The following is a 59,084-nucleotide window of genomic DNA, read 5'->3' as shown; positions in this document are numbered from 1 at the left end:
AAATAAAAAGATCAAAATCTCTTAAAACCAAAATAATGCTTTATAAGAACATTATTGAACACAGATGTTACAAATATATTTTTTTATTTTGCTTTCAACGCCAGCGCATAGATCATGTATCCAACCTCTACATTTTGTACACTGCATCATGTTTTCTTCACGATCTTCCTTACATAGTTTACGACGATTGTTTAATTCTTTTGTTTTTCTTACATATTTCTCCTGTATTCTTTTTTTCTCTTGTTTTATTTTTTTTTTCTGATTTGGCTTTTTTTAAATCTAGTTTAGCATTTTTCTTTTTATTTATGTTTTCTTTGGTTTCTATTTCATATTTGTAGGGACTGGAGGTTAATACTTTTGTTGGCTTAGTACCTTCATTCATTTTTCTAATTACTGTTTTTATGCAAGGCACAGAAGATAAAATATTCAATTGAGACTTGATAAGTTGATGGTTAATGTGTGAAGAGACTTGTGATATTGTGGTAGGTATAGGTTGAATAATGGGTGGTGTTGAAACTCTAGGTAATAGAGGTGGCGTTGTAATTTTTGGTAGTACTGCGATGAATCTTTTGGTGGAGATACAACCGGTATTGGTGACCTTAATATCGATGGTGTCATAGTTGAGTCAGTTTGATCACCGACTTCTTGATTCGATGGATAAGAGATGTTTAAAAACGCTACAAAATCCCCTTCTTTAATAACATTCCTATCTTATTATTCCTAATAAGAACGTAAATTGTACAAAAAAATCTCTTAATACCTAAGTCGTACCGGTACGACTAAGGACTTGTGTACAGGTACGACTTAAGCAGTGAGGACTTGTTAGTTTAAAACTAAAACACTGACATAACCTCAAAAAGTTCGACAAATAACAGTGCTCTGTATTGTTGTGTTCCGGTAAGAAGGGTGAGTGAGCCAGTGTAATCACAGGCACAAGGGACATCAACATCTTAGTTCCCAAGGTTAGTGGCGCATGGGTGGTGTAAAGAACGGTTAATATTTCTTACAGCGCCTTTGTCTGTGGGCGGTGGTGACCACTTACCATCAGGTGGCTCATATTCTCGTCCGCCAACCAATGCCATAAAAAAAACCCATTCATAACATATTATCCAAGCATACACTCACTCAACATCAACTCCAAACAGCAATGTGTACTGTTGTTTCGTTTTGATGGAAGTAAATAGCCAGTGATAAGTCTTTTCAATAAATAATTTAAAAAATGACACTGTAACGTAAACAATTTAATTCAATGAAACGAATGAGTCGTTTCATTTAACGAACAAACATGTTTAATTATGCGAAACGAACGCAAGCGTGAAAAAGAATCAAATCATTTATAATTATATGAAGTAAATAATAATGATGAATTAGCTTTTCCGTATGTTTATATATTAAATATTTTATGGAAATCGAAAAGAATTCAAAGAAAAAATGGCGCCCGAGATTATTTTATAACGAACACTGGCATATGGAGAAAATTAAGAGTAGGTATCTTAAGATTACTAATTCGTAAAATATTTAAAAAACGTGACTTTAATTTTCAACGTTTACTTAAAGAGAGGATCGTTTCGAATCTTAGCGTAAAGACACACGTGTATATCTTCCGTCCATTAAATAGCTATGACGGCTGTAGTTAAATGGAAGATACGTGCTATGTTGTCGGCTTAACATAAATCCAAATAGTAATAATTTCCAATTGTTCAATTTAGACTGTGTATATATTTGCTCAGTTGTACACACAATGGCTTACCGTATAAAGTAGCATCTAATTTGGGCGGGTTATTAGTGTAACAGCAATTACCTGTAAAAACGGTAAAGTTTAAACGTAAAATATGAAAATATTTGTGTTATTAGTTTTCATTGCAGTTTTAAGTGACCAAATAGTAAGGATTTTTACAGTATTCTATAATTGTATTGATAAACCAATATTACAATAAATATTAATTTATTTTTACAGTGTGCATATCCAGCCGCTGATGATGGTAAGCGAATTAAAATACTAAATAAGATTTTATTATAACAACTGATAAACGGATTTTTAGATATAAATTTTAAATTATAAAACAAAGTAATGAAATAGACACAACATTTACAATATCCCATGTTACATCCCATACCGAAACATTATAAGTTCTTTTATATTTTATATATGTTATATATACTTGTACCGCTACTTAAGTAAAGAATATTTAATTTTTTTAAACCGTGGGTTGAAGAATATCGTGTTAAAATTCTTTGGTACTATCGTTGTTATTGTGTTATTTACATATAATACGAACAAAAGAGGTTTATAAAAAAAATGTATATTTTTTTTTCATCTCATTTTAAACGAATTATGGTTTTTGTCAACATCACCAACACTATGAGTAAAATTTCAAATTGGTTTAAATTTCAGTTATAAGGTTTGACCCTTGTTAAGAGGTCTTAGCCTTAGCCTAGCAGTGGGGCATTTACATTTACTTAATTAAGCCTAAGACGATATCAATTTACGGCTATAATATTATGCATACAAATGTTCGTACTTATACGATATGTATTTTTAAACTTCTTGTTCAATGTTAAGTTCTATATTTTAGGATTAATACATTTTTTTCAATTAACCAGCAGCCGCTAAAGATGCCGTAAAAGATGCAAGTACACCTGCCGTTGATGCTGTAAAGGATAAGAATCCTCTAAAAGGTGAGCGAAGAAAAATATGACTCATTTTCCCATAGATAAATAAATTCGTCGCCTGATATTTTTTCTGACGATTTGTCGTCCACGTACTATATACTACTTCAAACACACAAACACGCGGCGAATAAAATTCCTACTGTTATAAACGCCCGCCATACACCATTTGATTCTTTTTCAGCTGTGCGGTCAGTGGTATATACCTCTCCATGGTGCATAAAACATTCGTGAAAATTCAAGGCGCGGTGTATTCTGGGCCAAACTCTAACATAGTTGCGAAATAATTATCGCGCGGTTTTTTTTTCGCAAGTGCTTGCATTTATCAAGCTTCATACAATATCCATGTGTCGCAGAATGCTACGGGATTTATTACGTAAGACACAGTTCGGGCTAAGACCTTAAGAAAATTTACTAATAATTTGACTAGACTAATTAAATACACGATAATATTTCTGAAAATATTGAAGTTGTGTGGTTAAGATTGATATATCAATTATATCACTAGTGATTATTTAATAGTGATATGTTAATAAAAATAGAAAATTTTAGGTGCTAACACGATGAGGGATTACATTGGTATTCAAATATTTTTTCCCTAACGCAATATTTGTCAAAATATTTATTTTAAAAATATTATTTATAAAACTTCAAGTATAATGTTGTTTTAAACTATGTAGGGTTGGACATTATAACCTCTTAACACTGACAATCTTTCATAATTATTAAACCTATCCAATTCCTCCGTGTCTTATCCACCATACGCGACCTTCTCGGCTCATTCAGTATACAAAAGCGGCAACCAAAGGTCAATAATTTTTTTTTATAATTTACAACCTAATTCAGATTGCTCGAATACTAATTGTAGTCACCAACCCTTTAATACAAATAACAATATAATTTTATCAAATCGAAATTTATTTAACGTTAAATGAAATAAAAGTAATAAAAATAACCCTTAAATTCTAGGTATTTCTAATTATACTAATATAATTAAAGAAGGACCAATATTTATGGTAACCGTAATTGTTGCTGGTCAAAAATTTATGAAAAATTTTATAAAAGAATTTAGTGAGTATTGTTACTAAATATTGATTAACATACATGAAACAATCGATCGACGTTGGATTAAATTATTCAAAATATATTTATTTTTACTTCACGTTAAAACAAATATATAATATAATAAATATAAAGGAAATCCTTCCTAATATCCCTTTAAGAAGAAAACATCCAATTAAAAAAAACCCAAGATCCAAACATCCAAAGACTAAATACAATGTAATACCAAAAACGTTTTGATGAGTACAGTCGTTCAGTATTTTTAAATAAGTATTATACACCAATATAAACTGTAAAGACTTTTCCCTCTGCGTGTATAGTCTTTACGTTCCTCATTCAAAATATAAAAAAGAAAACTTTTTTAAATGTAATATCTAGTACGTTTTTGTTTCCTGCGAGTATTATATTTATATACAATATTTATGCAATAATATTGAAAGATTTATACTTAAATTATTTTTTAAAAATAGGTCATGGCCCATCCGTTCCTGGCTTGGATAATTTATCAAAAATGACTAGTGAGTACATTTGCTTTTTATTTGACGTAACATTTAATGCTAAATCCGTCACTGTGGACTAGCCTTTATCTTTATGATGTCCAAAAATATTTCAATAAAGATTGTTTAACCATCAGCAAATTTTATTTATTTATTGTTTTTACTTCAAATTTTGATAATAAAAGTATTATTTATGTAACCTGTAATTTTCACTAATTAAATTATTCTAATTTCTTAGGTATTTTAAATCCCGCTGATATGATAAGCAAAGGCAAAGGTGTAATGGATACATTAATGAAACCGCTAAGTAAGTAATCTTTGATTGAAATTATAATTTTGCATTTTTTCTATGCTAAATTTAATTATATATCAAAATCAAAATATACTTATTTCCAGTATTCTTTTGAACGACAAAGTTATGGTCAAGTTAAAGTTAAATACAATTATATAGAAACTATTCTGCCTAAAAGTCAACAAATATAAATATATATTTGTATCATTTAATATAAAAACAAAATTATCACTGGCAAGCCAAGATGAATGTTAGAAATTAGAAAAGAACCGATCGGTTTTGATAAATGTGCTTGACCAGTAAGTGCTAAGTCCTACTACGTGGCTGCAACAACTTAGGACGAAAATATCACTGTATTTATAAAAATAAATTTATATTTATAATAATAAATAATAATATATAATTTCAGTGTCACCTCTTTCCGGCGTAGAGTCAATGTTAAAACCACATGACAAAGATGTACATCCACGTAAGTAATAAAGTGAATTAACTTATAATACGATAACTGAACAAATAAAATGGTATATTTTGTATATGTAAAATTTTGCAAAAAAATGATATTGCAATTATTAAATGAGTAATAAATTATTAAGTTGCCTTTCCAGCTAGCAGCGATGCAGCTTCAAAGTCAGCAAGTAAGTATTCACTGTACATTATAATTCAGATTTAAATTACACGTCTACAGTGATTATGTCTGCCTAAATATTTTTTCCTTCTTAAATGCAGGAAGAAAAGTTAAGAAAATAATGACTTTTATAGTGTTACATTATCACTTGAGTTGTCTTATTAATTACAGTACATACCGATAATTACTACTCAGTCATTTGGCATAGAGTCTAGTCATACAGCCTTCTGGCATACTGTCAATTATAAAACTAATTAGTCAATGGGATTTAGACGTAGACAAATTTACATGTGATTTGTCAAATTAGTTTAGTTTGTAAATAACATATTTTTTTAGATAAGGCTGAGAATAAAAATCCGTTACAAACTGCAGAGGCCTTTGGTACATCTTTGTTTGGAAGTTTCTTCGGTATGTTTTACGTTTGAGATAAGTTAATATTATAGTTATGCTAACTAATCTAAACTAACTTTATTTATAAATTGAAGTTTTCTCAAACAGAACACTAAATTCATATGATTAATTTGTGTTTATAATTTATCTCATACTCAGCGATGAAGGAAAACATCGTGAGGAAACCTCGCATATTATGTCAAATGAAAATCTGCGACATGAGTATAACCTAAACAATCTGGATTAAGGTAGCGTGGTAGAATAAGCCCTCGGTTGATAATTCCTTTTTTATATAAACTGATAATTTTTGATATACTTATTGTATTTATAAAGGCAAAAATATGTTAGTAAGTCGTAAAAATCCAATGCGTACTCTTTATACGGCTTTACGTGATTTCCGAAAATTTCTCGACAATAACCCAAATATCTTTAATAGCCGGCTAGCTTAAAAACAGCGTTCTCTGGCCGTGCTAGTTAGTAGACCAAGGAGCATTAAGTCTCTTATTAATTAAGTAACAAGCTAACCCACTCGCTTCAATGGACGAAATATATTAATCAATAATTATCGAGTAACTTCCGTTTTACGCGAATGAACTCCACAATCTCAAACGCCAACATTCATCCTTTAAGCATATTTTTTCGGCCTAAAGTATACATGTACGATATTGAGGCGTTTGTACTATCGTGATTTATATTTTCAAACAGCGGATATCCACCATGTAAGGACTAACCAAAAATGTTATCTTAGTAATATTTTTTGTAACTTTAACATTCATAGCTCTCGAATAAATTAAGTATAAGTAACATCTATCATAAATGAATTACTACTGGGCGTAAGTCGTACTTAAGAGGAAACTCTCGAGTTTATAGACTTTTATCCGGCTTCAGATTCCCTCACGATATTTCCAATCTAAGGACATGAAAACTAAGCGGTGCCTTCCCGCATTTTCATTTGGAATCTTAAGTTACTAGTGTTCTAGCCATTGGGCCACCTTGATTAATTAATTAGTTTTCTTTTTTTTTAATACTGATTATGTGCCTTTTTTTATTTATGTGAACAAACATTATTTTTTTCAGGTTAATAACATGACGACCTTTTGCACCAACAATTCTATTGACACTTTAAATAATCATGTATAATAATTAATATGTTATATGGATATATCCATTCATCCAAATTAGTTTCTTATTAATGATACTCAACACATAAACTCACACAGGCATCTTGGAGAGGATCATTACAATCAACGTTTATGTAAATCTTTTTTTTATTTTAATCTATTTTGTTTTAAATACTACTTTTGTTTGTCAAACAATATTTTTCACAGGATTTGGCGCTGTTAATTAAAATACAGATTTCCTAGTTCGGCTCCAGATGCTTCATTCGTTCACGATATTGTTTTATGGTTAATATTATTGTGGCAAATAGTTAACATGTTTTGGAAAATCGACTATAATTATTTATTATTTGGAGCGAATAAAAAATAATGAAAATCAAATTATATTTTATGTTATTTATATAAATAAATTTTATAAATATATAGCATTTTTTAATTTGTGCATAACAATGTTATTTTTTACAACATCACATATCACTTTATATAGGAGTATTTTGCACCGGATTACTTAAATTAGTATAATTTATAATCTGTATATTATAATTAAACAAAATCAATAACAACATACTAGTAAAAATCAAATACAACAATCATTTAATAGTCTTATTAAGTGTTAAGTTTACCGAAAATACATACTAGTAATGGCTTGAACTTGAGTAAAAAAATATAATAAATCAGTAAACAAAAATACCCTTATATTCAACCAAATTGAAAGCAATATACTAATCACTATATATACTTAATTCCAAACTACTCTTACGTATTGTTACTTATTTTAATCACGGGAGTAAACACAAAAAAAATATTCAGACATTAAATTGACGCGATATCATTGTTCGAAATTTAAATTCGTGAAAAAAAAAATTGCTATCGCCAAGTGGATATAAGAGGATTAAACATATATTAACCAAGTACTGTTTGTATTGAATAATATAGCAGAACTTTTAAGCGTAAATGTAAGTTCGTTTGTTTATCTTTACTCCGTCGATTGGAATAGACTATATATTATAACATAACTTTTACATATTGTTATATGACTATAATATATTTAAATAAGTACTCCCTTCCTGTCTCGTCGCATATTAAAGTGTGCCGCGATATTTGTGTTGGAGCCCGAAACCTCTTGTACTGTAGTAGAATCGCTTAGTTTGATACGTTTGTCTTTAGTCATTTGTGCTACCTGGAATCAGAAAGACTCATATTATTTATTGCTCTACAATAATGTATTTAACTTTAACTTCTACCGCCAAGGAGCAATATTTAGTATTGTTGTGTTCCGTTATAATACTCGGTCGCAGGGTTTTGTGCAAGCAAGTACCACCTACTCATCAAATATTCTACCGAAAAATAACAGTACCAAGTATTGTTGTGTTCCGGTTTGAAGGGTGAGTGAGCCAGTGTAACTACAGGCACAATGGACATAACATCTTAGATCCCAAGGTTGGTGATGCATAGGCGATGTAAGGAATGGTTAATTTACTCGTCCGCCTACCTATATCAAAATAAGAAAATATATGGTCAATATTTTCATAGCGCCACGCTTATCATCAGGCGTCTATTAGCTCGTCCGCCTATATATTTTATAAAAAAAAAACGTACAGCGTCGTCGATCGTCTTAAACTGCCAGTTCCAGTGCACGCGGTAGAGGAAGGGCCGATGGTCGAAGCGGTTGTCGTCGGGGCTGTACGTCTCGGCGTGATATGATGGAGTCAGCACCGTCATTTTATGGCGGTTAATGGCGTAGCAGCGGAAGAAATGCTTTACCTTTTCCGCGACCTGAAAAAAAATATATTTATGAACTTATTCATAAGCCTCAAAATATTGTACTAAGTTTTGAAGATTTAATGACTTTAATAATCAATGGCTATCATTACACACGACAAGAAACTTCAATAATATAATTTAATTATTGGCAATCAACGAATACTTTGATTAACCGACTGTTTGATGACAATTCGTATATGATGTCTTATATGGATAGCATATTTAATTTCTTATATTGAACAATCATAAATTGCAGCAATTATATTTGGGAAAGCGTATTTGTACACGCAAATGAACTATTTTGAAACAAGGCAACTCTGCGCCAGCTATAAATAAATAGATTAACTTCGTCGTTCTATCGCTATGCGGGAAGTATAACTTTAACAATAGGCAATAGAATTTTGGTAAGTTTTCTAACCCAGGCTCTCAGGCCCTCTTGTCTCTTCATAATATATGTATCATATTCATACATTTACCCATTTCTCATTACCCTACTATACTTAAATCGTAGCCTTGATGGTAGGGCTTTGTGCAAGCCCGTCTGGGTAGGTACCACCCACTCATCAGATATTCTACCGCCAAATAACATTACACTGTATTGTTGTGTTCCGGTTAGAAGGGTGAGTGAGCCAGTGTAATCACAGGCACAAGGGACATAACATTTTAGTTCCCAAGGTTGGTGGCGCATAGGTGATGTAAGGAATGGTTAATATTTCTTACAGCGCCTTTGTCTATGGGCGGTGGTGACCACTTACCATCAGGTGGCCCATATGCTCATCCGCCAACCAATGCCATAAAAAAAAATCCATTTGGTCAATTAGAAGCAAATCAATGCTGGCTGTCCGCCAACCCGCATTGGAGCAGCGTGGTGAAATATGCTCCAAACCTTCTCCTCAAAGAGAGAGGAGGCCTTTATCCCAGCAGTGGGACATTTACGGGCTGCTAATGCTAATGCAATGCTGGCTTTTGAATTACGCATTAGACAATTCTACTACTCCTAATAACGAATTTCTTTTTAATTTTGGAATCGAACATAAGTGTCGGAATATGGTTTAATTCCAAAATAGAAAGTATATCCAAAAACACTAAGGAGTAAGAGATTTCATATAAATAAACAAGCACCCTTAAACATTTTATACAATTATATTACCTCCTGTGGAGTACATTTGTTACTCCAAACATGTACAAGTTTTTGGAACATACTAAACGGTCCACAGTGGAACGTTTTTCTCAGACGCCCAAACTCTGATAACTCCGCATACGTCATTCCCATGTCCTGTTCGTCGGTCTGAGTGATCTGGCCATCCGATAAGGGTTCCAACTCAGCTGTAGGTGGCGCTTGTAAGATTTCAGACAGTGATGGCAAGAAAAATCTAAAACATTATTAAACCAAGAGATTGTAATTTTCTTACTTTTGCGAACTTGAATACATAAAATCAAATTGATACATTTAAAGAAAATTAAATCATGTAATAAATATGAATAAGTTTTTAAGTAAATAAAAGAATATATACCTACAATATATTTTATTCTGATGGATAAAAATAGCGCGTAATGAAACATCTATAGAATCAATAAATAAAATAAAATAATATCTGATACGTATTTCTTCTGAGCCGAGATGGCCCAGTGGTTAGAACGCTTGCATCTTAACCGATGATTTCGGGTTCAAACCCAGGCAGGCATCACTGAATTTTCATGTGCTTAATTTGTGTTTATAATTCATCTCGTGCTCGGCGGTGAAGAAAAACATCGAACCTGCATGTGTCTAATTTCAACGAAATCCTGCCACATGAGTATTCCACTAACCCGCATTGGAGCAGCGTGGTGGAATATGCTCCAAACCTTCTCCTCAAAGGGAGAGGAGGCCTTTAGCCCAGCAGTGGGAAATTTACAGGCTGCTAATGCTAAAAATGCTAATTTCTTCTTATCATCTTATTATGTGAGAAGTATAAATACATACTAAATTAAAAAAAAAACTCACCGGCTTTTAGCATAATGTAGGAAAGACTTCAAATCGGTTTTAGATATTCCACCGATAGGATTGACGTCAGCACTTGAGCAATCGTACTTGGTCATATATCCTCGTAATGCCTCGTCGACATTCGAAGAACCCAACACAAGTAATCCACCCGGCCTTCCTCGCACCCATAACATCAACTGTGCGAACAGATACGATAAAACCATTCGAAGACGAGCCTGAAAAATATTAAATTATTAACTTTTGTCTGACCGGTTTTGGTCAAAGCGGAAATTCTTAAAAGAGACCAATTAAGTACGTAGCACATATTTTATATACTGCATAAGCCTGGTTGCAAGCACAATTGCACTAACTTTTCCCTCGTCTCATGAAACCCAATGGCACTGGGATTCAAATGAAGAACCAACCGCTTTACATGTTTTCGGTGACATGAATGTTAACATTGCCAAAATTTTAACTTTGAGCTGCTATAGAGAACATTGAATTTCCCCGACCTGTGGGTTAAGCCTGAAATCTCAGGATTTGCAGCCCTAGAAACAGATCACTAGACAAACGTGATAATAGAAAGCAAATTAGATTAATTAGTCCGCGTTTTTTTTTTTTTTTAATTATTCACTGATCATTTGATCCAGGCCCCTACCACCTTTTGTGCAAGAAACAAGGTTGGTGGCTCATCACATTGGAGATATAAGGAATGGTCAATATTTCTTACAGCGGTAATGTCCGTCCGCCTACCTATATCATAAAAAAATAAAAACAAAAAAGGCGCTCTAAAATATTCATGGTCACCTTACCTTACAATATTATCCCCGATCAATTAGACTCGATCGTTTGGTCATGATACTTTTATAATACTCGAGAATAATCATGAAATAAACCCAAATGAAGTCATCATCAATCATTAAATATCCCCAGAAGAAGTGTTTGTTATTACTAATTAGTTAAATACATTTTCACTACATTTTACCTGAATGTTCTGTAGGGCCAGATTTTGCCGAGGGCAACCTCCCTTACTTCTAAATTTAGGTACAAGGCCGGTTGCAGTTGTAAATATACCAATAACGGCACTGACTGCTGAGTCTATCACAATAGGAAAATGATAACTACCTATTTCATTGGCAAGCTGAAAAAAATATACTATTTTTGTTATATTTTCTTTAAAAAAAGGTATAAAATAGTATGTGTCTATAAATAATATTGCATCAATACCTTCATTCAATTTAATATATTTATTAAAATTATTGAAATAATTTATTACCTGTGAGGCTCTTTGCTTAGTCTCTTGACTAGAGTTCTCTGAAGCCATGTAACAGGTGACTAGCAGCCTATTGCATAGCTCCATTGGATCAGATGGCGTGTAGTCAGATTGACAGAGAATCTTTCTTACGTCATACAAAACTTGGCTCTCTGTGAACAAATGCAAATCAGCTCTGACATATATTTATACCAATCAATAACACTAATGTTCAACGAATTATCATACGCAACTATACCTCCTTTCTGAACAGCATCACAAATCTGTGTACACATGGAGAAAACAATACAAGCTGTGCTAGTCGAATCAACCCCTCCACTTAGAGGCAGGAAAAATCCTCCCTGACCTGACCTTCGTAAATAATCCCATAGCCAACAGGCTGGACCTAAAATATAAGATACAACAACATATGAATAACAGATTTAACAATTATATGAATAACCATCAAATACATTATAATGATACCAAATGAATCATTGTACCAACACAATTCTTTATTGACAAAAGGTTTTATTTTAAATCCAAGTTTAACAGCTATGGTTAATGCAAATTTAATCACCTAGTTCGATTTCTTCTTCAGGGGTAAGATATTTGCACTCAACGGGTGGACTGATTGTAAGATATATATCTTCGTCATCGGATAAAGCGAAGTCAACAGATATTCGAGGAAATGGAGCATTTGCGGCAGCTAAATGCGACCGGGAACTAATTTGTGTACGATATGAACGGATATCTTCTAGATCTATCGTGGCAGTTATCACTTCCTGGAATTTAAAATGTCAGATTATTTACGACAAAAATATTATATACAAATAAATCCCAACCAACAATAATCTCAAGAAATACTTACAACATCGTGTAGTGCAAATTGTAGTCCTCGACTAACGATCTCTCCGTTAACAGCCACACATGAACATCCATTGAAATAGATTCGTTGTCCGTCGCATCCTCGCAAATTACTAAACAAATAGGCACCTCCACTTTTAAATGTAGCACTTTTAACTAGATCTACGGTTACGTATGCTTTACGCAATTCCATATAACTGCCGGAACCATTCGATATTATTTCTACACCATCCAAACTTAAAGGAATATGGCGACTGGAAAGAAAGAAAAAAGTTAACATGAAACCTTAGCCTCTTGGCTTCTTCTTCTTAGCTAGTTTAATGAACGTTTTAGATTAAATGAATAATTTAAATGATTCTAGCAACCTTTGAGGATTCCACAACTCTTCGCATATTTCAAAACCAATACACGTGTCTCTAGTAGAAATAACTGCGTCACCAATTGGTACCACAGTCTGATTAGTTATAGATGTGATCATTCGAGGTAAATAATAATCCTCTACTTGTCGTTCCTGTAAAAAAAATATATAATATTTAAATAGACAGATAAGAAATCATAATCTAAATATTAAAGTATGTTTTAAAAAACTCTTTTTAATTATTTCATTTAATTACAAACACTAATGATCAAATAATCAAATAAGATAGATTCAATTGAATCTTTAATGGTTTCAAAGTTAACATGCTCTCTTACTTTAGTCCAACAAGAAAACCATCGAGTCTCTCTATAGTTTCCATCTTCACATAATATCATCTTTGGTCTTATTAGTAAGATTTTTTTATTAAGAAATGCAACTCGGCAATTGTATGATACATTTCGGTGCTGGACTGGCATGCCAACATCTATAAGTATATCCTTACAAGTAGCAGATTTTAGCAATTCTGCTAGCACTTGCCAGCTATGGAGAAAAGTATCTGGCTCATGGAAGTGATCCTCGCAACTATATCCGCTATGAAACAAAAATTACTTTCAAATACAATACATTCTGATAAATTATTATAAGATGATATACGAATTACTTCTGCATTTAACATCAATAATTAATGTGATAGGGCTTTGTGCAAACCCGTTTGGGTAGGTAACACCTACTCATCAGATATTCTGCCGCCAAGCCACATTAGTTGGTATTGTTGTGTACGGGTTTGAAATGTGAGTGAGCCAGCGTAACTACAGGCACAAGGGACATAACATTTTAGTTCCTAAGGTTGGTGGCGCTTTGTCGAAGTAAGGAATGGTTAATATTTCTAACAGTGCCAATGTCTATGAACAGCAGTGACCACTTAAGAGGACTACAAGAGCTAAGTGCCCTTGAGAATCGCACGCACACACTTACAAAATCGACAAAAACGGCAAGCCCGTGTACTAAGGGTTAAGCGAGGTAACGAGATTACGCCTAAATATTCTAATAGATGGCGCCAAACCGAGCGACGTAAGATCAATCATAAATCTCATAAAAAATAGATAGGACAACAGAATTATTTTTATTTCTTTCGATGTTAGTTAACAAATGATTATAAAATAAAACTGATTCAATTAAACTTACAATATTTTTATTTATATTTTGTATACAATAAAATAGAAAGTTAGTTTTAACCTTTTTTTTTCTTTTATTTATATTATTATACCACAATTAGTTCTTATACTAAATATTAAAACATACAAATTTTTAACATTTTATAAAAGTTTAATGATCTATTTATATAATAAAATCGTAAGTGTTCGAAATCTGTAGTGTAATGACCGTGGGATAACATATAGCGTAGTATTTGTTCCTTTTATTAATATTGGTTCATAAAGAAAAAAAAATATATTCAATTTAAAAAAAAAACATCTAAATATTTACTAGTAAAAAATGTTGTCAATTCGATTTGGTTGAATCATTGATGAATCAAAGGTTAATAAAAGGGTAAAAAACATTTAGTGTTAATTTTTTTATTAAAATCTTTTATTTAATTTCACTTGTATGTATGAATGTATGAACATATGTCCTGGAATCTTGCAATCAATATTACACCCACTTCCACTGAAGCTATGGAGCTGAAAGTTGGTACACATATTTAGTCTTAATGAGACAATGCACGATTCATGAATTGCTGCCATATTCAATCCAATATGGCGGACGTTACAAAAAAATTAAAATTTTTGAATTACATACAAATGACACTTCTGAATATTCTAGTTCTCTGGTTCACAACAATTACATTTTTTTTTGTTACGACTTTACTTTTTTATTATTATTAAAATTAGTTCATACATAACTTTAATTCTTATTATAAACAAAATCGATAAAATTAAACTCTTACGCAATATAAATAAGCTTCCGTGTTGTTGTTTTCGACTTTCTTTATTCTGTAAAAAATAAATATATGTTAGTAATTACATTTCTATTAATTATAAAATTATGTATTTAAAAAATATGTATCTAAATATGTCATAGTAGTTATAATGAAAAAAAATGCTTCGAGTTCATGGGGATCGAACGTAGTCAACTCTCAATTGATGTTTTCCTTCCTTTGACCAAATACTCTATCGTAGTTATTAAGAATGGCTCGAAAAATCTGATTATATGCGAACTGATTGCACATTTTTCTAATAGATGTTTTCAATATTCATAATTTATAAAAAAAAAAATATGTTTACTAATTAAATACTCTTACCTTTTAATATCGTTCATATGTATGTTCGGCGCTTGATTTATATAAACGTTTTTTAGTTTTCCTCACGCCTTTCACTTTATTTCCCATATTTACACAATTAAAATTTATAACAAATAATATAATAAAAAAACAAATGCCTAATTACTACTACACTATTTTAACTTAGTATATTTATTTACAAGAAAGAATAAAATTTATTATAAGAAAACATGAAACAATGAATTTACAATTAAAATTACAAAAAAATATCTCGTAACGTAATGAATGATGCGGCGAAAAGATCGACACGTCTGTATAGCATCAGGCCTCAGCCGGCATTGTCTGTACACGGCGTTTACGCACACATGCGTACGCATTTTGTTCGACAATAAGAATATCGGATTTAAAAAAAATCTATTGATTTTACTAAAAAAGTGACACCCAGGTTAAATAGTATATTGCTTGTAGAATAATCTGACAAAAAACCTGAATTATGGAACGTATATAAGTATAGTTATTATTGATTAAAAGATCTTTTTAGAGGTAACTTTGTGATTTTTTTCTATCGTACCAAATTAATTACATCATGTTTTCAAAATAACAAATACTTAGCATGTATCCTGAAGATTATCATATATTTTTTTCATTTGGTTTACTGCATTGGATCATATACTTTTTTGCATTATAAAACTTGCATTTAGCTCATGTAGTCCCCTTAACATCAGGTAGCTCATTTGCCGGTCCGTCTACCTATTATATAAAAAAAGCATTTCAAATACAATACACATACCATACTTCTAATTCAGGTCCTGTTCTATAGAGTGCGCCCATTTCTTTAGCTTCTTGAATAGACTGTAAGATTCTATTTAAGTTCCCTTCAAAATCCAATGCCCATTGATTTAATGTACATACTGCTACCACAACTTTGCGCCCCATTTTTAGGTTTCTAAAACAATACAATATTAGTATTTAGTATTTGTTGTAGATTAAGTACTTAAAAATATCTATAATTTATGAATTACTTATTGTAGGATATAAAAAAAAAAGTTTTACTTGACCGTTGCAAAGTCATTATTGAAATAGTCGTTTTTTGCCAATAGGCAATTTAAGATATTAAATAAAATTTAGAGGATTCTTAAATACTTCATGTAAGATTGAATAAATATAGTATTCATACGGAATAGCCAACCAACAAGATTTTTTTTCTTCCTTGGTATGAAAAAGAAGATATTACATAATCCTAGAAGAAAATCGCATCAGTTATGTAGTGGGCAATAATAACTGTACATTACTGTATAGCATGAACCGCTCAGTTCATTGATGAGTGACACACGACAGGCAGATAGTCTAACGAAATCGATCCGTACCAGTCCGTAACAAGTTCCGGCCAATCACCCCGCCCTATGCCCTACGACCCCGACAAGAGGTCTACGCACCGAAGAAGAGGAATGCGAACGCAACTTCGCACTAGTGAACGATTAAACGTACTTATTATATTTTACACGCACGTATTGGCTGTTATAGAATATAATTTTTCATATTTTCGATTCGAATGACAATTAGCAAAATTATATTTATAGTATGTACTGTTGGGATACGGGTGTATGTATTCATTTGAAAGTAGAAAATTATATTTGAATAGAGATCAATTTCAAAGCACATAAGACTTAGATACCTCTACTAAATCTAGGTTAAGACCTTATAGAAAGTAAAAAGGAAAACATAAAAAACCTTTACTCCAAACTACAGTTGACAGTCAGTATACTTTACACTGCTACAGTAAAAAGCTTTAACTTAATAGTTCAAACTCGTCGCAGCACAACAACAGATATTTTAATCAACGAAATGAACAAAACTTAAATTAAATTGCAGCAAAAATCTTTTACCCGCACCAAAAAGTGGATTTTTCTTTGACGACACGAATATTACGTAGCACCTATCGACTTACTGGTACTGTTTCCTTGGCAACTAATTTATATACGTAGGTACTATGATAAGATTTTAAAAATAGGAGTGAAAATAAGAGTTTGTAGTATGAGGGGTTGTAAAGAATTATTAAATTTGCTGAAAGTGGAGAATTTAATATCTGATATTATTATTAGTTCTTTGACAATAAACTTATTATTGTCAAAGAACTAGTAATAATCATTGATACTTACTAATATTACAAGAAAGTTGAAAAGTATAGTTGAAAATTGTAAAAGAAAGAATAGTTGAAAGTAACTCTGTCTGTCTGTTGCTCTATCACATATCCTATCCATCATATCCATACCACTGAACCGAATTTGATAAAATTTGATATGAAGCAAGCTTCTAGTCTAAGGGAGGACATAAGCTGTTTTTTATGCCTAACATTTGACGGCCAAATGCTAAAATGCGAGCGAAGCCGCGAGCGTGAGCCAGATATTCTATGTAATATACTTCATTTATTTTCTAATTTTTTTAACTATAGAAACTAATATTATTTCCATCCTTGTAATATGTGATAAAAAGTTTCGTTTTATCAATCAATCGTAACGAACGTAAAATCTTATCTAGAATACAATATCTGAATAAGCTATGAATTTGTGTAATATAGGTTTCTATTATCAGATAATTAATAACTTGAGCATTCATTAATTTGTTTCTATCTTAAGTATGAGCTTCATTACATAATGTATATCTTCAAATTAGTAAAGCGTTCGTAATTTTTCTGTTATATAAATTATGTGGTAAAGAATCATTCAAAGTAATTGAATAATTCTTTACCAAAAACCTTTGTTATAGTGTTACGAAACAGTTTAAGAGCTTCACGGGAGCTAGTAGCGAAGTTAGAACGTTTATTCAAAGTTAACACATTACGAGGAAGTGCAGTCACCTTTCAGGCTTTCGTCGAAGCGTAGCAAGTTATAATTTCTCGGAAATATTCATATTGACAGAATGATTACCAGATCCGATTAAAAATCAAATCTAAAAATAAATTAAAATATTAATATTTAATGAGTAGGTATATACATAAAATAAAATTGTTAACGCGTAAGCTACTAAAACAATAAGTAGTAACGTTAATCGAAGTTTGAAGGCATTAATTTAATGTTTAAAAAAACTGTGTACTGTGACAATTTTATTCATCATTTATCTTTTTATACTAAAAGTGCAAATATAAGATAGTTTTAGATAAACAGATAGTGGCAATAATGCTTCTAGACACCGATAAGATAGACAAAGATATTACAAGAAGAACTAGTAAAGGTGAGTTTCATGGAATTCATTATGTACTATTAGTAATAATTCAGTATATAAGTGACTACACTTATAAAAATTTGAAAAGCGGGTAAATATATTTATCTAAAGAAAAAGTTTTGTTCAGTTAAAGATTTAAATATTAAGTTAGTTTCATTTGGGTATTTAATCGTTTTGTCGTTGCGGTTTCCTTATATTTCTAAATAAGTATGTATGTATGTATAAAGGTATCATTTATTAATATAACAATATGGCTATTTGTTATTTTTTTTACATAGCTTATATGATTGCTTTTGCTACATGGTCGTATAGTCAGATACTCGAATACGTTATGACGTCAAGAATCACTTGATAAAACGTTAAACGATCGAAGCATGACATCAGTAAAGCTTTCGTCTCCGAATCACAATAACTTTTGGCCTCAATACGAAAACTTCAGTGTGCTTTCGTGCGCCGATTCATTCGCTAGTTTACACGCAGTTAAAAATCTGTCGAATCTTATCAATCAATCTAAATAGCTTTGCAGCCATGGAGACAGAATATTTAATATAACTTAGATTTTGATAATCAGAATGCTATATGTAGCTTGGCAACCTCGATACAAAATAAAATTAAAAACTTTACTAAAATGTTATGGTGGAAACAACTTGAGTGTGCACAAGAAAACGTTATGATGATAGAACAAGAGGAACAGAGAAGAGAATACGTTGATAACACGACGCTCACTTTAACGTTACCCACTAGGGATCCCGTATTGCAAGATAATTTATTGATAGCAAATATAGATCAAGTGAAAACTTTGCAAGCTACTCTTTTTCCCATTTGTAACAAAGGTAACATAATTCACCAAAACTAATTTGTGAACTTTATAGACACGATTCGTTGATAATTGTTGCATACACGCACAAAGAGCTTATTTTAAAAGGCGACTATCTTATTGCAGGAACATTTATATCTAACTTTCTTCAAAATAACATAAAAACTAATCAATTAGAAATAAACACTGACATCAAGACTTTCAAAACAACAGCCAAATTGAAAGAGCCACGAGATTTATTTGCGCTTCCAAAAGAACTTGATTGCCCACAGCAGGCACCACGTTGGCCATCTGAATGCCAAGTAAGGAACCTTAATTTTTTTCTATATGTCTATAAATTTTAATGTATTCGAAAAATGACTAATGTACAATAAAGGTTGTAGAGGAAAGAATTCAGCATATTATGTGGAGTCCTGCATCACCAGAGCCATATTACGTTTCAACTGGTAAAGAACTTAAGCCTCAACCGGTCGGTGAAGAAGCAGGAACAGTGATTTTTCAATACTATCCTATGAGTGCTGTGAATTATGTAAGTTCGCAAACAAAAATCTAAACCAATCGTACTTTACATCAAGTTAAGCTAAAATTCGTAAACTACAAATCAATCGATAAACTAACAATAAAAAACACTTAATATCATATCAAACTATTACAGTTTAGTCGGTCGTCTGTGGGTGGATCTCGACTATATTTATCGGCATGTACGACTGCTGGGGGTGAAGATGAATTACGTTTTGAATCACGTTTTGAAAGTGGAAATTTAGCCAAAGCAATTAAAATAACGTCTGCTTACTACGAGCTACACCTCCGTACTGATCTCTATACTAATAGACATATGCAATGGTTCTATTTTAGAGTGTCTAACACTAGAAAGCAAATGATGTACAGGTAATAAACTAATACTCATATCAAACTTCACTATTTGTATCTTAGCTATATTTTTGATAATTTGATTTTATATAGGTTTTCAATAGTTAATTTAACTAAGCCTGAAAGTCTGTATAATGAAGGCATGCGACCTTTAATGTATTCTACGAAGGACGCACAATTGCATTCGATCGGTTGGAGACGTTGCGGTGAAAATATCGCCTATTATAAGAACGATTCTACGTAAGTAATTTATTTAGAATAGATAATACTTGAAGTGTATGTTATGTGTAATAGATTTAATATTTATAGGTGCGAAGAAGAAGAACAGAGTCCAAGTTACACGCTGACATTTAATTTAGAATTTCCGCATACAGACGATGCTGTATATATTGCACATTGTTATCCATACACATATTCGGATTTACAGGAATATCTTTCTAGATTACAAGCACATCCAGTCAAATCGACGTATTCAAAACTAAGACTTCTATGTCGAACTCTAGCTGGTAACAATGTATATTATCTGACCATAACTGCACCTAACCTTAACGAAATGGAACCAAAGGTAACTTTTAATTTAATATTATAAATAATAGCTGTTGTAATAATAACATAATTTTATTAATAAGATTATCCACCATTAACACCTTTATCAAATATTTGTTTTTCTTATTAAAGAAGAAAAAAGCTGTAATTATAACGGCTAGAGTTCATCCCGGCGAATCGCCTTCATCCTGGATGATGAAAGGTTTCATGGACTATTTAACCGGAGACTCAAATCAAGCTCGAGAATTAAGGGAAAAATTTATTTTTAAACTAGTGCCAATGCTTAATCCTGACGGTGTAAGTATTTTTTATTAAATATAATGCTGATACTATAAATTAAGTAATGTAAATATAGGTTTTTGTAAAAAAAATAATAAAATACTAGCAAACACGTTTACCGCATCTTGCTATTTCAATAAGATGATTTTTAAGCATTTGGGAAACCGCCCGCTTTGATAGCCAAATTTAGAATAACAACGTATAAGTCTAAGAACTCCTTTGCAAATACGAATACGATAATTGTCATGTTACTAATTACTCGAAGCCCGATTTAAAAATAGGTAATATTTTGTTTTCCTTTTATTATATATCAAATAATATATCGTCGAATATTAACAGGTTAAGTGACTTCTATATTGTAAAAAACCCTGTTAAATAATTGTTTTTGTCTGAAATATTAATAAAATATCATTAAAAATTCAGGTTATTGTTGGTAACAATCGTTGTTCGCTAACTGGAAAAGACTTAAATAGGCAATACAGAACTGTCATAAGAGAAACATATCCTCCCGTGTGGCATACAAAAGTAATGATAAGAAGGTAACAATAATTTTCCATAAAATCTTTGTAGCAGCGTGTATGTTCTAAACTTAATTTAGTATAGGTTACAGGAAGAATGCGGAGTGGCAATGTATGTAGACTTACATGCACATTCAAGAAAACATAATATCTTTATTTATGGATGTGAAAGCCGAAAAAACTCAGATAAACGTTTACAAGAACAAGTATTCCCTTTAATGCTACATAAGAATGCAGCAGACAAGGTAAATATCAAAGTATTTAATGATAGGTAAAGCCAAAATAGATCAGTGCCTTTTTTTGTAATTGACGAGCTTTACCATTACCCAGCTTTTATTTTAGAAATAAGAGTAAAAAACAACTTTTCGATACCAATAATATTTCTCAAATTTTAAATAGATCGTATCCAATAATTGTAAGAACATAATTTATTGAACATAAATCTATATTTTAGTTTTCATTTGAAAATTGCAAATTCAGAATACAACGTAGTAAAGAAGGAACTGCTCGAGTTGTAATATGGATGTTAGGAGTGGCCAATAGTTACACCATGGAAGCTTCATTCGGAGGATCAGAATTGGGTAGTAGAATGTCAACGCATTTCTCCGCTCAAGACTACGAGAGTCTTGGGCGTACATTTTGCGAAACTTTACTGGACTTTTACGATGAGGATCCTAGCAAAGAAAGATTAAGAACAAAAATTGTTACACGCTTGTTAAAAGAAGGCTCTAATGCGGACGAGCCAACAAATATTGATCTTTCTGATTATTCAAGGTATGTAAATGATGTAACCCTAACTAACACGGATAGTGAGTTTGTTGGTCTGTCGATCGCACTTTTAAGTCTTAATTCCTGAGACTAAGGCAGCAACTAGATATGATAATCAACCGAGTACGTATTTGATCTCATCGTAAACACAAGCGACAACTATTACAAAATAATTTTCGTATTCCACAACACAGTGACGAAGGCGATACATCCAGCAGTAGTTCTGAAGCTTGTGTTCCCAGAGAAACTTCAACCATTGCACAACTCGCACCACCACCGTCCCCAATTTTGCCAGATATCAATAGAAATATAATTGACGTAAGTTTTGAATGTCAATTCATTCAATCAAAGCCGTTAAACTTAAAATAAAGAAAAATATGTTTTGCCATAGAAACCCCGGCGACAAAGGCAAATATTGGAGAAAATAAACAAAACTGAGAAGAAAAAAACAAAGAGAGAAACATTACAGGTATGAACCTACAAAATGTTGATAGTAAATAACAGTATTTAGTGACTTTTTGAAAAAAATATTTTACAGGTATCAAGGGCTACGATAGACTTAACATCGGATGCGATGACCGATGCATCATCTGATTGTGATTCATTTGAAGAAAATCTCAGTCCTATAAGAAGAGTTCGTAAACATTTACATTCGTCCTCGAAAATGAAACCGAGAAGAAAGAAAAAAATGCCCCCTGAATTAAAAATATTTCCAGCACCAGTAATCATTTAACTGATATTCACTTCATTTCATTCCATTGAAAAAGAAGTAGTGAAATAATATTTGCTTACTTTACAGACTAGTGATTCAACATTTAATTCTGACCGTGAGAAAAAACCTTCGAAATCTAGAAGACCAAGAAGTGTCTCAATGGTAACTGAACCATTTAACAAGTCACGGTTAAATCCTGCTTCATGGCATCAGTTTCAACGTTTACCACCCCCTAAGTATAAAAACTATTGAGACATATTTATTGTAGAACTCTATTGGTATGAAAATAAGTAAATATATTAAGTAATATATTACAGATATTTATCTGAAATTAAAGGCAGAAATATGAACCCATCAGAACTACAAGTAAAACTAAGTACTTTAAGGAAAAATGTTTGGACTGGGGTTCAAGATGAGGAAAAAGGTCCACTGTCATGGGGAATATCCAGCTTCGCCATGAACTCTTATTTCACAGACAGTGAAGCTTTACTTAGGTATTTACTTATTAGACATTTTTTTTTATTTTTACTTTTTTTTAATAATATAAAAACTAAGTATGTAATTGGAAAAGTTTATTTTTGTTTAATTATCATAATTTGTTTGGAGTCAAAAAATGATAAGCTTACATACATTTCCAATATTTTTATTAATAACTTAATATTATAATAGCAGCATAGTATTAAGAGTGCTTAATACTATGCTGCTAAATCCTATAGTAATATCATTTTGGTAGAATTTTTTAATTGTTATAAGGTTCTATATATATTTTTAACTGAATTTTCACCTAGAATTGATACTAAAAATGATAAAATTTGCCATATAATATTATAACACTTACTATATATATAACTATTATGTCACAGCAGAATACATAAAGGACATAATATAACCACATTTGGTATTTACTTTAATAATCACATTTCAATTATTGTCATCTTTTTTATTTTATGTTTAAATTATAATTTTCTTAATAGATCTTGTTCAAAGAAATTGGAAGAATTAGAGGGTGAAAAAAGAAAACACAAAGACGATAAAAAGAAAAAGAAATTTAAATCAAAGAAAGTTTTAGTTAAAGTGCCAACTTCAGATGAAATAATTGAACCAAATAGTAAAATACCTAAAACAAATAAAAAGAAAGGAAAGTAAGTATTCAATTAGATATTATCAAAAATTACATTATATGTAAAATGTGAATGACCTAACAAATAAAAAAAAATAAAAATTATTTTTCCAGGTTAAAACATACCAAATCAGATATCTCCTCACTTATAAACAATACAAGTTTTACAGATATACCCAGGAATGCACCACCTTTACCACAAAATAAGATTCCTAAGTCAACCTTTAGAAAAAGTGCTTTTGTAGCGACAGCTATTCAAAGTAAAAAGTCTATTCAAAAAACAATTCAAAATGTAGAATCTGACAACTCTGATTCTGATGAATCTATTCGTACAACAAAAAAAGTCAAGAAAAAGTCCAAATTTAATAAAAATAAATTGCAAAAAAATATAACAGAGACTAAAATCAAGAATTAATAATAATTTAAAGACTTTGTTCTTATTGTATACTAGTACATACATTACTAAATTTAATATATTGCATTAGTGAATAAAATAACTTGAAATTATATTTCCTTATACATTTTATTTTACATTCCTACCATTTGAAACATAAAACAAAATTAAGAAGCTTGTTAAAATGTAATTCAAAATATTAAAAAAATAGGTGATAAATATGTGTTATGGTTATTTTTTTAATGCATTTGAAATGTATCCTAAAGGTAACCTCCCTTTGATTGAAATCAAGGATACATTTGCCTGCCATAAAATTCACAAGCAATATTGAGTTGTCTTATGTAAACAAACATGCTAAATGTAAAAAACAAAACTGTGCTTAGCGAGGTTTATTAGTTAAGAAAATATTGTATACAATAACATACAATATTAAAATATTCGTCAATCATTAAATAAATAAAAAACCATTGGGCACTTTACAATTATTTAAAATAAAATATAATGTGGATAATACTATAAATTGAATACTCACTCAGTAAATTGATAATAAGTTTATAAAATAAAAGGTTTGATTAACTTGGTATCTTGATAAAAAAGCAAGATTTGATTAAGAAATTAAAAAAAATAAACTCAAAACTTTTGTACTTTGCGGTTATGTCGTTTGTAATTGAAAACTGACATTGACAAGTGACATATTATTTCAAAAATCTAATTCATGTTTTTTTCAATAATATATCTAAAATATCTGTTGGTATAGATTATAAAATAGAACTTTTGACAACTTTTTCGATCAATCTGGGTAGTGTAATTGAACTGTAAATACGTTAAGCATTCATTTATGACTTATAAAATATCTCATATATTTTGTTTTCAAATCCAACTTAATTCTTTTTGAATTTCATACACTGCTAATATACTGCCAATAAATGATTCCTGTAAACAAAAATAATTCCAGAAAGTGGGACCGTTTTATTTTTCATTTGTAGTTTAATAGATATCTGCTTTCCACACAAAATATTATAGACTCTGCTTAGATCCATTAGCCCAATCTAGTTGATTTATGAATCATTTTCATCAGATTATATATCAACTAGATTGGGCCCGTGGCTTCTCTCGTGTTTAATAAGAGCCCTTCTACTGTGACTATAGTCAGTACCTGAGAGGCACTTCCTCTCCTATATAATCGCATGGGGATAAACCTTTTCATGTAAATTGAGTTCCGATAAGAAAGCATTTTATAATATGATCAAATTCTACGTCCAGGATTTACTCTCAACAAAGAAAATACAAAGTATTTTACGTATGTACGTTCAACAGCTTAGACATTAAATTTTGTTTATAAAAGGTTGTTTTTATTATTTAATTTCAATATCTTTAATATATTTTATATAATAATTATATACAATACAAGTAAAAATAAAGTTTTTAAAATGTAGCCTAACCGATTAAGTGAAATCTTAACATACGAAGAATACTGCTCTTAAACTATAAATACAGCAATATATTAATAGCAAAATAACAAAAAAAGATAATATATTAATTGGTAAAAACTAAAAGTTTATTTGAAAAAAACCTTTTTATTCAGTTTGCATTGACAATATATGTTATATCAATTGGGTGGATATTCGGATATTCGGATTTTAAAAGACCCTAATGAGGATCTTCTTAAATCCACATAAACGCAGAAAAATATTGTAAAGTGGAGAATAAATTAAAAAAAAAAACGTTAGTCATTACAATGTGGATAAAGAATGTATTAACATATATTTGTAAGCCAATTTGTTTGAGTTAAATTAGTTGAAGTTGAGCAAAATGAAGTGGAAACAGGTGTTGCCGTCGAAAATGCTAATATTCTAAGTTCACCAGTTTCGGAAAACTGAAGTGCGTTACTGAGTCTTAATCCTGACGAAGTATATCCTGGTGTTTGTGGATCTCCAGTAATAGGATTAAATGTACCACATCTTGATTTAGCAAGAATGCACGAAGTTACATTTGTGTAAAATCTTACGTTATTGCTATCAATTGTTATATTTACACCAGTTCTACCTTCTCTCGTGCATTGAGTTATCTGAAAATAATCAAAATAAATGCTGAAATTTAAATTAAATTATAAACATTAAATACTTTGTTATGGTACATCCTTACCAAATTTATAGAATTAATTCTTCTTAAGCATCGTGCAAAATCACAATATCCCATATAACAACCTGAAGGCTGAACGTTTAAAGCTGACGTTGACAATGCCTTAAACAATCAAGCTTGCGATTATTCAATTTAGAGAAAAGATGGCTCAGTGGACAAAATACGTAGCTCCTAACCGAAGTTAGTTCAAACCCGGTTAAACACAACTACTTAATTTTGGGCAAGCACTTAGTGCTTAGTAAACGAGTAGCAAACTATAATTAGAGTACATGTTACGGCAGCCACCACATATTATATTCTCTTACATTTTACGGTACGCCTCATTTCTTTTTTAAATGTTTTTTCTAACACCGTACAATACATCCGAGATTACTTGTCCAAGTTAGTAAATGTAAGAGATAATTTTTACCCTCACAGGAGTTTAAAATTAGTTGTATTAATTTGAACTATAGTTATCAGAAAGTGGGTATATGAAAATATGTAAATCATGTAAGCTGCCTATTATATTTACTTATAAATAACGAGGATTTTATCAAAAGTTGTATAAATAAGCGGATATTAAGCAATAAGACAAGATTCGTGAAAGTCAGAAAATATCGTGAGATCTATCTTAAGTCAAAATTCAGTTTAAATCATTCAATTAATTCAAGGGTCTTACAAAAATATATATTATATATACATAATTTCCTTACCATTAAATTTGATGCACAAGTTGAATATGATGTATTCGTAAAATATTGCACAGCACAAACGCTTAAAGCATTTAATTCTTGGGGTCCCTATATAAAAAAGGATATTAACATTAATGATTTTTTTGTTAAAACCTATTTATAAAATTTTTTGGTTCACCTCTGGCATTGAAGTAACTCGGGAAAAGCATGCTATACAAGCATCACGTAGGGTTACATTGGTAGGTTGTGCGGTGCTACAAGCAAGGTTAAGTAAATTTTGCAATCTAACCCTAGAAGGAAAAAAAATATTAACATGATATTTATTTATTATCAATGTTATTACAATTATTTAATATCGTAATATAAAAATACCCATTTGACGGACAAAGAGCGGATATTTTTTGAGTTTTCCATTGTAGAATTTTGTTTTTCACATCACTCAAATCAAAAATTCCGTTTGTAGATACTCCGACCTATAAAGAGATAAAACTGGAAGGTTTTTATGTTATTAATACAATATGCTTCAGTTCTTTGCTCTAAAAAAAGGTTAATTAAAACATCTGACCTCGCTAAAATTTAGCAAGTTATTCTTCCATTGCAAAATATTTTTTTGCACTTCGTTTAGATCTAAAATTGAACCATAAATCCCAATCTGTTGAAAATAATAATAAAAAAAAACGAGAAGAGTATGGCTTTATATCATTTATTTTATAAATAAATATTTCGTCAATGTAAATAAAAAAGAATACTTACAAGTAGTGTTAATATTATACCGTAATTAATTATTTTTATCATTTTATTAAAGATGCTTAGCAAACAAGCAGACTGTTTTATGTAACTTGTATTACATGGAATAAAATTTCGAATAGTTGTTAATAATACATGCAACACGCATGGAAAAAGTAAGTGGAAAAATATAGAACACCATTTTGAAATTTTATCCATGACGAAGTGATTCCGTAGTGATTTCATTTTGTTTATTAATTAAAATAGACTTACATAAATAATAATCATTGTGAGTTTTTATTTATAGCCATATAAATCAAGTTACACTGATTGATTGGAAGAGCGATTCATCTGCCCAAGTCGCCTGTGTGCAGAAAACGACTACCTAAGCAGGACTACGGTACCTCTTTACCTTTACTTATACCAGACCGCGACGATCTCAATTCTCGATCACAGAGAAGCTGTAATCTTTCTCTAGTCGAGAGTAACCTTGATTTGTATCTCGATTTCTTACTAAATTTTCCAATCAGATGTGGTTATCAGGAGTTACCTTTAACCATTGACATATTATATTGTACGAAAAACAAGAACCCTCATGCAAACAAATTGTTCAAATACTCGTAAGAGTTAGAACTAAAGTTCGCTGCAGCGAAATTTTTTTTATTATATCTTTTTATTTGATTTTTTTTTATGGCATAGGTTTGCGGGCGAGCATATGGGCCTCCTGATTGTAAGTGGTCACCACCGCCCACAGACGAAGGCGCTGTAAGAAATATTAACCATTCCTTACATCGCCAATGCGCTACCAACCTTGGGAACTAAGATGTTATTTCCCTTGTGCCTGTAGTTTCACGGCTCACTCACCCTTCAAACCGGAACACAACAATACTGAGTACTGTAGTTTAACGGTAGAATATCTGATGAGTGGGAGGTACCTACCCAGGTGGGCTTGAACAATGCCCTACCACCAAGTAAATCATATCATTTAATCAAGCTGATGTTATAAAAAACACTAGATTTTATAGATTGCATTTTTCTCGACCAAAACGTCGTAATTTCCGGAGTGGCATGGCTTACGCTTTTTGTACAACGTGGTGTAACAGTATGTTATTGGTACAGATTTTACATATTGTGGGATGGTGTGGTGTTTAAATAAATACATGTTTCTTATTGTGTTAATACAATACTATTAGCTACGTTTTTAATCACTTGAATAACAAGTAATTTTACTTACTACTACGTAACTATAAGTACTAACTGTTAAAGTTAAAGTATAACTGTTTTAAAGTGTTGGTTTCTCAGTGATATCGAGGAATTCTAAATTTTACATTTACAAAAATAAAAACGTTTATGCTATTATAACACTATCCCATTCATGTTCAGTATAGCGTAAAGTGAGAGCGGTAGGTAACAAAGCAACAAAGCAATTTATATAAACACATACTAATTTATAGAGCGGATTCTTTTTTGTAAATTTTTGAAGTCCTTTCTAATTATAAATGTTTTAGAACACTCCGGCTGAATAAAACTGACTGCGAATTCCTGATCGGAAGATTTAAGTTCATAAGTCGAAAACGGACATAAAAATACATTTCAATATTAATATGAGCGAGCTACTGATGTTACTTTAACCTTACTGTTTTAATAGTATATTTAGATTGATATCCATGTTTTCTGTTTCATTGCAAAGTTTTACTGCTTTTTAATTACCGCCTCTTTCATACCATGCAAAAAGTATTTGACAAATACATAAAGCTAAAGTTATGAATTATGTAGAACTAGAAGGACAGTTGTACCATCTGGTTGCTATAGTCATTTCAATTTAATAAAAATATGTTATTGAACTTTTTTATAGACGGTAAAACTAATAATGATTGCAAAATGTTTTTAATTAACGGATTTACTGTTTTTATTAATTGGTAATGTGCTGCTTTTTACTTGACGATGGCTTTTAAGGGTTGACAACAGAGGCGAGAATACACACCGATGCTTGAAACGTGATTATGAATGCGGTATATGTACATTTATATTTTATATTTACTACTCAATAAACAATAACGAGTATCATGAAAACCGTCACATCTCTCATCTATCCGTAATCTGTCAGCATACGTATATAAGGTTTATGGTAACAGTAACAGACATAGTCTATAAAATTCATCAATTTTGTTGTACATAAACATTATATCGTTGTGTAAAATAGATCATTAAATAAGCCTTATTATATTCTACAGGAATAGGTATATTTATAAATAGCATAAAACAAAATAGCTTTCTGTTTCTAACTGTATTTCCGCTAACATCTACTTAATGACTCAACGGATTTTAATGAGGTTTTCACTAAAAGAAAAATTTACTAACGAGGAAGGTTTTTATACATCATTTGTTAATATTTTGAATAATAAAACTGATTTCGTACGCTTACATAGTGAACGCTGTAACGCTAAAACTTAGAAGATGAATTAAATTTAAGTACTATAAAATTGGAGGTCTTAAAATTGAGGGCTAAATTTGTTGCTGGCAATAGTCGAAAGTTTTAAATGAAAAAGGAAAATTTAGACTTAAATCTAGTCTATGGCAAAGCAAAGACAATTGCTATAATCATTATCAAAAGTCCAAAAGGAATATCACGCTTAGTCTTTGGATTATTGATGAAAGTGATAGGTCAAATTTCCTCGTTTTAATTTTATTTTTATTTTTGTTTTAACTCTATAATGATTGAAGGAAAAGCGAATGTAAGTATTTAACATTTAGACTCTAGTATGAATTAGAATATAACAATATTTCATACACTTCATTTAAAAAAAAAACATATTAAGTTTAACCTATTTTCGTTTTAGGAACTACCCGACTTTCAAGTGTTCCGGACAGTAATAAAATACTGTTTGTTCATTATTATTGTACCAGTGCTATCATTCTTCATAGTCAAGATTTTGCTTTTTGATAGCCTGTTGCGTTTGGAGACTATAACAAGCAGCGTTTACTCGGCTGTAGTAGCAGTAATCGTTTTACATGTAACTCTGGGTCTCTATATTTATAGGGCATATAGTGAAACTGATAAAGTGCCAGCTAAACCTGTAAAGAAAGATTAAAAGTACTTATTCCCTTCTAATTAGTTTTAAGTCAGACAAAATGGACAATCTTTACATGAAAGGTGAACTTTTGCAAGTGCACACAAAAAACAGCGAAATCATTGAAGGCCGATTTTATAGTATTACTAATGATAAATCGAAAATATCACTTTATGAAGTTAAAGAGGTATCTGAGGGTGAACAGAATGATGGAGTTTGCCATTACTATGATTCGGAAGTACGAAATATTGTAAAGTTGCAAGAAGATAATCAACAAGCTTATTTAAAGATACCACTAAAAGAATGTGAAGAAATTATAAAAACTTCGAAAAAGTATATTTATATAAACCAAGTCGATCATGGTTTTCATGAGGCTATTAATGATTTGAATCAAAACAATTATATTGCTGTGAGTACTGATGGTGCAAATATGGGACGGAAATGTAAGATGCCTTTTTTGGTTATTTCCACACCACAACAAATATATATTTTTGACATTCAAGTTCTGCAATATCATGCATTTGAAGCTGGTTTAAAGAAAATTCTGGAGAGTGAAAATCCTAAGAAGATTGTCCATGATTGTAGAAAACTTTCTGATTGCTTATACCACAAACATAATGTTAAGCTGAACTCTGTGTTTGATACTCAGGTTTGTTATTAAAATAATATGTAGTAATTTATTAACATTACATAAACATAACTAAAATATATATTTTTTTAGGTTGGAGATCTTATCATATCAAAAAATAAAACAGGACGTTTACCTAATAATGTTAAGACTTTTTCTGAATGTCTTAACAGTCATCTTGGTTTGAAACAAAACAATATTCAAGAGAAAGTGAGTATTAAATATTTAAAAAAAAAGAAAATTAAGTATGTTTATGAAGAAATATTTTTAAATTTTATTCTTTCTTTTTTCAGTTGGATATAGTACAATGCACAGAACGCCCTCTGTCAACTGGTATTAAAGAAATTCTTGCAAAGAATATATGTTATTTACATCGTCTTTCTGAAATGATAAATGATCAAATGATGTTACCTTTCTTAAGAGGTGTTGAGTGCTTTGTAGAGAATCTTCGCTCATGTGACGATTTCAAAGCTTGGGAGCTGTGTGGCAAGCAATATCAATTACCAAAGGATTTCAAGAATTCTATAGAGTATTAACATTCCACAAAAATAAAATGTAGTATTAGGCTTTTTTCTTTTTTTTGCCCCTATTTTTAATTTTGACATTAAAAGTAAAATATTTATATCACTAAACATATTCACATGCAATTTATGCTTCTATTATAATAGCCACCACTACTTTCAAAGTAATTTGAATGTCATTAATGCATCAAGACATACTGGTAGTGCTAAGATTTCGTATTTTTGCTAAGAATTGATAATAATAATTTATATGCTATTGTAATATCAGTATTCTATTGTAGGTTAAAATATTTATACTTCTAAAACTATAAGTCTTAAATTATTCAAAATTTATTAAATTAGTCAAGATTATTAATATAATTTGTATGTAATATTTTGAATTGGGATTTATACAGTTAAAAAAAAAATTAATTAAACTATAGTTATTGTTCAACTGTGATTAAAACAAATATGCTTTTTTTTACTAAAAATAGATGTTATTTTTATACAGATTGTAAAATTTCTTACAAATTTATTATTGTATTACTATGTAGCTTAAATGTCTTCAAGCTAAGCTTTTGTAGGGTATAAGATTGTTCATATCGTTCATAGTAAGTGTTACGAATGAAATATTTTGGGAATGGTATACAGCCTTGATTATTATTATTGTGTGAAAAAAGTGTGGCTTTGCATATTGGATAGGCTTCAACAAATATCTTGAAATAGGTTAAGTGTGAACTATGCTTTTGTGGTACAGGTAATTTGCTAATGAAATATATTTGTGCTTGAAAATGAAATGTTTTAATTTATATTATAAAGAAAACAACAACTTTAGATAAAATATATATATTTAATTATGCTTTTGTAAGAAACATGTTAGGGTAAAAAGCTAAACCTTCAATTGATTCATCCCGACATGCCAAGCCTAGACTTTCAGTCGTAAAGAGGCGCTCGCGTGCGAGAAGGACGGAAACATTTGCAATTTGAGACAGCTTCACTGGAGTAAGGAACCCATTCTCTTCAAGCTAAAATTTTTAAATTTTGTAGTTTTTAAAATGCTATAATTCAACATAAATTATAAATATAGTAAAATGTAATAAAACATTAAAGACTAGTTACCAATTGACTAGTAGCTTTTGCTATTTCTTCATCTCTGTTACTATTAAGCTGTAGTACACAAGCACCACTGGGAAATTTACGTAATGACATGGGCGAGTCAACATTTTGTAACAACCTTAAAAATAAACATGTTATATAGTAAATTACAAATAAGTGCTGGAAAACAAATAAGATAACAAGATAATATTTTTAATAACAATAGATCCTAGTTGGTGAATGATTTAAAGCATGCCTTACCTAGACATAGGCTAGGCTAGCCTAGGCTTTATGTATATAAAAATCAGACAATGCAGACAATATGTATATAAAAGTCAAATTATTCTCATTCTCTTGTGCCCTATCCAATTTGAGTTTAGGCCGAAATTAAGAGGACATCATCAACAAGAATACTTTGTTTTGTACATAGATTGCTGCAGGTTAATCATGAAATGCCAGTATTAATTCTTACTTGCAAGCATTCAGTAAATCTTCAGGTGATATAAGTTCCAAGCCTCTTGCTCTATTTACTCTGCACCATACATCTGCTAAAGACATTATACCACCACAGTCCTAAAATAAATTAATTTAAATAATGTAATATTCCAAACCTTAAAGTACTCAATTTAAGTTCTTAAAAACATTATGACAGATGTTAAATAATAAAGGTATTTTATAGAAAATAAATTACTTCATACAAGTAGAGTTACAACTAATTTATGCATATAATGTAACTATTCTTATGGGTGCAGTTACATTATAATTAAAATTTGTTTTTTTATTTTATTGTTTCATGCACTTACGATTAAAACTGCCACCATCATATCAGATATCTGTTGCGCTAGGCCCATATAATATTCTGAATCTGACCTGAATGTATCTCGCGTTACAGGATCATCAATACCCAAGCTCATAAGGTAAGACTTAAACCTAACAGTATCATCTTCCGAGATATCTCCTTGTTTCTCCTGTTAAAATATTATTACATATAAAAATGATTTTTCAATATCTTTAAAATATACATTTTAAACAGTATCATTTAGAAAATTACCCTTATTTTTGATGAAATTGTCTTAGATACAGTAACCATTTCCTTAGCTTTTTCCATTAATTTTTTCAAATCCTGAAATGCCACACTAATACTCTGATCAGTAGCCCTGTGTTGTTCTTCTATACTTCTTTCTATACCAACAATGCCAGAGCGGATTTTAGAATTAATTGGTGTTACAGAAGGCTTTGGGGTTGAATTTGATGCAGGCAAGTTACTCGAAGTAGATACTTGCTGGGTTCTCTCCCAAGCTTTAGCAGCTACTGCTTCACTTAGAGCCTTATAGAAGGCATTATCAATACCATCCTTAAATGAAAATTTTATAAAATGGTATGGGCTCACTACTGCTGGGCCCGGCCTCTTACCTTAAATAAAATTATTTTAGAATTACAAGCAATTTATATTGTTATAGCTATGATATATAGATAGATTCCAAATTTTTCATTACCTGGGATTGTAGGTCCTAGATGTAATATAATTCGTTTTGGACCACCAAGACCAAACATTCCACCACTTTCTTCTTCCATACAAAATATGTAATATAAATGTAAAGACAAACACACTAATCCTTTAGGTATGTCACCTGGCTTGCCCCAAAGAATTCTGTGTGTCGTAAGCACTACTTCACCATCAACGAATTGTGTCTAAAATATGACGGAAGAGTGAGGCATTTGTTATTTAAATAAAATAAAAATAGACTAAACATATTGTTACCTTATCATCTCCATCATAGATTTTAACATTTTTATCACGTTTAAGATAGTTTTCACCTTCAAATAGGCGCGCTTCTATATACTCAAATCTATCCATGGCTTCTAAACAAATATGAATAGTAGAATGATTCAGATAATATTAAATGTTTAAGGTACTACTCAATGATATATACTAAAATGATACATTATAATTTATAAGAAGCGTTGAAATTTTAGATTTTTGTGAATCTTTTATGCCTTTTTAGATTAAGATTAAAGAAGAAAATAACAAATAAGAATTGAATTTTATTAAAATACCAACTTAAGGTCATCACCTACATTCATTTTAACATTGACTTTGACATTTTTGACAGTTTTAGCTATGATTTAAAATTTAATATATATATATATATATAATCCGAATCTAAAGACTAATTAATCTCATTGAACCAAATTGCCTTCGTGTTTTTTATTTATTTTCAAATCTAAATACACTTTTCGTACTTATATTTTTATACGAATATGGAAGTTAAATATGAAAATGGCGCTTTATTCTTTATATGTATCAAAAATAAAAATAGAAAAACTATTAATAAATATTCTTCGGTGAACTACAAAAATCTAGAATTTTGATTTAAAGAATTAATCTTTAGAAAAATCCACTCTTCCTTTAATAGCCTTGACATTTGACACTTGACAGTGACACTTGAGTTCTTGACAATCAAAATTTTGTGTCTCCGTCTGACGTTGGAGCAATTTTTTACCTAAATGAAAGGATAGACTGACTTGAGAGGAAAAGTTAACCTGCAATTATTTCACAGTTAGAACACTCATAGCATTACATTTACTTCAGACATAGCCTTGAGTGTAGAGTGATTGTTACATATTATTTTAACTATTTTGTACTTATAATTATGACTGATTCTCAAGAAACTCTATTGCAAAAAATTCAAGAACAAGGTGATCTTGTAAGAAAATTAAAAGCTGCCAAGGAATCAAGTGAAAAGGTTGGTTACTTAAAGTTTATAGACGACACTTAAATGTTTCTTTATTGTTAGAAACAAATTGCGTCATGTTGAAACTAACGAAGGTAATCATTTTGTAGGTTAAGACGGTTAAAAGTTTTTATGGAAATCTCGAAGAAATAAATAAACACCTCTCTCAATTTAGTTACCTAAGTGGCCACATGCCTAGTAAAGTTGACATTGAAACACACAGTAAATTAGATTGTAATGTACACTTACAAAATTATCCCCATTTAAAGAGATGGTGGTACCATATGCGGAGTTTCAGTGACTCTGAGAGATCTTTATTTCCAGAGAGCTATCACTTAAATTGTATGGTAAAAAACTATAATGCCACTAATAAAAGTATTGATCAGCAGGTTGGTTGTTTATTATAAAAATTAGATGTCAGTATGCACTTATAAATAAAAGCTAGTAGATTAGATTTTGAGATCTATGAACCTCCACATATGGTTGCTTGTTACCACAAAATTTTATGCAAATATAAAATACTAAATTGATCTATACATTTCTTTTTTCGGTCCTAATTTTCAATTAAAACAGTGGTGACGAGGAATCATATAGTGGATTATTTGAAGCTGGGAAAATCTTTCAAAGATGTTGCATAAAGCTTTGAGAGTTTTAGAAAATAGAGCAACCAAGCTATGGTTACACAACTTGATTTATAGAAGCAGTGTCAAAAAAACGATTACAACAACTTCTTATTGCAAGGTATTGATAGTGATGGCTTATAAATGTAAACATTTTTAGTATATGCTTTTAGTAAATCTATCTCTTTTTATAAAATCTTTAATTTTTTTAAATTTTTTTTTTGTTAGTATGCATGTAGTATACTCAAGAAAAATGTTATTTTTTTTTTATCACTATGCAATATTTTTATTTTATTTGCAATATTTTTTTACATGTAATTTGCTATATGCATATTTTGTATGATTTGATAACATAGGCACATGTGTTTTTTCTGTACAGTTAAGTGTAGAGGTTGGTTTTTTTGTATATAAAACTTCACCACAGTTGATTTACTTTCTATCTTATAAGGCCATGATCGTATATGCGTTTATTATTACATCGTATTATTTTTAGATTAAAGAAGAAGTCTCAAAGTTGTTAGCATTAAAAGCTCAGTTAGGTTCTGAAGATGCTGCACCTCAGAAGTTTGTACTCAAGACTGCAAAAGGTACACGGGACTATAATCCTCAGCAGATGACAATTCGGAATAATGTTTTACAAAAAATCATCACAGTGTTTAAGAGACACGGAGCAGAATGTATCGATACACCAGTTTTTGAATTAAAGGTATATTTATCTTTCAAAAAAAAACACTGTTTTTTCCAGTAAACTTATTTGCTTAAAAGAATTGAGATTTTAATTTCATACTATTAAATATAACTGCTTGATTTTACTTTTTCACTCAAGAACTTAATTGTATGAAAAATATTTGCTATATTTAAATATCTATACTTCTTATCCATCTATTATTAGTTATCTTATTGTTATTTATGACTGATTTTATAGGAAGTTTTAACTGGAAAGTATGGTGAAGATTCAAAGCTAATCTATGATTTAAAAGACCAGGGTGGTGAGATACTATCTCTGAGATATGACTTAACAGTACCTTTGGCCAGATACCTGGCAATGAATAAAATAAATACATTGAAAAGGTACCACATTGCTAAAGTGTACAGAAGAGATAACCCAGCCATGACAAGAGGGAGGTACAGGGAATTCTATCAATGTGTAAGTTTATTTGATTTTATTAACTAACAATTAGAATAAATTTATAATATTGGTGCCTGAAGCTCTAATCGGAGTATTAACACATTTTCAGTATGTTTAAGATTTAAGAATTAAAAAAAAAAGCTTATATTTGTAGCTTATTTAATAATTCTATATCCATTACAATACATATATTTTACATTTTGATTAAGTTGTATAAGTGAAGTATTTGTAGGTACATTACTTATAAAACCTGTAAACCATTAATATTTAATTCTTTTTTAATATGAATATGTATTTTTTTTGTTTTTTATTTTCAGGATTTTGATATTGCTGGTCAATATGACTTGATGGTACCGGATGCTGAATGTCTTAAAGTGGTTACAGAAATATTAGATGCCTTAGATATTGGAAAGTATGTCCTTAAAGTTAATCACAGGCGGTTACTTGATGGCATGTTCGAAGCTTGTGGAGTATCGGCAGATAAGTTCCGCTCTACTTGTTCCACTATTGACAAACTCGATAAGGTAAATTGTAACAATTTCATAATGAATCTTGTCATTTGCTGACTTGATTGCATTTATTTTTTGAATGAGAGAATTAGAAATAATTTTGATAGTGCTGATTTACAAGAAATTTTCTTAAGTTGTGTTTATAAATTTTGTTTAAACATGTTATTTATTATTACAATAGTCTACATGGGATGAAGTACGCACAGAAATGATAAATGAAAAAGGTGTAACACCTGATGCAGCTGATCGTATTGGAGAATATGTTAGATTAAATGGAAGCATTGAATTAGCAGACAAACTTCTGCAAGATGAAAAGTTGTCTAAATCTAAAGGAGCAGTCGAAGGTCTTGAAGGAATAAAATTGTTGCTAAATTATTGCGACCTTCTTGGTATCAAGGACAAGATACTGTTTGATTTAAGTCTGGCTAGAGGCTTAGACTATTACACTGGTGTTATTTATGAAGCTGTTTTAACGCGTAAGTATTTTAGACACAAATACTGTAACTTATATAAATTAATATATATATTTTTTTTATACATAAATACTATGAAACTAACTATTGAACAAAAAATTATAAAGAATCTTTTTTCATTCTGCTTTGACAAGATAAAAAGTATTTTTTTTAAATTATGAGTATTGTCTTTTACAGAACCAATCAAAATAGGCAATGAAGACCAAACAGTTGGATCAATAGCCGGTGGGGGACGATACGATAACCTTGTTGGTATGTTCGACTCGAAAAATAAACAGGTAAAAAATTAAATTGGCTAACGTTATCTCTAAAAAAATTAAAATTGTTCCTATCTTTTATAAAAACACGTCACCGTAATGTAAATATATATCTAATAAAAACAAATGTCAAAATATTTGTATCACTAAAACGTCATAGTAATTATATTGTGGCACTCAGCATTTATAACGAAATGAAAGTCGATGACCTAACATCTTACTTTCTAAAATAATTACGCAATCATTCGTCGTCTATAATGTCTGATCGACATTGTTCTCGATAACCGAATGCAATTTAATTCATACTTACTGTTTGTTATGCTTATTATTAGATATCAGATAAAATTGATTTTAATTTAACCATCATTTATATTGTCAAAATATAGGCGATGAAATAACTGCTATGAAAAACATACTCATAAAACACACGATGGTAGGCATAACTCATACACGCACGTTCTGAAAGAAACAATTAATCTCTGAGGAATTTATAGAAGAATCTTAATTTTTTTTTCTTATGTTATTGTTAAGCGAACAGGCAAAAAGGCCATCTGATAGTATGTGGTACACTGATAAGAAATATTATTCATTCTATTTATATATATATATATCCATTCATCACAAAAATGCGCCACAAACCTTTGGAGCTAAGATGTCATGTCTTTTGCGCCCGCTATTACATTGGTTAACTCGCCCTTCAAACCGGAACACAACAATACTAATTATTGCTGTGGCGGTAGAATATCTGATGAGTGGGTGTTATCTACCCAGACGGGCTTCCACAAAGTCCTGGTAGGACTAGGTCCAAGTAAAAACTTTCAAAAAAGGGATTCATGTAACTTCTTCGAAGTACGAAATCGAAGTTAATTCCTCGGTACAGCATTTCAAACCGTCATGTGAAGTCGTAGTGGTGTCCGATGTGCAATGGTAACGGTCGCAGGTCCCGTGCGTGGGCGTGAGTATCGGCGTGGAGCGCGTGTTCTCCGTGCTGGAGGCCAAGCTGGCGGCCGGAGACATCAGCGTGCGCACCAGCGACGTCGACGTGTACGTCGCCTCCGCGCAGAAGAACTTCCTCGACGAGCGGATGAGGATTTGCGCTGAGCTGTGGAATGCCGGCATTAAGGTAACACACGGCCTCTTAAAGTATTGACGTACTCAGTATTAGCACGAAAGTATGTCATGCTTATTAAGTTATTGCTACTCAGTACTTAGTAACATATATGTAGTACTTTAGTAAATTAGTAGTATTGTGGGATCGGTGGTTTTTAAGCTACCAGAGGCGTGGTTATAATAATAATTTTTATAAATAACGCCAATTCAAATTTGTGTTTATAATTCAACTCGTGCTCAGTGGTGAATAAAACATCGTGAGGAAACCGGCATGTGTCTGATTTCAACGAAATTCTGCCACATGTATATTCCACCAACCCGCATTGGAGCAGCGTGGTGGAATATGCTCCAAACCTTCTCCTCAAAGGGAGAGGAGGCCTTAGCTCAGCGGTGGGAAATTTACAGGCTGTTGATATAACGCCAATAAAAGTTTATCATAAATTATATTTTATATTACTATTCTTTTAAAAAAAATCTTAATATTTTTTACAGACCGAGCAATCTTACAAAAAGAATCCCAAAATGCTAAATCAGCTGCAACACTGTGAAGAGAATGGTATTCCTTTAGCCGTGATTCTAGGCGAATCTGAACTTAAACGTGGCCTAGTCAAAATACGTAATATTTCAACCAGGCAAGAAGAAGAAGTACCAAGGGAGAACCTAGTACAAGAACTAAAGTCGAAAATCGAACTATTAGACATCAAAGAGATGAATGGCCCTTTAGCTAAATAATACTTTATATTAAAAAATATATTGTTTCCTCTTAATGATAGTATATAATTTATCTGTACATTTTTTTTAAATAAAATACACTTTTGAAACGAGTTTTGGTCTCAATATTCATCAGATGGAAAATATCTTTCAAAAATGTTTAAATTAAAATTTTTATTGAGTATTTTAAACAGGATATTTTGTTAGTATTAATAACTTATTTATTCGGCATCGTCGGGTATTATTTGTGTCTTTGCTTTGCTTTCCTTTTTTATTCCGTGTTTCATGATTATTTAACATTTTTTTAATTTACGTGAGCATTTAATATTAAAGCTTTTGCCTTTTAGTAGCATTTTACTTTCTTTCTACAAATCACTGATAAGATAGTTATTCAATTTGTACTGTTTAAATATTTCTGTAAGTAAGAAAATGATTTTAATTAAGTATTTAAAACAAAAACCTTAAAATTATTTTGTCCTTTACATATAAAAGAGAAAATGTGAGAGATGTTTTTGATAATATTTTTTAAATGTGTGAATTACACTTTACATGAAAATAAACATACTTATAACCAATGTTTGTTTGTGTTTGTTTACGGGTTTAAATTATAACCTATTTCCCTTTGAGATATTTATGTAAAATATACACAACGTAATTCACTGATTTGAAGGACTGTAGGACACGTAGCTTTCCTAAAAGCAATGTGAATGTCGCAGCTATGTTCTTGAACTCTGGACCACAATATAGCAAAGCAAGCGACCGACCGGAGCATTCTAAAGTTAAAAATTACGCAATATAACGACCTGCATTGCTATGTTGTACTGTTACTTGATTAAGTTTTGATTAAATTCGATTCAGTATTTTTATAGAAAAATCCTACGCTTTATACAAGGCTACCGTCTCGTTAAAACAAGAAATGTAAATAAAGGCACAGATTTGGAGTAGACATTGAAGTTATCCTTCAATTGTTACGAGATTTAATTTTAATTTATTAATGATACAAGTTTTATTAAGTAATAGTACCATAAGTAATATTTACACATTATCAGGCAATAATCAGTTGTTAGCAATTAAATAAAAAATAATATTTTCGTAAAAAGCAAGCTTTTAATTGATTCTTTTAGGTTGACCAATACGAATAAAGTTTTGTAGTTATCTGCAATGTTTTAACTTGACCCACAAACACTAAGTTATGTTAAATAAAAGCTTGTAATAAATAACCTTCGATTATTGCCTCTTATTTCCGATATAGTGACCTCTATTGAGCTGAGGTACTCACTCGTAGTCTTGGTTCAAAATCATCATGTCACGGACAGGGTATCTATGTTGTTGTGGCCATTGTTCCCCTTCGTATTTCCTGACATTGTGTCCTAATTCACCGCGAAAAACCAGCACTACGTAATCTCTATATAAAACTGTTTTTATAAGAGTCTCTTTTATTGAAAATCTGCATGCCATAGTGATAACACATTACATTGATTTAGTGTTATGCGATGAATTTTTCATTGAAGTTTTACTTTAATATAACAATTTGTGTTTTTTTATTGACTACAAGGGTTAATGCATCGGTGATTAAGGATGCGTTAGAGGAACATCTGAAGGATATATCGCACAATGAAGAACTGGAATCTATTAAATTGGAAAAAGATAAGGCAGTGAAAGATCATCATGTAGATAGTGAAATTAAAGACACTCATTCAAATCATTATTCAAAAGCAAATGAGGATACGAAATATCTCAAGAATGACCACGAAAGCAAGATTTCCTCAGAAAATGATGCTTATGGAGGATACAATAATAAGCAAGATAAAAGCGAAGATAATCAATCAGATGGTTTTAAAAGGGGGCATAAAAAAGGTCACCATAAACAAGGTTTTCAAAATTCTTATCATAAAGACGAATCTTCGAATAAGAGTACTTATTTTGATGATATTAACGATGAAGGCGATCAATCCGGATATCATAGCAGATTAAATAAATATGACAACGATGGACGTAGAAGTTACGAAGGTTCCCATAATAATGGACAGGAGTATTTAAGAAACAATTATCGTAATGGGGGATCAAATCAATTTGGAGATGTCGGTAATAAACATTTAAACCACCATGATTACGGAAATAAATACTATTTGGATAATTCAGAAAATTATAATAAATATCGTAAAGGACACGATTCTTATGACAGAGGCAAACTTCACGATCGCCATGAGTATCAAGTCCCTCATCATAATCGCGATCCAGGATGGGATTGGCAAAATTGGAATAATAATAGAAGGGATTGGGATAGTTCTGGTTGGGACCGAAATCCCGGATGGAAACGTGATTACAGTGGCCCAGGATATTATGATGATCATGGCATACGTCATGATGGAGGTTATGGATATGGTCCCAATCATGGTTATGGTTATCGGTATGGAGAATCTAGAGCAGATCCAGTTGCTGAAAGACCAATTAATGCACCTGTGGTTGCACATCGGAAACAAACAATAACAATCTATGAAGATCCAAGGTATGCAGGCTCAGAAAAAGGCCAATTAAGACGTGAGGAAGGAGGTTACGTAGAACTTGACTATCAACCGAGTTCGCGACGATATGCAAGCTACGATGATACCTATTATAGTGTACCTATTAGAGAAAAGGGTGCAGAAACAAGTAAAATAAATAAATTAGTTTATAATTACAGACGACACTGAAATGCACCTGACTAACACACATAAGCATTAGAATAAAAATAATGTAGAACTAATTTTAACTTGTTTCTTAATATAAATAATATTAATTTGTAGGTACTTATATTTATTCTAAGATAAATAATCTACTTATGAATAGGTAAAGATAATAATAGATAATAGTTCAGTACCTTTTTCTCCTCTGTTTGTCCACCAAAACAGTCCTTTTTTTAGGAAAACCACCTCCTACCTGCGCGAATACGGTACCCCATATTAAAACTACCTGTAATATAAAAAAAAATCCGGTTTTTATTTTTAAAATGGAAAGATTTCCTTACATTTTATTAATTTTTATTTTTAATTAAATGATAAGTATTTTTGATTTGGAGGAGATTTGTAGGTGCAGGATTGAATATTTTATGAAATAAAATACTATAAATACTTATCTATTTCAATAAAAATATCGTGTCAGTTTAAATAATGTTTTCTATAAATCTATTAATCACATTTCATGGTACGTTTAGACTACGATACTTTACTCGGTACACTTACTATACATTGTATGTTTTTGTATCAATATGAGTATCTCTGATTACAAAATTTATTGTAATACGATGATAAGTGTCGCATCAGCCGCTGTGAACACTTCGTGTCCAAGTGTCTATTTGTAGTTGAAAAGCTTTCGAACAAGTTTGACATTTTCGTTTGTGTTCACACAACGGGTTTAACGTGGAGTAAGAAGACAACAAAGAGCCTTATCATTTTTTGTAGAAGGGCTACCAGATCTTTGAACATTTAAGTCGGAATTTTAGTCGTATTCTAAACGTAACTTAAAAATAACAATGTTAGTGACGATCTAATTATTGTTTCTTTTTTTTTGTATTATAGGAAGTAACTTTTTCTAATATTCAAAATCTTAATTTTTCATTGGACATAAATTTTCATAACCTTGATCATTTTCTGTGCGCACCTCATTCAGAAATCTATTGTATGCTCATAATTCTTGTCGTTTTTGAATCCATTGGTGTACTGGTATTTTTTTTATTATTATTACAATTGTAGCAATAGCCGCTGCACCACCTTTTCGTGTGAACATCAACAAAAGCTAGGATAATTTCCGTTTACTTACAAATAGACACAACTTAGACATAAAATCCGTACGAGTGTAAACAATACAGATGTTGAACATTTATGTCCATATTTATGTAAAAGGCTATACATATTTTCATTCTCGTAAAATAATATCCGGCAGACAAATTTCAGATTTCCGGTTTTAGACAAAATAATAAACACTATTATTATTGCAATGTATATATGACATTTTGTTTCTAGGCAAATTGTATTTCTATATCACTTGTATATTTATGGTAAGATAATGTACCAATTAAAATTATTTGATAAAGAAAATGGATAGGACAAATGTTTTACATAGCTTTAAAAAAACTGTATTATGTATATTGTAAGTCATAGTTATACAGATGCATGATAGACATCACAATGTACACACTATTAATATTTAATATTACCTACTTTACAACGGATAGATAAGATATATCACATACATATTTCCTCACGAATAGGTATTTCTGAATATCTAATATATGACATCCATATTGCATATTTGCTAATATTCAGTGAAGCGTTTAGTTCAAATTCAGGTACCTACTTTGAAGAGAATATTCCTCGGGGCAACTACGTGACGGACAGACGGCCAGTCGGGTGACATATTTCAATATGATACATCTGTCACAGCTGAGCGGTTAGTTCTCTGAAGCGTGACGGATGCGTGCCAAATCGGGGTCGTTGTGCCAATATCAATCCATACCCTATAAGTTAGGACACTTAAGTGCAAATAGGAATGAAAATGTGGCAAAGAAAATCCAAATACCCAAATTTAAACCACAATTAAAAAAGGTCGCTTAATATTTCCTTAGTTGTTTGAACGAGGAAAATGTTTATAGACATAAATTATGAGATAAACACAATATACATTAAGTTCAAAGAATTAAATACAACTTAGCTCTCAAATACTTATTCTAAAATGTCAAATAAAACCAATAGATTTATTTACTGAAGTGTATAATTAACAAAGTCTTTGACGATAATTTTAGTCAAGTTTTTGGATTATTTCTCGTTATTACCCTTTCCGCTTTAATTAAGGGAAGTCGTTATTGAGGCACTACCCACTCGTAGATATTTTTCAGTACTTTTATTTGTAATTTAAATTTTGCAACCCTTCGTTGTGGTTCTGTAGGGGACTAAACTAATTTAAACGTTAAGCTCTCGTAAAATCCTTTTGTATTATGTATGGTTTGAGGACATTTTAAAATTGGATGTGAGTGCAAAATATATCTTTGAAAGACGTAACGTGTTGCACAGTTCATATATATTAAATAATAAAATATAAAAAAAATATATATTTTTTTAAACATAATCCTTATCCATTTGTTTTCTTTTATTATTAATAAATATAATGGATGTAGTTTAACTTCATTTGAATAAAATAATGGTTGGAATTAATTCGATAAATAATGAATATTCAGTTAAATTTGGGTTGCAGTTAGTGAAGGATATGCATATTGCCTGCCAATCTGCAATTTCAAACATTCAACCTCTTTCGTTACTTTGTCTGAATGAGTAGTAGCTCCTATCACAAATTGTTTACTTTTTAAATTTGCTTTTCAATTTTGTAAATCAAAGGTTGAATTTTAATTTATGTAAAAAAGTTAAAAGCTTGATTACTTTATAACGCAGTTACTGTCACGTCGAATCTGTTGACAACATAACACAACACAAAATATTGTATGTTGTAAAAAATTGATTAATTAAATAAATACAAAGAATAATATAATCGAGTTTTGTACTTTTAATAGCTGTTTCCTTTTTATTGAACTTACTAACGACTTATCTCAAAGCACTAAAGCAATTTCAAAACGACATCCGAATAACATGCCAATAATCGTTAGCAGCGATTGGAAAACAAAAGTGTGATTATAGGATATTATCGTTCGAATTTCGTCTCTTTTACTCATATGAACTTGTGTATTTGCATCTCAGTCGTCTCGAAAGGGGAAGGGCGATAAAGTGACATTACTTAAACGAACTTTCGATGGGCCATATCGAGCAGGGTTGTCTCCGAAGACATAATGAAGATTGGGAAAAATTAGCCTCAATAAAATTTAATTTATCTTTAATTCAAAGAAACATTCAAACAAAATTGGGTTCATTGTTGAAATAATAATAGTTTTAAAGCATTTGAGTTGTGTTAAATATAATATGTAGAATTATATTTTAAAAGAGGTGCTTACTAGATATATTAGTTACTTGTCTACACGATGGATGCTATCCACCACATCAGTTTTGTCAACTGTACACTTTTAATTCTTATATTTTTGTTCTATTATACTTATTCTAAGCGCATGGGTCTTTAGAAAAATCCATGTAAAGAACAAATTAGTCTTCTTCAAATTGCATTAAGAACCACATTAAGCGGCGGAAACTTATTTCATAAGCAACCGCCTCCCTGTCTCGATTCCCGACAGAACAATGAAGTCACAACTCGCTTATCTCGACTTTGTTTATTGTCTGGAGTTGGCTCGATGGCCGTTTTGTTACAGATTCCCCGACATCTCGGTTTAGATGAGCAAGTTAGTCCTTTCTTTCGTGATACCGTTTATACGATGCGATCAGATTTTAACAGCAGACAAATTTAATAAGAAAAAAAAAACATTACGCAATATTATATTGTTTCCTGAGACATCAAAATATATTTCTGTCATTAAATTTGAAACTAAAGATAGTATAAAAATAAAAAAATATATTTGTTATTGTCTAAATGTCTTAATATGTGAAGTGTTTTCAGAAGGGGCACTCATTCGCTCGCGACGAATCTAAGGATTGTAGATTAACTAATTGCTACAAAATGTACCGCTTTGAAGATAGAGTCAGAAACCTTCTTTATTTTATGAGCTAAAAATAGTATGAATAATATATATTTTTAAAAGTTAAAGCTATATAACAAGCACAACTCTAACGTTTTAATTCTCGAAAGAAAATCCTATTTCAAAGATTTTTCTATTAAAATAGAAAGTCAAAGTATTGAATGTCATGGTGTAATTTCTATGGTTTGATAGGAGACGGGTTTCTTATTGTACTCGAAAATGTATAAAGAAAGAAAGACAAAGAAAGCTTTATCATGATATTAAATTGATATCGGTAATAGGTATTTAAAATATATTTAAAAAATATCATAATATACAAATAGATTAATATACCATTCAAAAAGTTTATGAAGGAAAACTATTGGTACAAATTATAGGGATTGAGTAAAGTAGCCGTTTATACTGTAAAGACAAGTTCGAGCTTTTGTCAAAGTCAGGAGTTAATTTAATAGTAATAATTTTTAAAGCAAAAAACATTATTACTCATAATAATTAAATCAATCGATCCAGAGTGGTTATGAACGTCACGACCGCTCATAAGTTATTGGTACGTAGTGTTTGCGTATGGCGCGGCGCAATATGTTCCACAAACAGCCTTCAGGTAAGTTATGGCGGCCCTTGTGTGCAGTTTTGCTTATTAACGAGACCAACATGGCGGCCGCTTGATAAGATTTTGGTTTGTCTTGGCTGGCATTCGTGCCTCGAGGCGCTTTCGGAGCATTTGGAGTTGAGGCCACTAAGAAATTCTACGGGCAGATTACTCTACAATCAAAATATTAAACATGTATTACTTCTTACAACAAAATAAGAATATCAATATCATGATCCGTTAAAAATGCGTATCGTTTATTTATCTTTTTTTAATCCGTCATAAAATACGATTAAGGTTCACATGTATGTATATGGAACACACGAAGATAAAAATTTTACACGCGCTCTATCTGCCTATGTTTTATAATCTGAGCTTTTTATGGTATATGTCGTACGAGCAAATGGGCAACCTGATAGACAACGTCGCTGTATGAAATATTAACCATTCCTTAGATCCAATTTAATTACAATGCGCCACCAACCTTGGGAACTAAGAAAATATGTGCCTGTAGTTATACTGGCTTCCTCACCCTTCAAACCAGAACACGACTATACTAAGTATTGCTGTTTGGCGATAGAATATCTGATGAGTGGCTGGTACGTAGCACAAAGCATTTCCACCAAGTAAAAGGTAAAAAGAGCTAGCAGGCATAACTAATAAAGTAGTTGTAACTAATAATAACTTGGTAGAGTACACATCACGGCGTGCCAATCACAAATTTCCTTACACCACGTAAGGCGCATAGTTACGAGCGGGGTACAAATCGTTCGGCTGCTTCGGATATTTGATGACGCTTGTATTTAAATTACAGACAATTAATTAATTACCATATTTACTTTCATCTATCAATCAAAGCCAAAATATTTAAGTTGCCTCTTAAATATACTGTAAAGCTGTCATCCGATCGTCCTACATGTTTCTCCAAATTCAATTTTTTGTTATTCGGATTAATAAAATCCTCATTTAATCCATTTATTTTAAAATATAATTCAAATATACCATTGAAAAATACTTATGGTAGTTATTTATATAATTAATTAATTCTTAACTTCAGAATAATGTTAACAAAATGATCTTTAAAATAAAAATGTCTGACTTGGTATTGGTTATTAATAGATTCCACTTTACACAAATAGACTTATATTGTTTTTGAATACAAGGTAAATGTTATTTTGTATAATTAAATTTTATATTCCGTAGTATAATTGTTGGAACCCAATGGAAGACTTATAAGTAAAGATTAAAGTATATAAACTCGTAATTAGGTTTAAAATGAAGTTCGTATCAAAGTTATACATGGCATATTATGCAGGATTTGCTGAAGTTTAAGTCAGAAGGCTTAGCCGCGCGGTGTTATCTTAACAAAGTTAGGAATTTGTTAACGCCGGCAGGCGCCTCATAAAATATGAGCTGAGCACTTCGTATCGCTGTTGCGTGACAATGAGCTGCTGATATTATCTTCAACAACAATAACCTTAAGATTATCACATGAAATTAAATCTTTTATGCCCTAAGGCATTAAAATAAAAAAAAATATATTAACACTTTTCAAGATTTCTATTGTCGAGGCATCTAAACACAAACAAAATCTAGTACTCCTATAAATATGTTATATTATGCCCCTCTGAACCATAATATAAGAAATGTAATCAAATCCTAATTATAATTAATTAATAAAAAAGGAGTCGTAGAAAATAACGCGTCAGCGAGTTTTTGAATATTTACCTTCAAAATGCCGTTAGTAAACATATGTATTGTGAAAATCAACAAATCTCTAAAAGCTAAAATCGGTATTTACAGAAGATCAAATACGAGTAAAATGCATCAGGAAAGATCTAACTTTCGGTTGGTTCGACAATATAAGGGTGTGATTATGATACGTAATTTAAATATCATTTTTGGGAATTAATTTATATATTCCATATATCATTGAACCTACATAGGCGTTAAAGAAAATTATAAAAAAAAACTAATGCAACAATAAGCTCATAGCTCTGTGATAAAGTCAGAAGTCAAGTCAAAGTCAAAAATCTTTCTTTAATATAGAAGTATCACTCTTACTCATTGATAGTCAAAAATTTACCACCGGGTCGAAAATTAACACATTCAATAAAAATCGGAATTGCGATGGAATTATAATATCGACTTCTTTTTTTTATAAAATACAATACAATAACGAATAGTTAAATATTATCTTTGTATTTTTCAAGCCGATTCAACAATTTTATTAATTATCGTAATATCATGATCTAAAATTAAATTTGAACCCTTTGGTGTGCAAAGATATCAAGTTGAGCGCGGTATAAATGTGACCATTTCTCATTTTAACCGAAGCAAAACTTAATAACCCTACTGGAAACGCAATAATTACGAGCGCTCAGTGCGAGATTCGGGAGAAATAAATGAGGACCATTAAGAGACTCGCGTTTAGATATTTCATTCCCCTCGAAGAAGACGTTAGAGGCGCAACGGCACGGCACCGTTGCGGGTTGTTCCCACGCATTTGCTCATAGAATCGCCCAGTCTCGCAGTCTGTACATTACCTCCCAGAGGAGCAAAGATCGCTAATGTTTTTTTATTTCATAAAATTATGTTATATGTTATGTGATATTATGTTTCAAAAACTATGTAATATACACAAGAGTATTTGCAATAATCTTATCAAGTATTACTTTTATATTTATTAAAAATAAATTATTTCTAAATTAGAAAACATTTCCCGATATTAATTATAAGATATATTATGTTTTTAAATTATTATTTTTACCATCGATAATCTCGAAACGTATGTTTTAATTTATATTACTAAAAAAAGGAAAATCTTACAGTCTACAGGTAAAATATTCTTTGATCGCAGAACACCTGACAAATTACCACCGCTGAGAGGCAATCCTCACGTTTGTTTTTGTTGAATTGCGGTTGTATTTTTGTTGGGTGAGACTAATGCTCGATGTAATTAACCATGAGTAACACCACCTTGGTTAAACACCGTTTGTAGGGCGGAGAACAAAACGTAATATGTCTTCTTAACATGCTTCTGGTAATAATTTTTTAGAATAACCAAAAGCATATATTATTTTAATTATTTTGCATGTCGCAGATTCCATCGATTGGTTTATCTGGTACCTAAAAGAATGACACCATTGTCTTTAGTACGCTTGAGTGAAGTAGATGGAGCGGTGGCGACTGTATTAGCGTCGATCATAAGGTGACAGCCGACATTGAAAAATAAAGGAATTATCAAAAAAGAGTAAAATATTATTTGAGTTTGCTACGATATCTCATTCATCTAATTACAAATCTGATAATCCTGATGATCCATGCACAAAAACTTTTTTTAAGTTAATGAAAATATCTTTATTAGAAATAAAGATATTTTCAGCAGTTAAGCTTTGTGTTATGAAAAGCTACATCTATATAAGAAATCCAAAATTTTACTTAAAGTTAATATAGCGTTAAATTTATAATCTATTTATTAAATAATAATCATAATAAATATATAATACATAGAAACCCTCGACATGACAAAAAAATATTGATACATTTTTTTATTTTATTGTATAAATTCGTATCAATAATCGAATCGATAATTAATAGTGTTATGTTGCCGAATCACTTCCGACAGTTCCATCATTAAAAACTTAATTACTGTTGGACAGGACGTAATTCAATTAGCAAATTTTTATGTAATGTGCGTCTTAATTGTATTTTGTCTCTCGAGTCGGTTACAAATATCCTCTACAGTAACGTTTTCAAAAATCTTTGTGCATAAGATAAGGATGTCATGTTAGTTTGTGTAACATGCATACGCATAGTCATGTTCTCCGACAAATATATTATGAAGGTGAATCGTTCCATAGAAACGTGCCTACTGCCTATGACTACGTTACACTTTGCAGAAGCGACCTGTTTGCAGCGCAAATAGCGATCCCGAACTATTGACGAATCCTATTTTATTTCTATAGGGATGTTAAGAAGCCTGTCGACAACAACCATGAAAAAACCTCTACATACTTACAATAAAATTAAAAGTACATGGGCTATTTTTACGTCTGGATTCAGATATAGATATTTTTAGTATAAATAAATTGTATAATAATTATTACTAATTCGTAGAAATATAACTCATTCGCTACGTATATAAATACCAAAATAAAAGATAGCTTCGAGTATATAATTTCAAAATTGAACATGGATGACAGGATGTTTGGTTCGTTTTCAGCTTGTGTTGTTAATTGGATTCCTACTTAACGATAGAGAAGTTTTGCTATTTTTCGAAAGGATATTCGGACATGTTTTTTCTACTCCTTCTCCGACATACTGTTGTTCTGATAAGTCACTGACAATTTGACTTGAATATCGAAGAAGACTACTTGGATATTAACCTGAGGTCGTGGGTTCAAATCCTGGTGACCATTAATCATCGCTGATTAATCATGCGGCTTATTTTTGTATATAATTTACTTAAATAAGAGAAAAATATTTGAGAAAACCTGCATGTGTCGGAAGAAATTGCCATATTATGTGTCGTACATATATATGTATGTCTGTTATTGGAGTAGCGCGGTGAAATAAACTGCAACTCTTCTCTTGAAAAAGAGGGTCGTCCTTTGCTCCGCCAAACTCATTGATGGGTTACTTTTTTTATCGTATATACAATATTTATACCATAACAAATATTAAATGAAAGATTTAATCATCTATCGATATTCGTCCATCACTAGCAGTTTGATTCGCGAGGCATGCGTTACATTGGATCACGGTGCGTTGGTTGCAATGAACGTGAGTCTTTTTCACAAAAGCCTGAATGTTGAACGGTGGTTTAATATTTATAAATAATACATACATATATAGAATGTTCGAACTTTTCTATTGGAATGAAGTAGAGGCGGTTGGAAGTAACATTATTTTAGTATTAAATATATTTTATTATAAATTTGAATTACCAAAAACAAAGCAACTTCATTTAATTGAATAAGTTTATCATAGATGTAAAAAATAATTAAAAGTATATTTAATCCATTATATTTAAATCTGTCTAGGTCATTCATTGTTTTTACACCGAAGCAAGCTTACATAGTTAATTTTACTAAAGTATTAACTAAATTAAAGTACATTCTGATCATGACCAATGATCAATTCAATTATTGATTTTTTTCCTCTTTATTATAAAAAGTAAACATATATATATATATATATATATATATGTTTTGTCAAAAAATAAAGTTGTTCAATGCATGTATATCAAAAGTAAATGTATTTCTTATGCGCGGTTTTTGCGAGGAGGAAGTGCGTGAAATTCGCTCTAAACTAAATTATTCAAAGTAGATCGTACGTGTTTACGATACTCGACAACAATTTAAGGCTGATTCTACACGAGCACGTTTATTTTATTTAGGAATTTAGACGTTACGCGTGAAAATACATACAAAGTATTGTTATACGTTGTCTGTACATTTATGTAGTGTTTGTATCTACGAGTAGATAATTATACAAGACATGTTAGGAAAACTTGACTTACTTAATGTTTATGTTATTAATTACAAATACTTTAGTTTATTATTAAAATATAAGAATTTGTAACATTATCATTATGTAAACACTATAAAATCTATAATTTATTTAATATATTGTATGGAATGAATAATTAATATATTATTAATGATCGCCCTATGAATAATTAATATAATATTAATATATTAGTATGTATAAAGATATCGAAACTCAATTTTATGTGTTTGTTTTTTAATGTCACATGTAATAATGCCACCATTTTTATTTGTTTATATAGCGATTTACTTTAAGGCTGTCTGGCAGAAATGCTTATTAATAACAACTCTTAAGTTAAATGATTTCGTTGTGATAAATCATTATTTATATTAATGCTTAGACAATATTCCCTTAGTTTCATTAATAGATCAGCTTGATGGTAATATATAATTGAAACGAATAAACTAAACACAACAAAATAAACACAACAGAATGAAGAATAAAAATTAAGAAAAACAAACTCATACAACAAAAGTCAAGCACGCGAATTCAAACCGCTATTACTCGGGCGACAACAGTGCACAACAAAAGGGCTATAACATTTTATAGCGGCAATCGGTGCCAGTAAACCGCGAGATAGTCTCCCGCGAACAATTAAACAGGGCTGATAAAGCAATCCTCGACGACTCCTTTCGTTACAAGGATTGCTATTCATGATTTTAAGGACATCGATCCTTATCGGATTTTCCGCTAGAATTTACCCGTTTCGGTAAGGCGCTAGGTGCTGTTTAAAAACGAGATTATACTTTTTTAAATGTGACAGTGAGCGATAATATTCTTAGTATAGGCGGGTAGAAAATAATGATACCTATATGTTTTACAACAACATACATATATAAAATTAATACATTATTACTTACAGTGATAATACTGCTATAAAAATCGCATCGTTTGTCATTATGTTAATATATACATTATTTAAATGTTATAATTAATTTAATTTGTATATTATTTTTCTATTTCGCAATCATATCATATCATATTCTGATATGTCACGATCGTGTTCTATGGTGAGTTTCGTTTTCGATCTTGTCCTAAAAATTGAGTTCATATACTAATACTAGAACAAAGATTTTAAAAACGTATTTTTTTTTAACCTCATTAAACATTACGTCGCTCTGCTGGTACTGGCTAAGACTGGATTTCAATAGATAAATTCTAATAAAAGCCTTAAACTATTCTTGTCCGCCTAATGCCGGACGTCTGGCAATTCTACACGATCGTAGAGAGATCACAGCGGCTTTACATGGTATCTGAGGCACGGGAATGTTAAAGCTAACTGCCAAACTTAAAGTTGATATTATGAGAATACTGACAGAAAAAAAAAAGATCTGAGCCGGGATTTGGAACGCTGCACATTAATAATTATTACTAAACCAATAAGAAGGAGTAATCGTATATAGTAGGGATAGTAATTATAACATTTTATAAATACAAATAAGAAAATGCAAAATAACAGAGAAGAAATAAATAATTAACGACTAAATTATTGTGAAAATAAGCTATACAGGTGATTGAAAATTTAAACCTGTTTTTTTTTAAACGTCGCGACAAGTCAGAGCCTCTGTTGGCAAAGCAATTACCATGGCTGTATAATTACAGCTTTGGCTTTGAAACGTAGTTATTCGCTGTGCCCGGAAATTATGGTTTTTATGATTCCGATTGTTATTTTACGATATAGTCATTTATATTTTAGTTTCTAAACGATTAATGAAACGACGGTTATATTTTCGCTCACCATTAAACGTATTAGGTCTTTATATAAAAATTAAGTTAAAGATCTTAAGTAGAAAACATAGTCTTTTGAATGAAATATTCAATTTAATTACCAGGCATAGATACAACATATAAAAACTTCTAAAATAAAAACATACTCATTTTTCTACTCTTTACGAATGCGCCGTAACAGTACGTATGTAGCTTTAAAGTTGTACTGTTATAAAGATGTTTACATTGCTAATATTTTAATTGAGTTCTACGGCGATTGTCTTGGTTTGTTTTTCACTAGAAGCACCTTTTCGAATTTAGCATGCGTATTCAAATAAATAGTAACTATGGTCAAGTTATTATGAACCAACAAAAAAAATCGTCTATTTCTAAAAATCACTGATCACATTTTGACGGATACTTTACGTCTTATTTTATGTAAAAAGATCTCCACAGCGATCATTTAAAAAGCTGCAAGTTAAGTTGTTATACATATTATATATATAAGATGAAGCTTAACAAACGAGACTAGAATTATATAAAATTGATAAGAAGTGACTTTCACTTTTGTTAAAAAACGTAAGTGAATACGAGTACACGTATCACACCTTCGATAGCTCAGTTGGTAGAGCGGTGGACTGTAGATAGCCGTTAGTTGTAATCCATAGGTCGCTGGTTCAAATCCGGCTCGAAGGATTTCATTTTTGGATTTATAATCCTTTGAACCTCGATATATTTATTATTATCTAGAATAAACGATAAAAATATTTGTTTCATATGTATATGACACAAACACAAAAAAAAATATTAACATTATACAAAGTATCAAGTAATAAAAAAAAATTTAGTTACCATAATAATTATTTATTTATATTATATTGATTAACAATTTTTATAGGTGATAAATAGTCAAGAGAGATAACAGTTATTAAGTACGTACTATTTTATCGCCTTTAACAATTTAATAAAGGTTTGTTCAAAAGGATTAAATAATGTAGTCGATTCTTTGACCGAGTACAATTCAATTTTAAGCGAATCCCAGAGTGAGTGGCCGTAATTAACAAAGAGATGCATTAAATCAATTACCTTTAATAAATTCCAACAGCGGAGGCCATTTACATGATCGGCTAATAACGCTAATTTCGGGTCGGTATTGTGCGTAACAAAATTTTATTAAACATTGTCTGAATCCTGGTGTCCCCTTTAATTGTGTATTTAAACGAATTGCTGATATCTGTGTATGTATTGATAACGTTGATTTATGATAGTTATTGTTCCATAACGGTAAAAAGAAATAAAGTGATGCTTTAGCTGTGCTGATAACATTATTTGTACCTAACATCAGTACCTTTTTATCTATCTAAATTATTATTTATGTAACAAATTCACTTTGTATCTACTGAGGTAAACAGATAATTTCATAGAGTTAAGCAGAAATACAGGCCGCTGTATCTCTGATTAGTTCTTAACCACTCAATGGATTTTGATGCAGGTCTTATTCATATAAATTGTAATTAACGAGGAAGGTTTGTATGTATAATTAGTATATATATATTGTACAAAATGGCTGAACTATGAGGTTGTTTTATAAGAAAACTGTTTTCGTATGCTCACTAAAAAAATGAAGTACCTATATAGTTGACTATCTAAAATTTATTATTAGTTTAGATATATATTTCGTTATTATTATTACATTGGGTATTTTATATTGATTAAAATTGGCTTTTATACGACGATGGCAATTTAAGTGTAACCTTAAAATCGTTTGCTGCAAAACGGGTGGTCGTATAAATATGTCTGACACGATAAAAAATTTACATTAGCACTTGAAATCACCCAAATTTCAATCTATGATCTGTTTTTTTTTTTTCAAATAATAATAATAAGGCTCAAACCTACCTGGTAATTATTCAATCTCGTTCTCAAGTGCGAAAGTATGTAAATTGCAAGCGTGTGAAGCCGGGTCGGTGACATGTAAGAAATAAGGCACACTGCATAAATTTCATTATGTTTACTTATTTTTTTATTTAATCTAGTGTACTTAAAACGGAATTTGTCCAAATTGCTACTAAACATTGATTTGATTTCTATAAATATTTGTTATCAAAGTCGAGTGAAAGTATCTGACACATTATCACGCATTACAGGCAGTGTATGTTGTATGTAATTTTATAATAAATTTAAAATTAATATTCATTTTGTAGTCCAATAAAATATTCTTTTACAATTTGTTAATTAAATTATTACGAATCCATTTTGACATAATACCTATCCAATATTTCACATGTCTGGCGATGTTTGTTTCGGTTATTTAATTATATTACTTTATTTTGCAAACATATTTATTAATTATAATGCATTATTAAATTTTGTTCTCCATTTCCTTACTGTATCAATTATTTGATACACAAATATCAGTTGATGCTTTCCGTTATTGCAGATATATGAAAAGTATGCCCATTTAAAATCGTATCACCTATACTAATAATATAAATGGGAAAGTAACTCTGTCTATCTGTTTTATACTATTTCAGCGCCGAACCAATGAACCGAATTTTATGATATTTGGTAAAAAGCGAGCTTGATCCTCGAGGAAACACAACGGCTACCTGACGATCAATCCGAGGGCGACAGCTAGTAACCTAGTAAACGACAAAAGTTTCATTAAAATAGATTTCTACTAGACCTTTTATTCTGCATAATGTTCGAACAAATTTATAGTTTTAATAATACAAATACCCTTAAATAATAAGATATAAGTTAATGTTTTTCTTATTATCTTCTCAATGTTACAATTAACGGAGTAGATTGAGCGACAAATCCTTTAAACCCGTGTTTTCCTACAAGTTTTCCTAATGGGTGACTTTCACGCTCAGTCTTCTAAAGCGGCACGCACCCCCTTAGTGACACGGATTTCCAATAGAATAACTTCATTTACAGGGGGCTCGTTCTGGTTGTTGTGCACCCATAATTAGTCAAGTATAAAATAAATACACACAATCAGGTTTGTAATGATTATTGTTTAATTAATTCGTTTTTATTACTTTCACTTTCATTTTTTGTAAAATCCTATAAACCTTATATATTAGTTTTTAACGGATTTAATCGCGTATATTAACCTTATATATTGTTTATTTATTTGAATCCTTTTAATTAACTTTAAATACACTAATATATTTTTATTGTATAATGAAATAAAAAAACTTTATTTTTTACCAGGAAATTGGCTTTAAAATATGAGCGAAGCCCGGGATAACTATTAAGCAATAATAAAAGTAGAGAATGCTTTATAAAAAAGTTATCAGAAATTTAATAGCATTCCCGACTAGTAGGCACGGCCAGTGACTTTGATATTTTCGGCGGCATTAATTAAAAAATTATAAAGCTTCCCCTCTCCTCCCACGCGCTATTGTTCGACCCCCACAAAGCATTTATATCGGGGAAAAAGATAAATATGCGAGACGCAGGTAATTGCGCTCGCTTTTATTGAGCTGTTGTTTGATTTCAAAGGCTTTTATTGTATCACAATGCAGACTATATGTTAGTGTTTGCACTTTTACGCCCCATATAGCTTTCATAAGGGATGTAAAAACATTTATTTCTTTCCACCAGAGTGTATGAACAAGATGCTCGTACATTGACATTACAAGAGAAAGAAGAACAAAAAAATTTAGTATTTTAACAGGAAAATGGAAATTACAATATTTTAAAAATCTCCGAGCTCCAATTTTATTAAATCATATTATGAGGGAAGGTGGTTGCGATTTTCTGCAACAATGGATCCCAGGATAGACCGCGGTAATTATGATTGAGCGGGAAACGGATAAAAATAAAGGCGGTATTGTCTCAGTCGTAATTAGGGTTTG

At 30.7% G+C, this 59,084-nt stretch overlaps 9 protein-coding genes and 1 non-coding gene across 15 annotated transcripts; 7 read left to right on the top strand and 3 right to left on the bottom strand.

Annotated features, from left to right (window-relative positions):
• Positions 1–1,632: 1,632 nt before the first annotated feature.
• Positions 1,633–6,659, top strand: LOC125077721. 4 transcript variants are annotated; one of them, XM_047689730.1, is made up of 9 exons: positions 1,634–1,883; positions 1,958–1,982; positions 2,608–2,679; positions 4,203–4,250; positions 4,468–4,536; positions 4,931–4,990; positions 5,127–5,156; positions 5,483–5,554; positions 6,614–6,659. In XM_047689730.1, exons 1-9 carry the CDS (start codon positions 1,833–1,835, stop codon positions 6,616–6,618), a joined length of 432 nt encoding a protein of 143 aa, XP_047545686.1. In that variant the 5' UTR covers positions 1,634–1,832; the 3' UTR covers positions 6,619–6,659. The 4 variants fall into 4 exon arrangements, with proteins under 4 accessions (XP_047545687.1, XP_047545686.1, XP_047545685.1 ...); XM_047689729.1 differs by having other exon boundaries at positions 2,605–2,679; XM_047689731.1 differs by lacking the exon at positions 4,203–4,250 and having other exon boundaries at positions 1,633–1,883; positions 2,605–2,679.
• A 207-nt stretch (positions 6,660–6,866) lies between these two features.
• Positions 6,867–25,048, bottom strand: LOC125077720 (glutamine-dependent NAD(+) synthetase). Its single transcript, XM_047689728.1, has 13 exons — positions 24,915–25,048; positions 15,927–16,082; positions 13,194–13,449; positions 12,866–13,011; positions 12,505–12,754; positions 12,214–12,418; positions 11,893–12,039; positions 11,658–11,806; positions 11,367–11,522; positions 10,403–10,617; positions 9,569–9,791; positions 8,254–8,430; positions 6,867–7,834 (listed from the first exon to the last, which is right to left on the bottom strand). Exons 2-13 carry the CDS (start codon positions 16,070–16,072, stop codon positions 7,703–7,705), a joined length of 2,202 nt encoding a protein of 733 aa, XP_047545684.1. The 5' UTR covers positions 16,073–16,082; positions 24,915–25,048; the 3' UTR covers positions 6,867–7,702.
• Positions 18,987–24,403, top strand: LOC125077971 (cytosolic carboxypeptidase 2-like). The gene is made up of 17 exons (XM_047690106.1): positions 18,987–19,191; positions 19,302–19,477; positions 19,552–19,704; positions 19,831–20,063; positions 20,139–20,285; positions 20,355–20,610; positions 20,724–20,888; positions 21,294–21,409; positions 21,474–21,633; positions 21,843–22,162; positions 22,351–22,474; positions 22,548–22,625; positions 22,695–22,877; positions 22,956–23,104; positions 23,186–23,369; positions 23,832–24,010; positions 24,103–24,403. The coding sequence occupies exons 1-17, from the start codon at positions 18,987–18,989 to the stop codon at positions 24,401–24,403; spliced, it is 3,129 nt and encodes a 1,042-aa protein (XP_047546062.1).
• Positions 25,049–26,098: 1,050 nt separating the features above from the next.
• On the bottom strand, positions 26,099–27,410 carry LOC125077917. Its single transcript, XM_047690031.1, has 4 exons — positions 27,374–27,410; positions 27,217–27,303; positions 26,528–26,626; positions 26,099–26,450 (listed from the first exon to the last, which is right to left on the bottom strand). Exons 1-4 carry the CDS (start codon positions 27,380–27,382, stop codon positions 26,139–26,141), a joined length of 507 nt encoding a protein of 168 aa, XP_047545987.1. The 5' UTR covers positions 27,383–27,410; the 3' UTR covers positions 26,099–26,138.
• Positions 27,411–30,515: 3,105 nt separating this feature from the next.
• On the top strand, positions 30,516–31,013 carry LOC125077787 (vacuolar ATPase assembly integral membrane protein VMA21 homolog). The gene is made up of 2 exons (XM_047689844.1): positions 30,516–30,656; positions 30,762–31,013. Exons 1-2 carry the CDS (start codon positions 30,636–30,638, stop codon positions 31,011–31,013), a joined length of 273 nt encoding a protein of 90 aa, XP_047545800.1. The 5' UTR covers positions 30,516–30,635.
• Positions 31,014–31,053: 40 nt separating this feature from the next.
• LOC125077786 (piRNA biogenesis protein EXD1-like) lies at positions 31,054–32,186 on the top strand. Its single transcript, XM_047689843.1, has 3 exons — positions 31,054–31,641; positions 31,714–31,830; positions 31,914–32,186. Exons 1-3 carry the CDS (start codon positions 31,054–31,056, stop codon positions 32,154–32,156), a joined length of 948 nt encoding a protein of 315 aa, XP_047545799.1. The 3' UTR covers positions 32,157–32,186.
• Positions 32,187–32,950: 764 nt separating this feature from the next.
• On the bottom strand, positions 32,951–35,282 carry LOC125077785 (vacuolar protein-sorting-associated protein 36). Its single transcript, XM_047689842.1, has 8 exons — positions 35,278–35,282; positions 34,978–35,078; positions 34,712–34,907; positions 34,267–34,628; positions 34,019–34,183; positions 33,688–33,788; positions 33,240–33,354; positions 32,951–33,145 (listed from the first exon to the last, which is right to left on the bottom strand). The coding sequence occupies exons 2-8, from the start codon at positions 35,071–35,073 to the stop codon at positions 32,975–32,977; spliced, it is 1,206 nt and encodes a 401-aa protein (XP_047545798.1). The 5' UTR covers positions 35,074–35,078; positions 35,278–35,282; the 3' UTR covers positions 32,951–32,974.
• Positions 35,283–35,680: 398 nt separating this feature from the next.
• LOC125078011 (histidine--tRNA ligase, cytoplasmic) lies at positions 35,681–41,268 on the top strand. 3 transcript variants are annotated; one of them, XM_047690152.1, is made up of 9 exons: positions 35,681–35,962; positions 36,061–36,339; positions 37,064–37,276; positions 37,496–37,717; positions 38,017–38,223; positions 38,390–38,684; positions 38,859–38,959; positions 39,879–40,061; positions 40,541–41,268. In XM_047690152.1, the coding sequence occupies exons 1-9, from the start codon at positions 35,870–35,872 to the stop codon at positions 40,778–40,780; spliced, it is 1,833 nt and encodes a 610-aa protein (XP_047546108.1). In that variant the 5' UTR covers positions 35,681–35,869; the 3' UTR covers positions 40,781–41,268. The 3 variants fall into 3 exon arrangements, with proteins under 3 accessions (XP_047546108.1, XP_047546109.1, XP_047546110.1); XM_047690153.1 differs by lacking the exon at positions 36,061–36,339 and adding an exon at positions 36,524–36,691 and having other exon boundaries at positions 35,682–35,962; positions 40,541–41,263; XM_047690154.1 differs by lacking the exon at positions 36,061–36,339 and having other exon boundaries at positions 35,682–35,962; positions 40,541–41,258.
• Positions 41,269–42,252: 984 nt separating this feature from the next.
• Positions 42,253–43,452, top strand: LOC125077970 (GATA zinc finger domain-containing protein 14-like). The gene has a single exon (XM_047690105.1). It carries the CDS (start codon positions 42,253–42,255, stop codon positions 43,450–43,452), a length of 1,200 nt encoding a protein of 399 aa, XP_047546061.1.
• A 12,373-nt stretch (positions 43,453–55,825) lies between these two features.
• On the top strand, positions 55,826–55,914 carry Trnay-gua. Its single transcript is given in 2 exon segments — positions 55,826–55,862; positions 55,879–55,914. It is a non-coding gene; the product is annotated as a tRNA-Tyr (tRNA).
• Positions 55,915–59,084: the final 3,170 nt, after the last annotated feature.

This window comes from Vanessa atalanta, chromosome 4 (assembly GCF_905147765.1).
Source record: "Vanessa atalanta chromosome 4, ilVanAtal1.2, whole genome shotgun sequence".
Taxonomy (NCBI): domain Eukaryota; kingdom Metazoa; phylum Arthropoda; class Insecta; order Lepidoptera; family Nymphalidae; genus Vanessa; species Vanessa atalanta.
This window is presented reverse-complemented; position numbering and strand designations above follow the sequence as displayed.

Excerpts from the sequence above, each read along its gene's own strand:
- LOC125077970 (XM_047690105.1), top strand. The coding sequence starts at position 42,253 with ATGAATTTTTCATTGAAGTTTTACTTTAATATAACAATTTGTGTTTTT.
- LOC125077785 (XM_047689842.1), bottom strand. The coding sequence starts at position 35,073 with ATGGATAGATTTGAGTATATAGAAGCGCGCCTATTTGAAGGTGAAAAC. Across the intron at positions 34,908-34,977 it reads TCTATGATGGAGATGATAAG|ACACAATTCGTTGATGGTGA; the intron begins GTAACAATATGT and ends GTCATATTTTAG. Across the intron at positions 33,355-33,687 it reads GATTTACTGAATGCTTGCAA|GTTGTTACAAAATGTTGACT; the intron begins GTAAGAATTAAT and ends TTTATTTTTAAG.
- LOC125077971 (XM_047690106.1), top strand. The coding sequence starts at position 18,987 with ATGTTATGGTGGAAACAACTTGAGTGTGCACAAGAAAACGTTATGATG. Across the intron at positions 22,878-22,955 it reads TAAAAATATTTCCAGCACCA|ACTAGTGATTCAACATTTAA; the intron begins GTAATCATTTAA and ends CTTACTTTACAG. Across the intron at positions 24,011-24,102 it reads ACAAATAAAAAGAAAGGAAA|GTTAAAACATACCAAATCAG; the intron begins GTAAGTATTCAA and ends TTATTTTTCCAG.
- LOC125078011 (XM_047690152.1), top strand. The coding sequence starts at position 35,870 with ATGACTGATTCTCAAGAAACTCTATTGCAAAAAATTCAAGAACAAGGT. Across the intron at positions 38,685-38,858 it reads TTATGAAGCTGTTTTAACGC|AACCAATCAAAATAGGCAAT; the intron begins GTAAGTATTTTA and ends TGTCTTTTACAG. Across the intron at positions 40,062-40,540 it reads TGTGGAATGCCGGCATTAAG|ACCGAGCAATCTTACAAAAA; the intron begins GTAACACACGGC and ends TATTTTTTACAG.
- LOC125077720 (XM_047689728.1), bottom strand. The coding sequence starts at position 16,072 with ATGGGGCGCAAAGTTGTGGTAGCAGTATGTACATTAAATCAATGGGCA. Across the intron at positions 13,450-15,926 it reads GGACCTGAATTAGAAGTATG|CGGATATAGTTGCGAGGATC; the intron begins GTATGTGTATTG and ends TTTGTTTCATAG. Across the intron at positions 10,618-11,366 it reads TGGCCCTACAGAACATTCAG|GCTCGTCTTCGAATGGTTTT; the intron begins GTAAAATGTAGT and ends AATATTTTTCAG.
- LOC125077786 (XM_047689843.1), top strand. The coding sequence starts at position 31,054 with ATGGACAATCTTTACATGAAAGGTGAACTTTTGCAAGTGCACACAAAA. Across the intron at positions 31,642-31,713 it reads ACTCTGTGTTTGATACTCAG|GTTGGAGATCTTATCATATC; the intron begins GTTTGTTATTAA and ends ATATTTTTTTAG. Across the intron at positions 31,831-31,913 it reads AAAACAATATTCAAGAGAAA|TTGGATATAGTACAATGCAC; the intron begins GTGAGTATTAAA and ends TTCTTTTTTCAG.
- LOC125077787 (XM_047689844.1), top strand. The coding sequence starts at position 30,636 with ATGATTGAAGGAAAAGCGAAT. Across the intron at positions 30,657-30,761 it reads TGATTGAAGGAAAAGCGAAT|GAACTACCCGACTTTCAAGT; the intron begins GTAAGTATTTAA and ends TTTTCGTTTTAG.
- LOC125077917 (XM_047690031.1), bottom strand. Across the intron at positions 26,627-27,216 it reads CTTGTGCATCAAATTTAATG|GCATTGTCAACGTCAGCTTT; the intron begins GTAAGGAAATTA and ends TGATTGTTTAAG. Across the intron at positions 26,451-26,527 it reads GAATTAATTCTATAAATTTG|ATAACTCAATGCACGAGAGA; the intron begins GTAAGGATGTAC and ends GATTATTTTCAG.
- LOC125077721 (XM_047689729.1), top strand. The coding sequence starts at position 1,833 with ATGAAAATATTTGTGTTATTAGTTTTCATTGCAGTTTTAAGTGACCAA. Across the intron at positions 1,983-2,604 it reads ATATCCAGCCGCTGATGATG|CAGCCGCTAAAGATGCCGTA; the intron begins GTAAGCGAATTA and ends TCAATTAACCAG. Across the intron at positions 4,991-5,126 it reads TGACAAAGATGTACATCCAC|CTAGCAGCGATGCAGCTTCA; the intron begins GTAAGTAATAAA and ends TTGCCTTTCCAG.